Source organism: Pinus tabuliformis, chromosome 3_2 (assembly GCF_031772625.1).
Source record: "Pinus tabuliformis cultivar Carrire ecotype Pingquan chromosome 3_2, CPIR1, whole genome shotgun sequence".
In the NCBI taxonomy this organism is placed as follows: domain Eukaryota; kingdom Viridiplantae; phylum Streptophyta; class Pinopsida; order Pinales; family Pinaceae; genus Pinus; species Pinus tabuliformis.
The window spans coordinates 232,537,334-232,609,422 of record NC_142302.1 but is presented as its reverse complement, the minus strand read 5'-3'; the positions used below and the strand labels follow the sequence as shown (position 1 = coordinate 232,609,422).

At 38.5% G+C, this 72,089-nt stretch overlaps 1 protein-coding gene across 1 annotated transcript; it reads left to right on the top strand.

Moving 5' to 3' along the window:
* Positions 1-32,802: 32,802 nt before the first annotated feature.
* On the top strand, positions 32,803-37,176 carry LOC149180560 (uncharacterized). The gene is made up of 2 exons (XM_089418195.1): positions 32,803-33,677; positions 35,961-37,176. The coding sequence occupies exons 1-2, from the start codon at positions 32,975-32,977 to the stop codon at positions 36,728-36,730; spliced, it is 1,473 nt and encodes a 490-aa protein (XP_089274321.1). The 5' UTR covers positions 32,803-32,974; the 3' UTR covers positions 36,731-37,176.
* Positions 37,177-72,089: the final 34,913 nt, after the last annotated feature.

Sequence of the window (72,089 nt, the reverse complement as noted above, 5' to 3'; positions counted from 1 at the left end):
TGGTTTTCAGATCCAATATATTATATACTATGTTTAATATCCCATCGGGTCCACCGTTATCGCAGGTTGCTTGCCGCAAAGCTCAGGATTGTACACCGATTGAAAAAGTTGATTGAGATTTGTGATGAGGCTATCTACGTGGATGTTGGAAATGCTAGGTAAAGGGATTAACATGGGGTTAAGAGGTTTATGCTGTGTTTAAATAGGTTATTACCGCATACTATTCTAGGCCCGATATCCTTTGGTAGAAACGAACCATTGCTAAACTTATCATTTTGTTAAAACTGTCTGAATTGTTAAGGACCCTACCCACCAGAATATAAAGTAGGCTATCTGCACATAGAGAGGGGGGAGAGCAGCAGAGTGAAGCGTAGATTTACAGAGAAGAGCAGCGACACCTTCTCCTAGTAGGTGGTCAAAACCTTACCTCAGAAATCAGAAGGTTTCGAGAAGGTGCATAAAGCCCTATTATAAGAATTGGGCATTTGGATAGGTGATTCTATACAATTTTTCCCCAGGAAGTCCGCGGTAATATCTATCTCTAGATCTGGGCTCTCCATTTGTTATCTATCTTCTAGATTGGAGGTATAAGGGTGTTTAAGTAAAACCTTTTTGTACTTATTCTCCTTTCATGCCATTTAATAAATGAAGGCCTCCCCACTATTGAGCAGGGCCCGAAGATGTATTCCAAATTGGATGAAATCCGTAATCAATTCTCAGTGCCTTGATCTCATGCGTGATTATGTCTCTTTTATCTTCATTTTATATGATTATGTTCCATGGTTTTTAAGGGCTCTTTTATATGTAATTATGATGTATCTATAAGAAAAAAAATCCCAGATCGAGTGGTATTCGAGTAGGGCTTAGTTGATGCGAATTGCAAGAGTACGCTAACCAGAAATAAGCCTCTAAGGACGCGTATCACGAAGAGGATACATGGCATATGTTGAAGCTCGTTGGAAAGAGAAGCGGTCTTGTTGTTGCTAAGAATTATGAGCATGAATGACCGAGTGTGCAGCCTGTAGTGTTGTTTTAATAAATCCTAATTGATCGAGACTACAACATTTAATGGTAAACCCACGGTAGGTATTGTTGTTCCAATGGAGTTCGCACTATCTATGCCGATACACTACAGCCAAGAATGAAAAATAGAAAGAACAGTAAAAGATGTCATTGAATCAATTGCAGAAATTAAATCATTCATGTAGAAATCAAAACACTCCACAAAATTGAAATCACACTTCACAATTACCAGAGTAAGGGCATCCCACACAATAAACTAATGACTACACCAGCTGGTCACTATAATTATGTTGAATCAAATCAGTGTAGAAACATAATATAATCAAGAATAGAAGTGGGTGTATTTCACAATTCATACAGCAAAAACAAAGAACCGTATAACAATGAAAGGAACAATAATGTACAGGACTTCTATCGGTGTAGTCCCTGCTAAAGAGGAGGGCCCTTCCTCCCTAGCAGGGGCACAAGAATAACATGCGATTAGTTAACGAGTCAAATGAAGAGCATTAATAGCATCATCATAGTGATTTTAATATTAAAAATAATTTAGAGATACAAGATCAGAGTAACCATGCCTTTCTATATGTCGTCCCTGTGCATGGTAAATCGAGTTTCTTTGATAGTTATTACATGCCCGAAATCAAGAATAGATCAGTCATGAGAATCTCACGATTCTCATGCTGATCATAAAATAAAAGTAGTTATAACCTGTTTCTAAATATAATTACTTCTCAGATACATTGTCTAAGATTGCAACCACTTGGGTCTGTTTCTTTTAAAATAAACAATTCATAACACCCGACAACCATTGTGTGGAATAGTACCCACAACTTTGCCAGCTCTGGTGCAACAGCATCCTGCGGTCGAATAACGGTTCAGGATGTAACGACAATCACTGGTGATAGTACCTTTGGTGTAACAACAGTCATCTATACCAACATGTGGTGTAACAATATCTTGTAACACCATTCAGTGTGTAATAAAAATCGTTAATAGCATACTGGGTGTAACAGAAAACTGCTCTACCCTACTATGAAATCGATTAGTGCGGCCAGTTTACTCCATAATCTTGTTCCCACGAGAAACACCTGAAAAAAGAGAAGAGATTCCAAAATACTCCTCCAATGCTCACCCGAGTTAACCACAGAAAGGAATATAGTATCGTATTATTCAACAAAACATGGAAAATTAACATGACAGTGGAATGGGTTGTATAAATGAGAAAAAGGGTGATTAACATGTGAAGTTTCATGGGCCTAGAGCATAAAAGAATCAAACTAGGGAAATAAAGTGCAGAAAGCAGGTTTAAAAGTCACACCCAACATCTTCCCCCAACTAAAGCAACTGCATGTCCCCATGCAGAACCTCAGCTTCTCTTGTTATACCCCCGATGCAAGTTTGTAAAACTATAAGCACCAGTAGTGTCTTCACCTAGAGCTTTGTACCCCTGAGTAGCCATCAAATATCATGGCCAGGATTCTTCTTCATAATCACATAGGTGGTAGTTCAGTTGATACTCCTCTACTAGTAACCAAATCAAAGGAAATTTAAATCTGAGCCTGATCCAGAATGCCCCCAATGTCTGTGTTGGCCCTCGTTTTTGATCCAATTTTGCTTAAGTAAACACACTTAATTTCTATATTATCCATCCATTTGCCATCATATACACCCCATTTTTATATATTTATGCATATTCAGGTATATAAATTTAGTTTTGCAATTTTTAGATGTTTTTATGAAAATTGGATTTTAAGTGCATTTTTGGACAGAATAATTTTTTTTCGTAATGGCTTCATGGATGTCATATTTTCAAGGCACCTGGGCATGAGGTGAGCACATTTCCAGAAATCTTGGGAACTAAGATTGAACGAAATCCTATTGGTTTGGTCAAACCAAGCTTAAACAGGGCCGGTCAAAGCTAGTCAAACAGGACCAGTCATTCAGGAAATCCCTAGGAAATAGGGCAGTTTTATGATTTCATGGGATTTTCCATATTTTAAGTGATGGGATGGATGAGCTCAACTTGGGTAGATGGGATATGGATAGACATAGCTTTTAGAGAAATTTTAGATCAGTTTGTTTCATATTTTTCTATTTAAGCCAAAACATTGAAGGCTTATGTATGTAGAATTTATATAATTTCATATTGGGACTTCTGAATAATTTGAGTTAATTTTAGGAACCCGTTCTATCTTTATTTTTTTGTTCAATGGTGTGGATGATTGATTGAGTTTGCAATATTTGATAATTTCTTCAAGTGTGCAAGGCAAGGGTGGAGGGGCCCCACACCAAGCTAAGTACACTTCATGGTTAATTTAGCTTGATTTTCATAAACTAGTTTTGCTTCAGATTTGTTTACTTAATTAGATGTGTGATGATTTATTACGTTTGCTGATGAATCTTTCTTTACTTCTCATTTGTATATGAAGGTAAAATATAGTTTTCAAGTTGAACCCTTCTTCTATCTGATCAATGAATAGAAACTAAAATTCATCTTTCTTTCTTTCAAGTGATTTTCTGAATTTCTAGTTTTCTAACAATGGCATTAATGATGAATGAATTTTTAATGAAGAACAGAAAGGACCTCCTTAGTTAGGAACCTCTTCTATTATTTGTTTATGCAGCTTAAGCTATTGTTCATTAGTGGTTTTTTATTTCTGTTCATGAAGTAGTATTCTAGAAGAAGGACAAATCTAGTTCTCCTAAGTTAGGAGCCACTTCTCCTGCTTATTTCATAATGAATTAGAAATTACTTAGTTGAATTTATATTTGTGATATGCACTTCTAATTAGTTTATAATTGCATTTCCTTTAATTTCCATAACTTATCTTGTAAAGATGATTATAGTTGATATCCATACATTTTGGACATGCTTCTAAGTTATACAAACCTGGATTGATATTTAATACTTGTGTTAATTTACCCAATAAATTGACCCAACATTCTACATGATTGGATCATATTCATGCACCCGTGTAACAACAACCACGAAATTTCTTTATTCAAAATGATCCCCTTCTTTCAACTCAACGCTATAGGTTTTGGTGTGTTTAAGGCATCCTGCTAGCGCTCAACTTTTCATTTGTGCATGCAAATTGAGGCAAATCCTCACAATCCTCTTCCTATATATGGTTGATTATTCCCTGGTCTTTGGGGTGCTTTGAAACAACTTAAACTAACGCCTAAGTTCATAAACCATCCTTGGTTTTGCTCTGACCCATAATGTTGTCCTTTCTTCATTAGTTTTGGCTGATTTCATGTTCAGATGCCATTTGTTTTGGTTTGTCATAAACGAAAGAAAGGCCTAAAATTGCAAATATCACATATATGAGAAGACACTTGCTACCATTTTTGTGTTGACATACTCACACATGATGTTATGCAAAAATAGCTCACAAAGCAAGCTCTGTTCATCAAAATTGCAAGTGCGAAAAATCTCAAGAAAAGTTCAGGTAGAAGAACCCAAATAAGACTTGTTCTCAAAAACTACATTTAACTGAAATAAATAATAACGTTCCTAGAGGAACACTGGATATGATGGGGACGACCGCCTCCATGCTAGCAGGTTCAAGGCAAGATCACAAAACTTTGTCTTGTCATTTGTCAGACCTAGGACCTACCATTGTAACAGTTGCAGTTGTTCGTCATTTTTCTTCATGGCTTCCTTATGTCTCCATGCTTCCCATTCCCTCTCTCGTTCTTCTTTTAACCATTTTTCTCTGAGGGAATCCATCATCCTTTTGTCTGCCATGAGTGAGATCACCCCCTCTTGTAGAGAGAGCGCCTGCTGCTTTGATTTCTATAGCTCCGGTAAGAACAACATCTTTTCATAACATCATCCTTCGTTAGGACCTGGTCTTCTCCCACATGCACTAACAATTGAGGGTGTAACAACCTCCCGAGAGTGAACTACTCCATTTCAATTGTTGGTTCTTGTGTAATAGCAACGTCATCAATGGATTTTGTGTAATCGTTTCTTTCTCTTCTTAGTCAACTTCCATTTCCACTATTGGTTCTTGTATAACAGTAGTGTCATCCACAGGTTTTTGTGTATCATTTCTCCCTTGGTAGGCTTCTGTCTCCACTGTTGGTTCTTATGTAACAATAGTGTCAATCACAAGTTCATGGATATCAACTTCTTCTTCCTTTACGTGGTTGACTTCTGTCTCCTCTACTGGTTCTTGTGTAACAATAGTGTCAACCAAGGGCTCCTGTGTATCCACTACCAAATTACTTTCTGTGGACGACACCATCTCAGCTGTTGGTTCTTATGTAACAACAATGTCTTCAACGGGTTTTTGTGTGTCAGCTTCCTAGGATTCGATTTTTGTTTCCCTTGAGATGGTGTCTGCTTCATAGACTCTATACTCCACTGCCACTAGCTTCTCAGCACAAGTTGTGCATACAACACCCGAGACATCTCCCTTCCTAGCCCTGTCTACAGTCTTGGCCAAAGTATCTAACCCCGGGGATCTTGCCTCTACCTTCTCCTCTGCTAGTTGTTTCCTTAGCTCTCTATTCTCTTTTTCTAAATTTTCAATTTTTAACAACAAGGATTGAGTTTCGCTCTTACCAGGTGAGGAAGGTTCCTCCGGCTGAGCCTGCTCCTCATCCTTCTGCTCTACTGCCTCCTCATTCTTCTTAGACATGAATGGGGACTCTGGGTGCCCACTAACCCTTATTCTCTGCTTTGGCCACCTATCACCAATTGGCTTGTCAACTAGCCTCTTGCCAACCCTTACTTTCGAAGGCTGGGGCTGCTCCTTCGTTGTCGTCAGAGCTTCCTCAGATGTCCTAGTTTGTTTCTTGTGGGTAGTTCTGGCCTTCTTTCTCATGAATTCCTCCCAACTCCTGCCCTGGCGACTTAGGGTGTCTCTCACAATAAGTTTGATGAGGCCATGGTTGGTGACGCATGTTTTTAGATGCGTAACTATTTTTATGGCTGCGACCATATGCTTTATATTTGACAGCAAAAGGTAGGGAAGATTTATGAGTTGTTGATGTCGAAGGTGGTTTAGCAAAGGAAAGTGGTAATTAAATATGGTTGTTTCCCTTCACTCACAGGTAATATACTTGATAAGGTAAAGGGAAACATCATCCCATGGCTGGGGAAGTGACAACCTGTCAATCCCCCTCCCTTTCTTCCCTAGTTGTTCCTCCTCTTGGAGGAAATCCTCCTTCAAGGAGGTGTCATTAACTTTCTTGTTAAACCACCTTTCTCTTTCCACTTGTAATGTTGTCACTTGGGTAATCACCTGTTTTGTAACTTCTAGCTTTAATCCCCTAACCCCTATCTGATTTCTCTCTAAGTTCTTTGCAAACTCCATGGAAACTCCCCCATCTGATCCCTCCAACCTCTGGAAGAATGCAAACCAGCCCGCGTCTTTAAAAATATGACATGATTCGGGGAAATTATCCAAAGGCTATGTTGACCTTGGTTCATGCTGAATTGTTGCTCCAACCATCACTACACAAATTCAATGTTGTTCTCCTTTCTTTCCCCTCCTTTAGAAGTTCTGGAGCAGTCAACACATTACTCAGTTGTTTCATCCTGCAACTATTCTTTTCCACTTCTCTGAGCACTCTGAATGGGGATGCAATGCTCCAGCAGGGGGTAAATGGTAGGGTGGCACAGGTGAGAATTTCAAATTAAGATTTGCAATCATGGTTTGTATTGCACAGTAATGTTACCTTATTAATGCTAGGTTATGGGAGGTCTAGTCGGAGGTACAATTCCCTTTTTTGGTATGATCGATCATTAAGTGACAATGATTACCAAATCACCATGCTTTAATTGTGGTTTTTAAATATTCACAAGTCATGAAAAGGTCATGTCGCAATATAATTCACCCCCCGGCTTAAATGTGACAGCCAACCTTGACCGTCAAAAGGGATATCGCGTTAAATTTCCATAATTATTGAATAAAAGTGGATAATGATATCACCTATGTATGGAGTACCTGGGTGACATGGGAAGAAGGCATTGGTGGTGAGGCATGTGAACTTAACTCCGGTGGTCAAGGCATATGTTTTCCGAATCACGATAATGCATGATGTCTATTGCAATAAATAATTTACTTGGATAATTTATAAAAATTTGTAACAACCAAGACGACTGTTATGTATTATTAATATGCACAAAAGATTAAAAAAAAAATGTCTTGTAACAACATTATTGTAGAGTATGCTTTAAATAAAAAATGTTGTTACAGAGTGTGTTATAGCCGCCACAAAGTGGTTCTCAACTACTACATAAATTGTCTATCTGCACTCTAAAAAACATTTCACAGCCACATTTTTTCTTTTAAGAGTTTGAAGTTGCAACAGCCACCAAAAATGGTTGGTTTTCAACTATTACACTTATTGAAAAATTAGAATTTTGGCATCACAAGGGGGCTTTCACTTGTTCTTGTAATCTGAAGATCTGAATTTGTGACAATGTTGACAAATGAATCCATTGAAGCAGGTTTGTGATATAACCGAAGATAGTGCCCGTTTGCAAGCAATGGTGTCCTCGCAATGTCAATGGTAACCAAATTTACAGTCCATTGTCAAAAACTGCATCTACCTCATAGGGACCTAGCCATTTGGTGCAGAGCTTAACCTTGAAGTCTTTGAATCTTGAGTTGTATAAGGGAGCCCAATATCCTTTCTGGAACTTCTTCTTCTTGAAGAATTTGTCATGCCACTTAGCTCTCTGCTACTGGATAATCTCTATTTGTTGGATAGCAGCTAGCCGTTTCTCCTCCAATTCATTGAGCTAGTTCTCAGTGTATTGATTTCAAACTCAATAGGGAATAATGGATTTTTACCATACACAAGTTCATATGGTAAGAATCCCATGGTATTCCTCCATGTAGTCTTGTATGCCCACAACACTTCTGGAAGTTTTTCAGCCCAATTCCTTCGGTGACTGGCCACGGTCTTAGTAAGAATCCCCTTAATGACTTTGTTAGTGCTTTCCACTTGGCCATTTTCTTGTGGATGATAAGGTGTTGTGATTCTATGATGGATTTTGTATTTTTAAACCTACTTCTGGATCATATGGGATGTAAACTGGGCCCGCCATCTGTGACTATCTCCTTAGGTATACCAAAACGAACAAAGATGTCTTTAAACAAAAAGTCTGAAAAAACCTACTCCATGGCTCTAGTTAGTGCCTTTGCCTCAACCCATTTTGTAACATAGTCAATGTAGACCAAGATGTAAGATTTCTTTCTGGATGAAGGATTAATTGGTCCCACAAAATCTAGGGCCCATTTCTCAAAAGGTTCTAAGACACTTTGTGGTTGTAAAGACATTTCATCTAATTGCAGTGGTTGGCCCATTCTTTGGAAACTATCAAATCCTTTCACAAACTTCTTTGCATCCTAAAATATTGTTGGCCAATAATACCTTGTCAAAAGGACTTTGTACCCTGTCTGCTTGTCTACGAAGTTCCCTCCACAAGATTCCTCGTGATAGGCCTTAAGTATGTTAAAGATATCATATTCTCTAACACAACGTCTGATCTGAAAATCTGGTCCAGTGTTATAGATATTCCCATCTATCTAGGTATAGGTAGCACTTTGCTATATGATCTTTCTCTTCTCCTTGGAGGACAAATACTGTGAAAAATTCCCTACAGCAAGATAATTGGCTATATTTGCATACTAAGGTGAGTAAGTAGAAATAATAAAGAGATATTCATCAGGGAAAGAATCCTCAGTAGGAATGCAATTGTCATCAATAGTTAACCTAGAAGGGAAATCAACTACTACATTATCTTTTCTAAGTTTATCGACAATTGTAATATCAAATTCATGTAACAACAATAACCAATGTGTAATTCTACCATTGGTAATTGGCTTATTCATTAAGAAATGAATGACAGAGTGGTCATTGTGTACAAATACTTTATACCTAGTGATATAATGTCAGAATTTATTGATGGAATGCACAACTGTTAAGAATTCCTTCACTGTCACTATGTAATTGAGCTCATCTGGAGTTAAAGTTTTTCATATGTATTAAATAGCATAAGGTTTCTTGTCCTCCAGTTGGCCCAAAACAACACCTACAATAATATTAGATGCATCTGTAGTTATGTGAAATGAAAGTTCCCAATTAGGTCCTCGTAAAACCAGAGTTGTTGATACATATCATTTCAGCGTCAAAAAGGCCTGCTCACACTTTCCTGTCCACAAAAAGTCGACATATTTCATGAGCAAAGAAAATAATGGCGATGAAATTTTTGATTTTTTTCTATAAATCTCCTGTAATATCTTGCATGCCCCAAGAAACTAAGTACCTATTTTTGCATCTTGGGAGTTGGAATTTTCAGAATTACCTCCATTTTAGCAAGAATAATGAAAACTTTGAAACGAGAATTGATATTGTTACCCGCTTTGTAGATATAGCATAAAAGTGAGCCGATTTTGAAAAGGGGTGATGCAGTACACATGATTTTTTTAGAGCATAGTTTTTGGCACTTTAAATTTTTTTATGTACATTGCGTTTTAGAACGGTAGTGATTTTCATGCTGATTTTAAAAAGTGGTAATTTTGCATCAAGCCATTTTTTTAAAAGACCTATTTTTTGACTTTAAATTTTCTAATGTATGAAATGTAAATAATTATTTTCTAAATTTAATAATTTTTGAAGTGGCCTTCTTCTTCATATTTTTTTGTTTTGTTTTGTTTCTCTTTTTTTCGTAGTGAGGTTTTTATTGTGTTTCATATTTAAAGAAGAATGTCGATATTTTGAATTTTCGATATTCTACACAATTATACATCGTTAATTAATTTTTCAATCCACATGAAATATTTTTCTCTAAAAAATAATAATTTTTCACAATTGACATAAAAATAATCATTTTTAACATAAATACAACTAAAAAACTACACGTTTTGATAATTTTTTGCTAGAAATGACATGTCAAAATCACAATTTTTACAGGAAAATTTTAACTAAAAATGGTTAAATAATAGTTTTTTTTTTTTTTATGAATTTCATGTCAAAAAAATAATATAATCATTGTTTTTTTCAAAAAATAATGATTAGCATAAAAATTAATGCGAAAATCACATAATACTAATATTGAACGCATAACAACCTTAATTAAGTGCTTATTCTTCTCATAAAATGTCAAAGTCAAAACATTACAAGTATAACTAATTAATAGTTACAAAAAATGAGCTTGATTTCCAAGCATAACTTAAATTTAATCAATAATGTCATGTAATCCAAAGTCTTCGTCCTCTAAAGTTTCATCATTGTCTTCTTCCACAATATTTTCTGCTTCATTTTTCTCATTTGCCTCTTCTAATGGATCTTTGACATCTCCGAATCTCCCAATGTATGCCTTTCCAATCATTCCATGTCATGGTGGTTTGGATTCCTTTTCCTTTTTTGCCACACGTGATTCACTAAAGTCCCCTTTCTTCAACCCAATTTCTTGCATTGCATCTGGAAGAAATTGGAGAGCATTAATTCTTTGCTGAATAAAATTGCGCGGTATTGGATCTTTTTCAATGGTAATGAAATTTCTTTCTTTTTTAAGGCAACATACTAGTGTTGTACCTAATTATCAAGCACAAAAGAAATAATGAAGTAAATTGATACAATGACATATAAATTAAGAAATAACATATTGAAATTCAATTCCATACAATAAAACTTACCTGAGCCAGAACTTAAATCCAGAACCCAATCTCCTTCATTTGAACATATGTCTATAAGATAGTTAATCAATAACTGTGGCTTTCGATAAATTTTAACTATCTCTCATTTTGCTTCTTTGTCTTCATATGTTAGTTTTCTCACAACAGCATCATAAGTCACTATTTAGCTATGGCTCTTTCCATCTACCCAATTAAAAATCATAGACATATAGCTATCATCTTTTGCCCAACTATCAATATGGATGAACTCACAATCATTTATAAATAGTTGATCTTCACGGTTAAGAAGATTGGACTTTTGCCTATAACATGAAATAGTAAAAGTTTAATTAACTTGTACATAAATGAATTTTTTAACATTAATCAAATATACATTTTAAACGTCTTACCATGTAAGCTGCATCCTTGAATTTGTTTTCCCCTTCAAGCTTGACAATAACAATAACCTCGACAGCCCAATGGCCTGTGGGGGTGGCGGGGTGATTCCCAGAATCGCCTTGCCACCTCTGTGGTGCGTTGGGTCGTCGAGGTGGGGCAGAGGGCAGGGTGATTCCCGGAATTACTTTGGCACCCCCACAGGCCATTGGGCCATCAGGGTGGGGCAGAGCACGAGGATATTCCTGGAATCACCCCACCACATCGCGGGTCGATGGGCTACCGGGGTGGGGCGGATGGTGGGGTGATTCTCGGAATCACCCCACCACCCCCGCGGGCCGTTGGACCGCTGGGGTGGGGCAGAGGGTGTCATGATTGTTAGAATCACCCTGCCTCCCCCGCACGTCGTTGTGCTGTAGGGGTGGGGCGGAGGGCGAGGTGATTCCTAGAATCACCCTACCACCCCCGCAGGCTGTTGGGTTGCCGGGCAAGGCAGAGGGCGGGGAGATTCCTGCAATCACCCCGCCACCCCCGTGAGCCATTGGGACGCTGAGGTGGGGTAGAGAGTAGGGTGATTCTTGGAATCACCCTACCACCCCTGCCGTCGTTGGGCTGCTGGGGTGAGGTAATTCTCGGAATCACCCTGTCACCCCTGCAGGCCATTGGGCCGCCAAGGTGGAGCGGAGGGCGGGGTGATGCCCGAAATCACCCCGCCATCCCCCCGCCACCCCGCGGGTCATTGGGCCACCAGAGTGGGGCGAAGGGTGGAGTGATTCCTGGAATCACCCCACCACCCCCACGGGCCGTTGGGCCATCGGGGTGGGACAAAGGGCGGGGTGATTCCCAGAATCACCCCGCCACCCATGTGAGTCGTTGGGCCGTCGGGGTGGGTAGCCTCCACCCCACCTTGGAGCCCTTTGCCCCACCCTGGTGGCCCAATGGCCCACGGGGATGGAGGGGTGATTCCAGGAATCACCCATCCCTCTGCCCCACCCGATAGCCGAACGACCCACGCGGGTGGCGAGGTGATTCCAGGAATCACCCCGCCCTCCGCCACACCCATGCGACCCAATGATTTGCGAGGGTGGCTAGTTGATTATAAGAATCACCCCGCCCTTCGCCCCACCTCGACAGCCCAACAGCTAGCGAGGGTGGCGAGGTGATTCTGGGAATCACCCCACCCTTCGCCCCACCTGTGCGGCCCAATGTGTCACACCCCTACACCTGCAGTAGTATTTCAACCGCTTATAGCTAGGTGTGGCACCACTGAACACTTTCTTTTCACCAATACTTATTTTCATGGACTACACCTTAACCTTCGATACTAAGCTTTATTTTTCTTCACCAAGTATTATTATTAGCATTTATACCAATGAACACCCATACACATTCATTATCCACAACACTTATAAATAACAAGACAGTTGCAACAGTATAAAGGGAGGGGCAACTCCCTGAACAATGAGTATTCCAGAATTCAATATATTAATCAACTTTCCAAAGTTTACAAATATCCTTAGGAAACCCAAGTTTCACACTTAGCCAAATTTACAACAGGTAACACCTTCATGTAGCCTCACCATTTCAACACACGAGTTGCCTTGCCCGAGTTGGGTGGGCGCGCCCTCACACGGACCGCCAACCGAAACTCCTCAACCGAACTTTGTGTCGTGTCACCTGGCAATACTTTGTTCACTCGATAGGTGGGTGCCTTCGTGCACCCTCCACCCACACCTACAATCGTTGGGTGAGCACCTCACTACACTCTCCACCCAACTCTCCAACTGGCGGGCGGGTGCTCTCACGGACCTTGCCACCCAAGACTTCAACTGAACCGATGGGTGCCTTCACCCAAGCCTCACCCGTGTTCACCCTTGCACGACAGGTGCCTTCACCCAAGACTCACCCATGTTCACCCTTGCACGACAGGTGCCTTCACCCAAGGCTTCACCCGCGTTTCCTTCCAAATGGTGGGCAGTCATCTTCATGCGACACACGACCCACACCTTCACCCGTCACCAAGTCCGCGTGTTGTTCACCGTGTAGCACTGCCCAAGAGTGGGCACATAGACCTGCACCTTGCTGCGCCTTTCTACACCTTCGCACTTCCCCTTCGATGTAAAGCGAGCTCGTTTGAGTGATGTTCGATGCCCTTCGTTGATGCCCAATGCTCCAACTCTCCGCTATGTTTATATGGGTGGTTCGGCGAGTCAAGCTGCCCAACTGACTCATCCACTGCATGAATCGACGCCCTCACTTCATTGCTAACTCGCCTATCTTTGTTGGTCAGCCAACAATCCTTCACTTGAGTTGCCAATTACATGAGGTCAGCCTGTGGGTGTCACCAACTCGTCCCCGCGCTATAAGTTAACCTTTGCTAAGCCATCCACATGCATTTTACAAGTGTTCCTTCACACGCCTTGGCCTCAGCTCATCGCACTTCGCACGGTGGTTGTGACTCGGATCGCAGGTCCTTACATCCTCCTCCACCTGAAGTCATTGTCGTCCTCGACAATAAGTCATCCCGATAACCATCCTGCCACCAAGACCATCATCTCATCTGTCTCGTCCTCGGTCATGATACCCACCAGTCCATACACTCCAAACATACCTGCAACATATGTAAAACAACTGTCTCCATCATGTGTCATCCCCATCCTGTGAACTGTTGTCTGATACTCCAACATAATGCCAACATCTCTCTGCACACTTCCAGACCTCATGATCTGAACTAGTCAGGTGATCAGTCCAACTGTCACGCTCAAACCATAAGAATGCACATCCTTATGTGTCATGGCGGAAAAATTCGTTTGTGCGGACACAACTGACCTCCCTAGGAGTCTAAACTCTCTAGCGACAAACAAGACAAAATGGAGTGATCTTTCTCTAAATATACCTTTTAAAACATGAAAACTACAAGTGTTTAGGCTTACCTTATTCCAAAACGCTGTTGTTGTAGTCCGTCTTTGCCGATCCGGATGAGCTCCTCCTTCACATCAATTCCTGCAACCACAAACAATCAAACAATTACCAAGCACTTGCATCTCATATAATAAAACATATATTCAACATGCAGACCAAGGAACACATGAAATAACTCATTAACACAAGCTATTGAGAAAAATGAACCAGTTTGTATTAATAACGAAACAAAGAAACTCTTACAACCTGGCCTTGGTGTTGTGCAAGTTCCTCCCAGGGTCCATCAAGGGTTTTCCTCTACTTTGACAAAGCTCACCCACTTCCAAGTAGAATCAAGCAAAGACAATCTCTCCTCACAAGGTTCTAAATGGGAGTCCTAATTCCTGCAGCATTTACCCAAAGAAAATGTATAGCTTCAACCTCTCCTCCCTCTGGCTCAATGCCTTTATTTATAGTGCTGTAAAGAGGTTATTCAGGTCCACCATCAATGGGATAATCCCCCTCTTTGGGTGGGATAGCTCCCTTATTGATGGGATAAGTTCCTCCTTAATAGGGATACATGAACCAACTGGAGGCGCATCCATTTCATCAAACCGACCTCTAGAAAGTTCTAGAAGTAACCACAAGTAACTTTTTTAAGATGAAACTTGCGCATTTTGCCTTTTACAGAAGGACGCACCTGTCCCTTAACATACAGAGCGTCCAAGGATGCAGCCTTTGTGAACATTGTGAGCGTCCCCGCAGGTAAGGCTTGAGAGAACCTGCGTCCCCAGAGATAAACACATTTTTTACAAGACTTTCTCTCTTCTTTGAGTTCAAGAGTGGTAATAAAGTTTCTTCTGAGACAAAAGGTAACAAATAGGTTCATTCTTCTCTCTTTTCCCCCACCATTTCTGGCAAGTACCTCTTTATTTTTAACAAGCTTGAGGAGGATAACATATGCTTGATTATAAGCTCATCCTTCGGACGAGTCCAACCTAGTTTAAATTCGAACCCTAGGAAGGAGTGGTTCGTTCCTGTTTGTAATTGAACAGGTCCTTTACTGTGAAATTTTAACGAGCCCAGTATAGGAGAAACTCGGCGTTTTTCAATTTTAGAGAGTCTGAAAAACTTAAGAAGACTCCAAGTTGAACTTTTTCGTAGATTTGTGTCCCTCAAGCCCGAAAAAGTATAAAATAATACCTGGGGGAACCGCTTGATCTTGTGACCAAGGAGTACTTTCATAATTAGTGCCACTGACCTGAAAAGTAAAAAGCGATCAAGGACACGTCGTTTTATTTCCGTATCGAGTTTGAAACGACAAAAACCCGGAAATCTTTTCCTGATTTTGCGGTCAGAAAAGAGCTAAAAGGGGACCGTCTTTTAATTCCGTTTTAATGAGTGTAAAAGAAACGCTCGGCGATCTTTTCATGTTTTAGGAGTCAGAAAAGGGCTTAAAAGATGACTCTGAGGTTTCACTTTTTCGTAAGTTTTAACGAGTTCGAAAAAGGGATAAAAATGTACTCAAGGTTTGCACTTTTTCGTAAGTTTTAATGAGTTAGAAAAAGGGATAAAAATGTACTCATATGGCCGACTTTCAATTTAATTTACGAGCAGGAAAAGACGGAAAGAACTCGGCATTTTCATTTGTTTTACGAGAATGAAAGATAGCAAAATAATCTCGGTATTTTCATGAGTTTAACGAGTCTTGAAAATAACTGAAATTGACTCGAGATAGGTTTCATTTTTACAAAAGCTTGAAACAGACAAAAACTATGCTTCAAAGTAGTTTCATTTTTACACAAGCTTGAAACAGAGAGAAAACTGTGCTTGATGCCCCCTAAGCATTATTGCTAGAGCGCATGCCCCCCAGCTTCATTTCATTCAACTAAGTACAAGTTGGATGGAATGAAGGCTCATGAACAAGATCGTTTGAAAGATCCGACCTAAAACTGTAAGAAAATTATGCAAAAACTGAAATAACTAACCTAAATATAACTTAACATCTATGAGATCTAGTCAAACTCTCGACTCAAATAGAGGAGGATTTGTTTCATTTTTTAACGAGCTTGACACAGGAAAATAACTATGCTCGGCTTCAGTTTCATGTTTACGCAAGCTTGAAACGAAACTATGCTTGTTATAAGTTCGCATGCCCCCAGCTTAATGACGCAAAACGAGGTACATGCCCCCCAAGCTTCATTGCATTCAATGAGGTGGATGGAATGAAGCTTTACTTTCAAGATCTTAGAAAGACTTGTAGGAGCTGTTTCATTTTTTAATGAGGTTGACACAGGAAAAGAACTATCCTCAAAACCCTTGTTTCATTTTTTAAACGAGCTTGACACAAGATAAGGAACTATGCTCATAACTACTCTACAATCTACCTAACAAAGAACTATACCCTAAAAACCTTGATTCATTTTTTAATGAGCTTGACACAAGACAAGGAACTATGCTCTAAAAACCTTGATTCATTTTTTAATGAGCTTGACACAAGACAAAGAACTATGCTCTAAAATCCTTGTTTCATTATTTAATGAGCTTGACACAAGACAAGGAACTATGCTCATGACTACTCTACAATCTACCTACTTAACCTACCCTTGTTTCATTTTTTAACGAGCTTGACACAAGACAAGGAACTATGCTCAAAAAATTCGCATGCCCCCAGCATAATGATGCAAAGCGAGGTACATGCCCCCCAGGCTTCATTGCATCCAACCGGCTGGATGAAATGAAGGCTTACTTTCAATATTTAACTTGAAAAGGGAGTTGTTTCATTTTTAAGGAGGTTGACACAAGAGAAGAACTATCCTCATACCTGATTCATTTTTTAACGAGGTTGACTCAAGAAAAAACTATCCTCGTTCCTGATTCATTTTTTAACGAGGTTGACTCAGTAAAAAGAACTATCCTCAAAACCCTACTTTCTAACTGTCTATATAACCTAAAATCTACCTGATTCATTTTTAAATGAGGTTGACTCAGTAAAAGAACTATCCTCATCAACTGATTCATTTTTTAACGAGGTTGACACAGTAAAAGGAACTTTCCTCGGAAATCCTTGATTCATTTTTTAACGAGCTTGACACAAGACAAGGAACTATGCTCAACAAGTTCGCATGCCCCCAGCATAATGATGCAAAACAAGGTACATGCCCCCCAGGCTTCATTGCATTCAACTAGATGGATGAAAGGAATGAAGGTTTACTTTCAATATTTAACTTGAAAAGGGAGTTGTTTCATTTTTAAGGAGGTTGACACAAGAAAAGAACTATCCTCATACCTGATTCATTTTTTAATGAGGTTGACTCAGTAACAGGAACTATCCTCAAAACTACTCTCTACAGTCTACCTAACGAAAACTCTACTCTAAAAACCTTGATTCATTTTTTAACGAGCTTGACACAAGACAAGGAACTATGCTCATGACTCCTTGTTTCTTTTTTTAACGAGCTTGACACAAGACAAGGAACTATGCTCTTGACTCCTTGTTTCTTTTTTTAACGAGCTTCACACAATACAAGGAACTATGCTCTAAAATCCTTGTTTCTTTTTTTAATGAGCTTGACACAAGACAAGGAACTATGCTCATGACTACTCTCTACAATCTACCTACTTAACCTACCCTTGTTTCATTTTTTAACGAGCTTGACACAAGACAAGGAACTATGCTCAAAAAATTCGCATGCCCCCAGCATAATGATGCAAAGCGAGGTACATGCCCCCCAGGCTTCATTGCATTCAACCGGCTGGATGAAATGAAGGTTTACTTTCAATATTTAACTTGAAAAGGGAGTTGTTTCATTTTTTAAGGAGGTTGACACAAGAAAAGAACTATCCTCATACCTGATTCATTTTTTAACGAGGTTGACTCAGTAACAGGAACTATCCTCATACCTGATTCATTTTTTAACGAGGTTGACTCAGTAACAGGAACTATCCTCAAAACCATACTGTCTACAATCTACCTACATATCCTAAAATCTACCTGATTCATTTTTTAATGAGGTTGACTCAGTAAAAGAACTATCCTCATGCTAGCCTATTTCATTTTTTAACGAGGTTGATACAGGGAAAAAACTATCCTCGCACACACTGATTCATTTTTTAACGAGGTTGACACAGTAAAAGGAACTTTCCTCACACACCCTGTTTCATTTTTTAACGAGGTTGAGACGGGAACAAACTATCCTCGCACACACTGATTCATTTTTAAACGAGGTTGACACAGTAAAAGGAACTTTCCTCGTGACAGCCTATTTCATTTTTTAACGAGGTTGGAATAGGAAAAGAAACTATCCTCGCTAATCCTACTTTCCTATATAACCTACTATCTACCTGATTCATTTTTTAATGAGGTTGACTCAGTAACAGGAACTTTCCTCATAACATCCAATTTCATTTTTTAACGAGGTTGAGAAAGGAACAAACTATCCTCGTGACATCCAATTTCATTTTTTAATGAGGTTGAGAGAGGAACAAACTATCCTCGTACTCACTGATTCATTTTTTAATGAGGTTGACACAGTAAAAGGAACTTTCCTCACGCTATCTGATTCATTTTTTAATGAGGTTGACACAGTAAAAGGAACTTTCCTCAGTAACATTGATCATGGCTTCCAACTTGAAGAAAGACATGTCAATGGACACACCTTGATCATGGCTTCCAAGAGGTCTTCATCAGAAGGAAGAATACTTCTCTGGAAGGAACACATGTCAAGGGACTCTAAAGGGATAAGAACATCGTGTTCAAATAATCCCATAGAGTTTTCCATGTCAATTACCGGATCTAAATCAACAGTGAGAGGCTCACTTACATCGGTAACTGAAAACATGGGACCGGTTGCCACATAATTAACCCGTGGCAGGGCAGATACCACTTTAGAATCAGGAACATTTAGGGGAGTCATATTATTGGTAGTTGAAACAAGACTAGGGAATGAAAGCTGATCTACAGTCACAATATTGCCATTGTGAGGGAAAGACATCACGCGAAAGAGTGTCGATACGACAGCTTTCATTGCATAAACATAGTCTCGCCCAAGGAGTAAATTGAAATCCAAGGGACCTCGAACTACCATAAGATCAATACAGACAGTTTTACCTTCCAAGGTAATAGAAAACTTAGGAAGGATCCCTAAAGGTTCACTAATGGTTCTGTTAAAAGCTTTCAGATTCTGCGTAATAGGCGCAAGCTGAGGGGAACCCAAAGCTTTCCAAACAGTTGAGGATAAAATACTAACAGAAGCACCCTCATCTACCTGAGTACGATGTATGTCCCTACCACCAGCCTTGACAATGATTTGGAAAGGGATGGAGGAAGGAAGACGAGGTTCTGTCAGTCTATTCCAATCAAAGGAAAAGACCTCAGTGCTTGGAGGGGGTTCTGTAGAAACAGGTGAAATGCCCCCCGGCATAGAAGAATCTGAAGTAACAAGAAGAACCTGAGCGGTATGAAGTTCACTTTCTAAATGGAAAGTGGGATCGACCGAATGTGAAATTGAATCGACCACTTGATCAACTAATGGATCATCAACCTGAGTGACATGAGTTTCACTCTCCAATGGGAGAGTGTGATCGACTGTACTTGAATTTAGATCAATCACTCCGTCAGTTGACGGTAGGTTGGGAGAAAGTTTACGGTAACCAGTTGGAAATTCTTGCTGTGGAACAGTAAGGTTTTCCAACAATGTTGAGGCTTCATCCATGTGAGGGCAAATGTGAGTTTGATGACTCCCTTTGCATAACTTACAAGGAAACCTAACTTTACCCTTTTTCCCAGGAACCTGACTATCACTGGTTGATGGATCAATGGAAAGTTGATGAGATTTTTCTGACCATACTTCCAAGACCTTTGGAATACCAGGACAATTGACAAGGAAGTGGTCACCCTTACAAAGCCTGCAAGGGTATTTGGGTTTACGATGCATGTCGGAATTTTCCTCAACACAACTAACACTTACAGCCATGGTTGGTTGGTTGACTTCTTTCTTATCTTGCTTCTTCTTCTTCTTCTTCTTCTTCCCTTTCTTCTTCTTCTTAGCCTCCTGGTTACTAACATCAAGGCTTTTACCAGGCGAAGAGGAAGAAATGGAGGAAGAAAGATTAGGCGAAGAAGGTAAAGGGTCAACAGAAGGTTGGTGATGTTGAGATGGTGAACTCTGTTGAGGTGAAGCATCCGGTTGAGATGGAACAATTGGAGTATTTTGGGCCAACGAAGTTGAAAATAACCATATCGGTAAACCTATTGTAAATCCAGGTAATGACAAAGTAGCCATATAAGGAGGACCAACATTTCCAAAGTAAGGAAAAGTACTAGGATTCTCATTAGGAGGGGTTCCTAGGTTGATAAATTCCGGAACATTTGCCATTATATTCAACTTCAGTGAATTTTATTAACAATTTAAAACTAAAATTAACAATTCACAATTCACACTTAACAACTAAAATTCACAATTCACACCTATGGTCTCTAAAAGTAAAAACAAACAAATTAACACGCGCTATCAAATCTAGGAGTCAAACCACACACAAACAGTAAGCTCTACGGACCGAAAACACTAGTTGGTGATGAAGCCCAACCTCGCAGAATTCAGTACAGAAATGGCGGGTGGAACAGTTACCCCGGCAACCTGCTTAATGAATAGACCGGCACAAGTTCCTCCACTTTAACCGTCTCGAAGTGAAGTGAACCCCCCGGAAAATCCAAGTGAGTATAACCGACGTCTGCTCCAGGTACAGTGGGACCTTCCCTCCACCGTCACCTCGGTAGAACCCTAAAGATTATGGTCACTAAGGTCACCAACAATAACAAATACACCTGGGGGAACAGTCTAAACTCCGACAGCACGCAAGGGCAGAGTAGCAAGCTCAATCCCCTTACCGGCTCCTTGACAACAATCCAAGGTTTACCGATAAGTGACCCCTGGCTCCTCGACAATGGTTAATCCGAGGTTTACCGTTTGTAATACGTACTGTCTGGCGTCGTTCCCAACGAGGGGGGAATGATCCCCTCACTGGTTCGGACACGAGCTCGTGCTTCTCCTTTAAGAGGAGCTTTCCCAGAGTGCAATTGAAACAATTGGATTTATTCTACTCAAGATAAACTATCTGTTTGGTTTTGTAGTCTTGGAGAGTTAAGTACTCACCTACTCCAAGACCCTAGCCTAAGCTATGTTGGTGTTTCAGAGCCCTAGAAATGTAAAAATTACTAGATGAATTTTAATTAAGCGCTGTGTTATTAAGGCTGTTATTACTCAAATGGGTAAATGGAGATGAAACCAATGGTGTTATGACCCGACTCAACTGAATGCAATCAAATATGATAATGCAATCCTTTCAATTCGATGAATCCTAACTAGAGTAAGGAGAGAGTTTCCATTCACTTCCAACAATGCAAAAAATTGATCATTAAGAGAAAATTTAACAAATTCTCTAATGCACTAATTTCATCAAGAAAAACTAATGCAAATCAATTCCAAACCAATTTTTATTTTTATTTTTGTGTAAATTCAAATCAAAGAAAGCTGATCTAAATCTACGATTGATTTTTCAGAATGTAAACTATGCAATTGTAATCTATGCACAATTCACATGAAAAGTATGCAAATGTAATCTATGCACATTTTTCATTCATATTCTGAAACTGAGAACTCTAATTATGCAAATGTGATCTATGCAAGAGAATTCTCAAACACAAGATGATTCTAATGTAATCTAAGAACCAATCAAGTGCAAGTCGAGAAAATTGGGTGAGAGTTCCAAAGATCAAAACATAAAAACACTCAAAGGCGATTAACACTCATACACAATTTAGCCCCCCCCCGGCGAATGAGGGGAATTTTTTTTGCAAAAACAAAAGCAAAAAGATGCAAAATTGTGAAAAGACTGAGAGAAACCTCCAAGTAATGACCAAAGGAAATCAAATTAAGAATTTCTCAAAAAAGAGACTCAAAACACCCAATTGATGAAAGCTAAAAGCAGGAATGCTAATGAAACAAGTTCAGGTGAAAATTTTTGACAGGGTACTAAAGGATCTGGGCAGAAAACACTAAGAAAAACCAAAATCTAAAAGCAATTAAAGCAAAAATGGAGTTTTCCTAAATTTTTACAGGAAGACGCAGGCAACCCGTTAGAACAGGCGCGGGCCCGCTTTGTGCAAACGGCAACAGCGCGTCCAAAGACGCACTGTGCAGTACTCAGAGGGTGCGTCCTTCTGGAAAAGTTAAGAAAAACCAAATCTAACTAAATCTAAAGCTAAGCCACCCAAATACTAATTCTCACAGTCAAAAACCAGAAAATAAAAATGATTTTCTCAGAGCAAAGTTCACACAAAGGAAAAGACTTTCACATTAATGGATTCCCCAGCGAAGTCGCCAATTTGTCGTGGCGGAAAAAGTCGTTTGTGCGGACACAACTGACCTCCCTAGGAGTCTAAACTCTCTAGCGACAAACAAGACAAAATGGAGTGATCTTTCTCTAAATATACCTTTTAAAACATGAAAACTACAAGTGTTTAGGCTTACCTTATTCCAAAACGCTGTTGTTGTAGTCCGTCTTTGCCGATCCGGATGAGCTCCTCCTTCACATCAATTCCTACAACCACAAACAATCAAACAATTACCAAGCACTTGCATCTCATATAATAAAACATATATTCAACATGCAGACCAAGGAACACATGAAATAACTCATTAACACAAGCTATTGAGAAAAATGAACCAGTTTGTATTAATAACGAAACAAAGAAACTCTTACAACCTGGCCTTGGTGTTGTGCAAGTTCCTCCCAGGGTCCATCAAGGGTTTTCCTCTACTTTGACAAAGCTCACCCACTTCCAAGTAGAATCAAGCAAAGACAATCTCTCCTCACAAGGTTCTAAATGGGAGTCCTAATTCCTGCAGCATTTACCCAAAGAAAATGTATAGCTTCAACCTCTCCTCCCTCTGGCTCAATGCCTTTATTTATAGTGCTGTAAAGAGGTTATTCAGGTCCACCATCAATGGGATAATCCCCCTCTTTGGGTGGGATAGCTCCCTTATTGATGGGATAAGTTCCTCCTTAATAGGGATACATGAACCAACTGGAGGCGCATCCATTTCATCAAACCGACCTCTAGAAAGTTCTAGAAGTAACCACAAGTAACTTTTTTAAGATGAAACTTGCGCATTTTGCCTTTTACAGAAGGACGCACCTGTCCCTTAACATACAGAGCGTCCAAGGACGCAGCCTTTGTGAACATTGTGAGCGTCCCCGCAGGTAAGGCTTGAGAGAACCTGCGTCCCCAGAGATAAACACATTTTTCACAAGACTTTCTCTCTTCTTTGAGTTTGAGATGGATAGCAGAGGCATAAGACTTGCCTAAGAGGGTAGCACGACTGTTGATTGAGCCATACTAACTGTAAATAGTCATGGTGACATTTTTTAGTGTAACATTATGTCTACACCAGTCTTTCTCAGACTCTGCCACATCCTAGACTCACCAAGAATATCACCCATGCTCAGGTCCATGGAAACTCCATCCCATCTACAACATGTCATGATGCTAATGCCGAACCATTCCTGCACCATCTGTCATACCTTCTCAACCTGTTTTAAGGACTCACTGCCATGAGCAGCTAACAATGAGCCCCATCTTCTATGTCATCTAAGAAGATGTAGAGGGAGTAGAGACTGAAGGCTCTCCCTCACTAATAAGCTCAATCCATTTGTTAGGATCCTCTATCTCCATCCTCTGCAGATATGCCACCCGATCCTCCTCATGGACATTCGGTCTCACATAAACCTCCTCCTCATCATCATCCAGATCCTCAACCTCTTCTAGCCTTCTTGACAAATCCAAGATACTATCAGAAAGTGACCTGATAACCAGTGACTGTTCTGTAAGCTTTTCCTCAGCAGTAGACAATCGCTTACACACATCATCCAATCGCTTCTTATCCTCCATCTACATCACGACCAGTTTACAATCAGGCTTTGTCACACCAATGGTTGGAACACCAATGGGTACATCTTCCCTTCCATCGTAAATGTACAGCTTCTTCAAATGTGGAACAATCATAGCATCATATTGTTTCAAAAATTCCATCCCGAGCACAACCTCATAGTCATCAATTCGCACTATAGTGAAGTCGACTTTCCTGGTCCACTTACCTAGTGTTGTGTCCACCCTTTCAACTACACCAAGTACAGAATTAGGAGACGAATTCACCATCTTCATTTGTGCCTTCACCGGTACAAATTTCGGCCCAATCCTTCTTGCAACATCTTCACACATGAAGTTATGAGTAGCTCCACTATCTACCATAGTGACTACCTCCATACCTCCAATCTTCATCTGAACATACTCCAAGATGTTCCTTTTAGGATCTCTCCGAGAGACTACTTTTGTAGCAGCAGCAACCCCAAGAATCTACATCATCCCCACAAAAGGCTCTTCTTTGTTCGCATTAGATTGTGTAATAGCAGCCACTTTTGGTCTAGAAGGGCAATTCTTCACCGTATGTGGTTCAACACAAATCCAACACTTCGATGGTTTCTTCGTCTTCGTCTTCTCATCCAATTTCGAAGCATCATCTTTCTTCTTCTCTTTCGTCTTATCGAACTTCTTCTTTCCATCAGAAACTTCGTCATAATGCTCCACCAATCGATCCACAGCAGAAAAAGCTTCTTCAAGTGTCTTTATCTTCTGCCTCTTCACTTCATTTCCTGCCCAAGGTTTCAATCCAATGATGAAGTTGAACACCTTGTCCCTCTCCACCATGTTAGGAAGTTCCAAAACCACACTTGCAAACTCCTGCTGATATGTCTGTAGGTTCCCTATCTTCTTAATAAATTTAATCTTCATCCTTTCTTCCCACATTTCATCTTGAAGACTGAAATCAGCCTGTAAAGCTTTCTTCATATCATCCCAAGAAGTAATGTCATCAGCACTACCATTAGCAATCTGATCCATTCTCCTTCTCCACCACATCTTAGCATCTTTCGTCAAGAATTGAGCAGCCACTTTCACCCTTGTCTCATCATCGGATAGACCCAAGCATTCCAAGTATTGCTCCATATCCCAGAGAAAGTTACCAAGAGTCTTCGTACTTCTTGTACCTTGTGAATGGAAGGAAGAAACTTTTGGATTGGGAACGACTGTGGTTGGATCTTATGTAGGAGGAGATCAGGAGGAGCACACGAGATGGTTCTTCATCCAAGGATGATGATGAAGAAAATATCGCCTTAGCAAGCAAGGCAAGGAAAGGCAAGGGGAAGGCTTCCCATTTCAAATCGAATTCTTCTCATGGAGGGAAGAAGGGTGACATGTCTAAAGTGAGATGCTTTAATTTTCACGAGATGGGAAATTATGCGACAAAATTCCCATCGAAGAAGTCCAAGAAGGGATCCTCGAAAGGATTGGAAGGTGAGGCATTAGCCTCTCAATTTGAAATGGACTTTACCCTCATCGCATGTATGGTGCCATCAATGATGGGTTGTGTCTAGTATCTCGACAGTGGAGCCTCATTCCACATGACTGGTGATAAAAGTTTATTTAGTGCCTTGGAGGAGAAAGACCTCAAGATGCACATAGAGATGGGTGACGACGGAAGATATAGTATTTTAGGAGTGGGCACGGTTGCTTTTTAGAGGGAGCATGGAGCTCCTATCACTTTGACAGATGTGAAGTATGTGCTTGGACTAAAGAAGAACTTGGTGTCGGTCGCGATATTGGAGGACAAAGGCTACGATTTTGTCTTCAGTAAAGGAAAGGCATTCCTAAGACACATAGCCACAGGTCAGACCAAGAGGATAAGGATTCGAGTGAAGAATCTCTATAAACTAGAGGTAGATGATTGTGCAACATTGAGTACGAAAGCAAAATTGGTGCAAAGCCAAGACATTGGTGAGTTGTGGCACAGACAATTGGGCTATTTGTATCATGGGGCTTTGAAGATAATGCAGCAGATATCTACAGGAATTCACAAAGGTAAACTTGAGCAAGTTGACACATGCAAAGGTTGTACCTTGGGAAATTATTCCAAGTCTTCCTTTCATGATCGAGACAGTAGAGCAGAGGCTATCTTAGATCGAGTTCATACTGATGTGTGTGGACCATTCTCGACGGCATTCACAGCGAAGCAAAGGTATTATGTGATTTTCATTGATGAGTATTCTCGTAAATGTTGGATTTATTTCATGCAAAAGAAGGACCAAACCTTCACAAAGTTTTGTGAGTTCAAATCTTTGGTCGAGAAAGAGTCAGGGAAGAAGATCAAGGCCTTGAGAAGCGAAAACAGTGGAGAATATGTCAGCAACACGGGCAATGTCGCATGACCAAGGCCTACCACTTCACTTGTGGGCTAAGGCATGCAACACAGTAGTCTATTTTCAGAATAGAAGCTCGCATCGCATACTTGGGATGAAGATATTAGAGGAAGCCTTCTCTGGTAAGAGAATAGATGTGGGTCACTTCAGGATCTTTAGCTCATCGGTATTGCCATGAGACAAAGGATGCACGGAAGAAGCTTGAGCCGACAACAAATTTTGGTATATTTGTGGGGTACACTGATACACCTCACAACTATCGGGTGTACTTGCCTACCAGTCGGAGGACAATGGTTCACAAAGATCTCAAGTTTGATGAGCAGAAGGCCATGCGAGTTTCCCTTGAGAGGGAGCTCCAACTACACGTTGTGGAGGAACTGTTGGTTCCTAAGGAGGAGGAGCCTCAGACTGATGCAAAGCAACCGAATGCAAAGGTTCCAAGAGTGGAGACATCCACTCAAGCAGAGTCTTCCAGAGATGGACGAAAGTGTACAAGACAAGCTGACAGATTGTTGGAGGATGCGAGAGAGAATGTGGGAGCACCATCTTCTCAGCATAAGCAGAGGAGGTCACTTGAGAGGTACACTGGATACATGGCCCTTGCTCGGGAATGTGTTGAGACTAAGGCATCTTCCTTTGAGGAAGCAATGCAACAACTGATTTGGGTTGATGCTAAGGTGGAGGAGTATGACTCCATAGTTCGTAACAGTGTTTGGGACGTGGTTCCGAGACCGGAGAACAAGTCAGTTGTGAGTTCTCATTGGATATACAAGGTAAAGCAAGCTGCTGATGATGGGAGGATCATGTTGCTACAGTATATTTCGACAGAGGAGCAAGATGCTGACATTTTGATAAAGGCATTGTCAAAGTGTAAATTCGATTTCCATAGAGACAGGATCGAGGTGGCACATAATCCCTTTCTTGTTGAGAGGGAGTGTTGAAATATGGCAACAAGAATATTCCAATTTAATTTTTCCTTGAATTAAATTGTGAATGAAAATCGAATTTAGTCTTAACAAATACTTGGAAATAATTAATTAATTCATTTTGAATTAATTAGTTGGAGAAATTTAAGTTAGAAGTCTTTCTAAAGTCATGCAAGAGTTATCCCTTAAATTAAGGAGATAAGATTGAGTTGTAATTAGTTAACTCAGTTTGTTGAGTTAAGTTTAGTTAAATTAATTCCAAACTGTTTGAGGAACTAATGGTGAGTTAACAGTCAGTTGGTGCATGCATGCACTCAACTAGTGCTACTCCAGTTAACTAAAGATTCCCTCATCAGAAACTCATGCATGTCTATTTTGAGAAAGACCTAGTTGAGATTAAAGTCAAGGACAATGTACTATCAGTTGCATGTAGTCAAGGAATCATTCCTTGAGGATTGTGCAGTTTTGACAGTGCGTGAGAACAGGAGATCATCCACTTGGTAAATGAGTTTTCCACTTGGTTGAAGGTGAATCATCCCAGAGGAACAGTGCAAGAAAATAGGAGCTTGGAGGGCAGAGGGGAAGGCTGGAGAGAAGCCAAGATTTCTTGTGAGCATCTGTGAGGATTGTAGTGAGATATGACTAGCTGTGAGAGCTAAGGTTTTGTATAATTCCTATGTATTTCCACCTTGTATGATAATACAGATAGTGGGGTTTTTAGCTGAGGCTTTCCCCAAAGTATTTTCATGTGTATTGTGCATTGATTCTTCTTTTTTTGGTTATATTGTTCAGCTCTATCTTCAAGCTTCCGGAAATTGATAGTAGAAGTAGGTTATAGTGTTCTGCTTTGATTTATATTGCATTATCGGGTTAACCTGCATACGATTTTCTACAAAGGTTAACTCAAGTCTTCGAACAACAAAATGAAATTAGTAAACCAATACTAAATAACCCCTTCCTTGTTCATTCCATGACTAGCTGCACGATGAACTTATCTTCGATCTTAACCCGCTAAATGATGAACTTATCTTCGATCTACAGTGACACTACTTTTTTTATCTAGTTGGAAATATTAAATGTTGAGGATGTACCTCTTATTAACGCCTCAAAGGTATATGCTCTCCATCCCTTGTTGCTTTTTCTCGGGAAAGTTGCTTCTAAATACCTTGCCACATAAGTACTATAGGGTTTTTTTACATAAAGTTATTAACGCCTCAAAGGTAGATGCTCTCCATCCATTGGTGCTTTTTCTCGGGAGGGTAATGCTTCTAAATACCTTGCCACATAAGTACTATAACAAAGGGTTTTTTGACATAAATAAGAAATTAGAAGTGTTTTTGCTAATGAAGTTTTATTTACCAAACAGTGAAAGGATATTTAATCATGTTATGAGTTTTTCTTCAGGTTTTTATTTAGAAGATTTTGTCTAATTTTGTTTGTATTTATTTAAATATCAAATTAAATATTTTTGTATTTTATTTTAAATTTCATCTTAGTATCAATTGATGATGAATGATATTTAGTTAGTATTTTTTAAGATTTGTTAGAATTTAATTTCTTGTTTTTGTTTTTGAGAATTTTGTTGGAAAAAAAGATGACATAGTTTCCAAGTTTTTTAGATAGACAACACAAGACCAAAACCCACACTACAAAGATTATAATGAAATTCTGAAAGATATCAACATAGTCAAATCCATAATGGTATTGATGATAAAATTAATATTACTAAATTTGAACTTGCCATATTAATCAATTACTCTAGAATGAATGCTCAAACACCTCATTTCATCATTGTCTTACTCCATATTTTCATGCTACATATTTAATAGTCCATCCACAAGAAAAAAGAAATAGAAACATTTTCACTTTCACTCAACAAGGTAGTTATGTCATCTTTATCTTTATCTTCATCACACTATTGAAACATGGTTGTAACACATCAAAATATTTGATAAAGAAATCTAGTTTCCTCTTATGCAATAAAAGGTACATATTGAGTTTCCTTGTAACTAAGGGAAACAAAATAGAGTAAGATAGTGTAACTAAGAGAAATAAATTGTTTTAGTATTTATAATATATATATTCCCAAATTTTTTACTTGTTAAAAGTTAAGTATTTTTCTTGGGTCCAATTCCTCGAATTTAATAGCGCTGCACTAGTTAATTAAGCAAAGTTGAAGGTCTAGTTAATTAAGCAAAGTTGCAAAGTTCGCGATGCTTTTGTAGTATGGAGCAATAATGCTTCATATGAAGGTGTTGTAATTTAGAAAAGGAGGAGGGTAAAAGCTAATATGTGGTTTCAATGTTGGAGCTCCGAAGTGACTCTACTCAACATTGAAACTCGGGATGATATTGCATATGCTTTTATTAAAGCAAGGTCAACGAATGGAGGGAACGTGACTTTGATAACAAGACACAAAAAAAGCGATTTCGAACTGGAAAGTTGGAAAAAATGGTTGACAGTGAAATATTTCGAGATGGAAACTCCATTATTAAAACATGTGACAGTCACCTTTCTTTGACCACCTTAAATCGTTGAAAACCGTGAACCATTGGATTTATCTATATATATTTATTGTATTATTTAATAATAAAAAAGAAGAAGAAGTTAAGTTGACAATATATGAGAACGGGATTTGATTTGGCTGTTTTGTTGTGCATTGCAATTACATTGGAATGTGGGTCAGCCTTTAGTTTAATACGACGCTGATGGGATGTCATTTCAATTATTCAATTCATATGTAATTCAACACGCTGAAATCGAACGGTGGATATATACAACTGTTTATTTATGGCCTGATAGTATGGAAAATATGACTTGATGTAACTCAACCCGGACCAATAAATCCCATGTTATTAAGTCATAAATGAATGGCGAGTGTATATGCTCATCGTTTGATTTTGCTAATAGACATATACACCCGCCTTCCGATAACATGATAATATGGCTCGCGAGAACTCAACTCTATCCAAATTGTACATACCAAAACCTGCACAGTGTTGATGTTCATTTATTGCCCAATAGCATTGGAAATATGGCTCGCCGTAACTCAACTCTATCCAAGTTGTACATACCAAAACCTGCACGGTGTTGGTGTTTGTTCCAATACCATACCTGGGAAATGGGAACTGGGAAGAAGCTTATAATATTTTGCTCCACTTGCTCCTCCTCGTAGACTTCCAACCTGCACGGCGTTCGTTCCAACGTCATTTCGGTGGTAGAAGTAGAGAATGAAAAAAACAAAATACGTATCCCTCCCTATCCTTCCATATATTCAAAACAAACAGCGCACCGTCGATTGCGACATGAAATCCTGTACCTTCTCTGGCTATATATATATATATATATATATTCATCTCCTTCTCTCTCCACTCTCCACCACTGCAATCTCCGCTCCGCTGTCTTCCCATACCAATTTTGCAGTACATCGGAGACTTTCTGTTCTCTTCACGTCTCCCTCCACATATACCCCCTGTAACAACAACATTTACGTTGTATTTCTTGTACCTTCTATCTCTACCCTTACATCTGCAATTCACATTATTTTCACCACTCTTTTCTACAGTGCTGCACAGCTGTGATGTAAGAAAAAGTAATTAATAATATTATACAGTCTGCAATGCATGTACATAATGTAATAAAAAATTATAGATATTAGTTTGAAGTACATAATGTAATAAAAAATTATTGATATTAGTTTGAAGTTGTTTTCAGAATGTCCTGTCATTTCATGTTTTGGTATAGAGGGGTCCTAATAATAACTATATAATAAATTTTATATTTAATTTAATAATAATTTTGTAATTATAACTCATTTAATGTGTTTGATTTAATGAATTTAGAATTTGATTTTATTTATGAGATGGAAAGTTATATTTTATTAATAGTATTTGGTTTACAGTATAAAATTGAAATTATATTTTAATAAAAATAATTGGTTAATTGTAATTTGTTTTAATTATTATAAAATTATTGATTTTTTTTAATATTATTTATATTAACATATTTTTATTTTTATTGAAGTTGGATTTATGAAAATAGTTTAAAAGGTCTGGACTTAAAAGTATTGGACTAAACTCTTAGTCTGTCATTTTGGGACTACTTGCCGTCTGAATTATTTCAATTAAAATGATATTTTTCAGTAAAAGTAAGTGATGAGTTAGTAGATATTAATAAAGGTCCGGTATAATTTATTGATGAAATAATTTTTTTCACAGAAATAATTTAGTAATATAATTTTAAGATTTTTTTTTTTTGTTAATTTTTAAAATACACTTTTGAATGCATAAATAGGTTCAGCATACTGAAAAACCTTTGGGGCACTAGAATTATGCAGATTAAACAATTTAAACTCAAATTTTCAAAAATCTCTGTGAGAAATTTTGATTAAAATTAACCAAAAAAATAATTATGGAAAAAGTTATTTCTTAAATTAAACCACCAGCATTCATAAATAAGAGCTAATAATATTTGATAAAATAAAATAAATAATAACACAGTTGTGAAATACCACCTGTTATAATTTCAAATAAATTGAAATGTGTTTTATTTATTTATTTTTTGAACTATTCTGGGTCTGTTTGGATTAAATAGTATTTTCTTAGAAAAAGCTAGCTTTCATGTCAAGATCAGATTACTTCATTACCTAATGATTTAGAAAGGCTAGCTTTCCTCTCAAGATCATATTACTTCAATACCTAATGATGTGGATGATTGCACTAATTTATGTATAAATCTTAATGTTGGTTGGTTGTTGCCAAATTTTCAAGCCTGGGAAACCAAAAATAGTGGTTGATTTGCATGAGCCTGGTCTGCTCACATGATCTGCCACAAAAGCTGACCCCCACCTACAGCTGCTCATCAGTTTGTCGTTTGTGCCATTAACAAGCGGTGCAGAGCAAAAAAAGATCTGGCCGTTTATATACTTATTCTCTGCACACTGGATTGGGAACATCTTTGTCTGATGATTTAGGAAACGGAATCACATCACTTCACCTCACATGGCTTATGCATCTCTTTATTTTTAATTTTCGCTTTTCAGGCCCGATAGAACATCACCACCGCTATCCCATGTCTCTCTTCATCCAAGCTACACTCATTCCAACCTAATAAAAAGAGGACACTCGTCCAACATAATCAAAAGATTACAGGTGTATCTAAGTGACAACATTATTCTGAAGAGGCTTTATTTTTTTTGTTGTAAAAATATATTATTTAGAAAATTTAAATATAAAAACGAAAATCAATACAATTCTAAAAATATAAAAGATGATATATCATATTATAAGTGTACTGAAGAAATTTATGCCCCAAATTTGAAGTCCTCAGCTGGAACAACTTGTACTCCTTTGTAAAGTTACCATGGTATCAAGATCTGAGGTTGAGGTTGACCGGTCGATCATTGAGTCCCGAACCAACAGCTGTCTAGGTTTTGCTAGATTCCCAAATCAAGGTACGCGATTATATGTCATTTTGTATTTTACCTTGACATTCATATGTTGTTTAGGATGATTGATTTGGATATGTTGTACCTCCAAGAAGCTACATCAGAGAAGCGTGGTGCAGAAGGAAAAAGTACATAAAAATGTGTGGTCACAGATTCCTGGATCGAGAGGATGATAACCACAGTTTTCCATGCCAAATGAGCTAAATGAATCGGATGGACATGTATGTATGTATGTGGTAGACTAGTACTTGGCTTGGTTTGGTTTGATCGGGGAAGGCATCAGAGGCAGAGGATTAATCAGGACTAGAAGAGGAGCAACTGAATCCATGGGATCATCATCAAACAATACTGCCATTTTTCTCAAAGGCTTCCAGCTTGCTGTAGGAGTGATGATTCTACAGATTGCAGGATTCTTGTTGGTGCCCAACGTCTGTCCTGCAACAACAACAACATCAACATCACTAGCACCCACAAAGAAGAAGAAGAGAGAAGGCCCTCCTTCGACGACTACTACTGCTACTCCTCATCATGTATCTTCATGGTCATTCAAGTTCAAAAAATTAGTGACGTGCATGTTTGATGGCGGTAAGGCTCAGGAGATCCTTAATCCAACTGTAGTTATTTCCAAGGGGTCGTTACAAAGAAGGTCATGGATAGACTGTTCTGGGTCAGGATTGTGCAATATCAGAGATGTGGCCCAAGGGAACACCAGGGTTATGCATAGATCTGAAACAGAAATCTCATCAGTAGTAGTACATGATGATGAGTCTGGCAGCTGCACCCGCACCCGCACCCTCACCCTCACCCAGGATGATCACTCAAATCATCCTGTAGGTGGATCATCATCATTGCGCTTTAGCCGGGGAATGCATTTGACGAGATGGTCTGGCTGCTACGAATGCCGCATGATCGTCGACCCTATTCAAGCCTTGTCCACCTTTCCTGCAACTATATTTGCCTGCTCCTCCTGTGGACAAATATTCACCAACTCAGACGCTCTTGAACAGCATCAAGCGATCAAACATGCAGGTCATATTCATTTCCAGCAACCTTTTGAAGTTCATGCAGATTGTAATCTACACTGACATTAGGGATAGCTTTTGTATCATTTTTACAATTATTATTTCCCTTTTCAATTTGTTTTGCTGGTTTGCAAATAGGTTTTAGTATATAGGGTTATATTATTTGATTTTAGATCAAGATTAAATGCTATTAAAAAAATGCATTATTTAACCTAAAGGGTGTTTGTGTTTGTGTTATTTATATTAGATTTTTTATTTTGTTGGTTTCGAAATTAGATGTAAAAATAATACATAGTTCAGAACCCATACTTGGCTTTCTAGATTAGGTTGATAAGATTGAAAATCTGTCCCGTCGTTTGGTCTTATAAGTAGTCCAGAGGTTTATTGTTCGAGAGAATTATGTACTGACTCTGTCTTAGTTGCTTTAATTCTTATGAATACCATGAGAGAATTATGTACTGACTCTGTCTTAGTTGCTTTAATTCTTATGAATACCATGAAGAATATATTAAATGAGAATGTCTTTCAAATGAATTATATTAGTAAGATTTGTTGGATTTTTCAAACCAACGAATATGGTTCATCCTGGATGAACCATATTAGTTGTTTCAAACCAACTTATGTGGCTTACCCTGGATGAACCATATTAATTGGGTTAAAATATCAACCAAATCCGAATAATGTGATTAATCCCAAAATCATTCTCATTTGCAATATAAATCACAAAAATCTAAGATCTAACACAATATCTCTATATATATGATTAAAAATCTATTACTTTACAAATTAAAAATAAATCAAAATAATTTATTTTTTTTTAAATAAAAATAATAAATAATACCTATTTTCACTCTTAATTCATACTTATCGTCACTGAATTACAATAATTTTAATGGTTATTTAAAAAAATTTAAAGTACCACATCATCATATCATTCTTTTGAAAGTTATTGACAAAAGTGACTTAGATTGATTTAGAGTTTAGCGGTGTTGGGTAGGAGAATGATTGATTGATTTAGAGTTTAGCGGAGTTTGGTAGGAGATTGATGGAGATTTTAGTATTGTTTGTGAGTATTGCCCTCTTGCATTTAAATCTCCAACTTTATAGCTAGTAGCAAAAATGATTAAAATGCTTATTTTAAATTAAATTATTATATAATATTTTCGCATTTTGAAGAATCTCTGCTAATTTGAATCCCCACTTCCGACGCACAAAATCCCATCACTTTTTTCCTCAACAAAATCTTTCTTTATGAATTTGAATGGCACGACATAAATGCCCCCTCCCCTTCTCTATAGATTTGAGTTTCAGTTCTCATTGATATAAAATCTTCTTTCCCCTCCTCGAAAAAGATTGAGTCCCACTTACAGCAGGTGTGCGATCAGTTGTTTGTGGGAGAGATAGTATAGTATTAATAATAATAATAACTTTTGTATTTTTGGCAACCAAATGAATTATATAAAAACGGGTTTCCATTGTAAGATTGGTGTTGATCTGTTGAGAATTCTACGGCAAGAATAGCCAATCACTCTCAGCTCAATTTTTGGTTGAGGGTTTTTTGTTGTTGTTTTTTAAATGAAGTTGTGGCCAGAATGAATCCTCTTCAATCCTTAAATCTAGCGTTGATAAATTTTGGGCTGAGGGTGTTTTTTTGTTTTTTAAATAATGTTGTGGCCAGAACGAGTCCTCAATCCTTAAATCAATCTAGTATGTTGCCAACTTAATAATGTCTCTGCGGATGTAGGAGATCTATCTCGTGCTTCCATCGTTGGATACCCAGTGGCATTGTTGATATTTTTCTTCCCATCCATCCCACCCATCCCAGGGGTGTTTGATCCCACTGACTAATCTTTCAAAGTGGGTTCTCTATTATGTTCAGTTTGAGTAGAACGTGGTAAATTATTGAAGCATCGTCCACTCATGATATGCACTTTTAGTTTTTAATATTTGTGTGAAGGGTGGGCAGATTACTTGATGGGAGACTTTGGTGTCTTGATAGGTGTGGAGTTTGGTTTTATTAAGGTTGATAAATTTCTATAATTTTGGTTGGGTTTTTCCTTTTAAATTGAAGAGACCAATTGGCAACATTTACATCATAAATAAATCATTTAGCATGCATATTCGTTGATTTCTTTCTTGTACTTCAAATCATTTAGCATATTCGTTGATTTCTTTCTTGGGCTTGGGCTTGGACTTTTACTTTGAGGTGGTACTGGTAGGTCACCTCAAGAAAGAAAGAAAGAAATTTATTTGTTTTATGAAATGCCTTGTGATCATGATAAACAAACAGTATCGGAGCTGGGCGAAGAAGATTCGGCCCGCACCGTGGTTGACATCATATTCCAATCAAGCTGGTTGAAAAAGGAAAATCCCGTGTGCAAAATCGAGAGAATACTGAAGATCCACAACAGCCAAAAGAGCATAAACAAATTCGAGGAGTACAGGGACATGGTAAAAGCAAAAGCCAACAAAGTAGCGAAGAAGCATCCACGATGCATAGCGGATGGCAACGAACTCCTGCGCTTTCACTGTACAACGCTGGCTTGTTCCTTGGGAATGAATGGGTGTTGTAGCTTATGTAACCAACCTTCCTGCACCATGTGCAATGTCATTACACATGGTTTCTCTTCACCACCACCTACGGAGGAGATATTGGAGGCCAAGGGCAAGGGCAATGCGTCCGGGATCGGGATTTACACCACTGCAAGCAGTGGGAAAGCTCATGACCACATTCAGTTGTTATTGGAAGAAGAAAACGACCAAGAGCTGTTGACATCCAAGGTGGCAAAGGGGAAGAGAAAGAGAGCAATGCTGGTTTGCAGAGTGATTGCAGGCCGCGTACAGAAATCCCAAGATCCAGATGACTTGATCGCAGGTGGATTTGATTCCATTGCAGGCGAGCCAGGACTCTACTCCAATCTGGAAGAGCTGTTTGTGTACAATCCCAGGGCAGTCCTCCCCTGCTTTGTTGTTATTTACCACACTGACTGCCCACATCTCACACACACCACACCACACTCCACTGCCTTGACAGCCTCTATCTTCTACAAACAAAAATAACAACCCTCACTTGCACTGCATTTGCTTTGCTATCTCTATGTACATACAATTGCCTCAAATTGCACTGTATTACTATGTACCTACATACAACAACTGCCTCAACGGCTAATCTCTTCTCATTACCTGCAACTATTATTATGTCATTCAATATTTTCTGCCCAATATGCATGCCTCTAGAAACGAAATTCATATTCATATTTATTTCGATTGGATATCGATAAACACAATATACATGGAAGTAATCAGCTGTTTCTTCATGTCACATTCCAACCAACTATGCGTCAAATGTGAGTCACAGTTTTTTGGTATGGTCTGTGGCACGTGAAGACCACATTATTATTATTATTCCTGCTTAAACTGCTTCCTCACTTTTTAAGACTCTGTACATCTTGATGTCAGATTTCTGTACGATACTGTTTTTTTAATAATTATTTATTTAAAATGTTTTCGCTTCACTTTCACTCAAGTTTTGGATGTTTAGCATCGTTTTATGGATAATGAGTGAGTCAGATGTCAGACGGTTACTTGGTGGTATATCATGTGGCACGTTACCCGCCTCAATTATTAAGAATATGTATGTACATTGTGATGTCCCATGTGTACCCTAACCAAATATTTCTTGCGATGAGCCGCAGGTATAGAATTAGGATGATTTGTCTATAGTTTAAAAAATGTGTAAAAATGTTAAAATGAAATTGTGAACACGGATTAGTAGATGTGAAAATCTTCAAATGTGATGGGTGAGTCTATTTTGAAATTTCAACTTATCAGTTCAGTGTGTACATTGTACCTTAACAAAATATTTTCTCCAAAAAAATTACAAATTCACTATCGTATATATATATATATATATATATATATATATATATAAAACATATAATATTCAATGCTACACAAATACAAGGATTATTTAATTATTTAATTTATTATTAAGTAAAAATTTAGATATTTAATTTCATAAATAAAATTTTAAAAATATAGTTTTGATTTTTCATAATGTCCAAATAAATTCAATTTTTGCAAATCTCAAATATATATGATGATGATGATGGTAGTTAATGTTCGCTGAGACCAAACATTGGTCTATCAAACCTAAAGAAACACACTATTTATTTTGATTTAAGATTTTATTCCTATATTCAAAAAGTTTGGAGAGAAGCCTCCCAAACTCAGTATAATTTTGACATTGTAAAAAGTTAGAAAATCAGTTTTGTAACAAATATATATATATATATATATATATATATATATATATATATATATATATATATAATTTAAAGTAAATTATTACTTATAAAATCTATACACATATTTCAGATCTCAACCTTATTGCTTCAAATCATTTTAAATCATTGTTATATTTATTTTTAAAATTTTTTTAATTATAAATCTTACATTTTTAATTTGTATTTTAATTATTAAAACAATTTCATTAAATTAATAATAAATGTTTCAATTTGGTATGAATCACTAACATTTAATGTTGTATGAATCACTATTTAAATATTATATAAATGAGTCCTCCATAAATATAAAAAAAATATGTTAATTTGTTATATTAAATCAAAAAAAATTATACAATATTATGAATAGTTACAATGATAATTATAAAAAATAATTATAGCAAAAACAACTATAGTGAATAATTATAATTATAATTATAATTATAGCAAAAACAACTATAGTGAATAATTATAATTATAATTATAGTAATATAATAAAATATGTTAATTTATTATATTAAATTAAAAAATTTATACTATAATATAATGCTTATAATGATAATTATAAAAAATAATTATAGCAAAACAAATCTTAGGAATAATTATAATTATAGTAATTTTTAGGTAGATAGACATTTTCTATTCCAATAGTTTAGTATGGAAGAGAATAAAGCAATTGGAAGAGCAAATATTGTGCATACTAACTATTCCTATTATTTACAAAGCCAAATTACAAGTCACATAAAATGGTGCTCGGGAGATCCAACATATTCCAAACAAGGAGAGTATTGTTGAGAAAATCTCTTAACAAAACTCCAACAACCCAATCCTACCTATATACTAATGTAACCGTTATTCCAAATTGAGATGTTGTAAATAGTCTATTAAAAGGGGCACAAATTCTTTAAAGGGTAAAATGCCAACCCAAATCCATCTTAACCCTGAATCTACCAAGGCTCAAGAGGGATCAAATCTCTTTGCACTCTAAAAAAAATGTTTGCACCTCAAGAGATTTGATCCTTCTTAGTGTTTAGTAAATCTAGAATTAACATGGATCTAGGATGGATAACTTGTGTTAACAAAGCATCTATTCACCTTCCATCCAAAGTCCCCGAACTTATAATCAAAAGTTATAATAAATTAAAAGAAAATAAAAAAATAAAATAAAATATTTAGTTAAAATCAAACCCTATAAGAAAAATACTATTTAAATATGTTAATCTTTTAATATTTTATAAATATTTAAAAATCTCAATCTATATTTATTATGTAACACTACACATATCAGTATTCAAGTAATTCATCACAAATATGCATCATTATTTTACCCACCGCCCCCCACACACACAAATATATATATAAATAAAGTGCATCATTATAAAAGAGGAATAAGAAGTTAAGGTTATGCTTATAGTGTATGTAATTATCTAAGTGTTATAAGCACACTCATATGAAAATATGATTGATGGATTGATTACCATTATCATTGAGATGGTCATGACTTTACGGTTACAAGTTCCTATTATATGATTTGTTATATGTTGTTAGATGGTATAAGTAGGTTAAAAAAGATAATCAAAATATATTTATTTTAATTTATATTTCTGTTTACATGGTACATGTATGTTAAAAGAAATCATAAACCAATGTATATTTATCTTAATCTCTTATTAAAGATTGAGAGGGATTAAAATTATGAAAGTGTAAGCTTTTTTAAAGCACCCAAATTTTGATCTCTCTTGGAGCTTGATAGATCTAAGGTTAAGATGGATGTAGTCTACCAATAAAATTGTACAAATGCATGTTATTAATTGAAAGTTTAGTTGATGAATTCCTTGTTTGTATCTAGAATTTGAAAATGTCTCATGGTCTTCTTTTTATGTTGTTGTGAAAGAGTGCGCACTACCAGCTTAAAACTTGGTTTGAGGGTTACATGTGAAAAATATGATTTTCAATTCATCAATGTTATTGTTGAGCCTCATAGTTGCTTCTCTTTGACATCCTTTTTCACTCTATCTATTTCTTATTTACCTTCATAATCACACATTGGGCATCAAATCATACGAATTATGACATGGCAGGTATACAATTGTCTTGTATTTCATAAATTGATAATGTTCTTTATTATTTAGTTTAATGTTTACTTCAACTTCCAAACTGCAATGATTCTGAAAATGATATATGATTCTGCAGCTTAGTCTGTGGTTTGACAGGTTCCAAGGTGTCGGTTAGGAAGCGAAATACATGCGTAGGTGGAAATTGATGCACTCAACAATTTCCTCCTACTGGTTGCAACAATTTCCTCCTACTCTCATGAACTAGATTGATGGAAGAAGGTCCTGGTGATGCGGTCAAAGATGAAGTCAACCTCTATAGTCGGAAATAGGAAAGTGAGAATGAGATTTATGCCTCATGATTTTCTTTGATAATAGAAAATCATGAATGAATTATGTTACGAGATATTTTCAAGTTAATTATAGTTTCTGCTGATAGGGGTTAGGCATGTAGCTCTGAACAACTTATTGTTATGAGCTCTATAAATATGCCTCTCGACTGAAATGAAAAGGTTATTAAGTAAGGACGTGACAGTGAGATTAAAACTCTGTTTTTAATGCTCTATTTATAAAAGAATTATCTTGTTTTCTCATGTGTGGTTAAGTGTTTGATCAATAGCGTAATTGCCTGCTTCTCGTGGAGGGCCCCCTCAAGTAGTAAGGATTTTTGTTTTGTTTTTAGTAGAGAGAAATTGCCTTTGTATTCTCATAAGATTTATGTTTGTTGATTAAATAGTTGCATTATGATTTCTTCCAGATTTGAATTAAGTTCGTTCTACTAATCATTTCATTTGTTCATAGATTCTGGATAGACATGGATAGAGTTTAGCAGCAATGACATAGTGTTATACTTCAATCAATTGGAAAAAAATTTATTTTTCTTATAGTAAGAGGATTTATTTATAGAATTGGATGTTAAATTTCAAGCATGTGTGATCTATAACTCAGGCAAGTGGAATGTATTTTAAGAAGACGTTTGTTTCATTTTGTTTTCATACAAGTACGATTGTTGTTTATATAGATGCGTGATGAGATTAAATAGTAGTTTTTGCTTTTGCAATTAAGTGTATGTATATCATTCTTATTTATGCAAAGTGTGGAATTAATTTTCATTTAGAGAAGTGTGAGATTTTCTTTATTTCAAAGAAAAGTGTGAAATTTATATAAGAAAAAGTAGTTTTAAGCAAGAGAGTGTGATCATCATTGTAGAGTTAATCTTATTTTCTAGGAATAACTAATTTACTCATAGAAGACATGTGCATCTCAATAACTCATTTTAATTTAGAATAAAAGGTTTCTAGCACATACAATGCATTTACACTTCATCATCTTACTGGCCCTGGTCGATAATTTATGTAAACAATTTAAGGTCAATTAAATTGTCAAACATTTTGGCATCGTTGTTGGGGAAGTGTATATAGGAGTATTTTCTTTTTACTTAAAAAAACAAAAACAAAAATTATATGCATAGGGAAAGAGATTCTAGAGGTAGATTTGTGGGTAGAGGTAAGAGCTTAATTCCAACATCATCACTTACGCCACCACATCCTCATAGTGCCACACCACCCACTCAAACTCATATTCCGTAATTTGCAGGAAAACATAAACTTCCTAAGGTACTCAGGTCCGAAATCCAACCTAGAGATTCACCAACCTCATCAACTGAAACAATAATAGAAGAAGAGGATCCTACATCCATAACAAGAGTAATTTTCCTATCTTCAACCGGAGAGCAACTTCTAGGATAAGAACTAAAAATACCTATCTTCAAATGCAACATTGAAATGGTTCATGGGCTTAGGAGTAAATTCTATTAAAACATGGGAAGAAATGAAAACTACATTCTTAGACAAATATAAGGACTATTGTATGCCCCGTAATCTTAAGGATGAAGTATTTAAAATGATGCCAAAAGAAGATGAAAATCTTGAAGATTTCATTGAAAATTTTTCTTATAATGTTTTTTTTTTACAGAAACGGTTATGGGATTTCATTAAGTGTTTGGAAAAATGCCATAATTCCGGTTACAAAAGGTGAAACTGGTTTCTTGGCATCTCTCCAACCAGCGAGTCATGTCACACAGGCTTATAAATCGCCTCTTTTTACAATTTTTCACTTGCACTTTTGCTCCTGATTTCCCAAGCTTATGAATGCATACAAACTGATTTACCAAAAAATAGAAAACATAGTAAATTAGGGAATTGGATCCCAGGAGATTTCATTATCTCTGAGGATAGTTCTAGCACCTAGCTGGGCTGCCTTGTTTGCCTCTATGTCTGCTTCTTTGTTGTTGTTTCTCAGGATATGAAAGAATTCTAAATTTAGGAGCTTTGTCATGTCTTTTATTCATGTAATTTCCCTTGCATGTCGAATATATGCTAGTTTCGTGTTGTTCACCATTGCATTGATGATGACTTGGGAATCTCCGAAAACAATTGCTTCTTTGTGTCCCAGTTTTTTGAGCATTTTAATCCCTTGGAACAGAGCCATGGCTTCAGCTTGTATGCTTGAAGAGTGGCCCAGTCCCCATGCAAATCTATGAATAGATGCTCCTTCTGGGGTTATAATGAGTCCTCCTGCTTCAGCCATTCCTGGATTTCCCTTGGCTACCCCGTCAAAGAAGAGGGCGGGGATTGTTTGCTTGGAAAGCCAAGATTGGAATTCTTCTTCAGTTTTCCTTATTTGCCAATCTTTGAGACTTGTAGGGGAAGCTTTTTATTTTTGAAAATTGAGGTTAAGGGCTGCTCCAAACTCTATGTCCTGCTAATTTAGATTTGTGTCATCACATTTGTCTCTTAGCCATTCATTTAGTTTTCCTTTCACTGTATTTGCTACAAGCTTATAATGATGTTCCTTGCCTCTAAAAATCCTTCTGTTCCTCTCCAGCCAGATCTACCAGCTGATGAATTTTGGCAATGCATTCCATGCTGCTTTGACAGTCTTATTTTTTGGGATTGGGCCTGGGTACCTGGCCAGCCACCCAGCAAACAAATCCTGGACGGAGTGGGGGAGGATGGGCATATGATTCAATGATCCAAGAAGCTCGAGCCAGATCAGGCTGTTTAGTTGCACACCAGTGAAAGATGAAATGCAGTTTCCGAGCTTTCTTTACATAATGTGCATCTTGATGGTCCTAGGAAGTCCCTCTTCTGGAGTCTGTCATATGTTAGGATTTTTTGATGACATAGCAGCCAACAAAAATGATCTATTTTGGAATGGTAGGGGAGTTCCAAATACCTGTCCAGGGCGTCGGATTAGGAGGCACGTGAGGCTTCTCCATGAATTTGGAGTATCCTTGAGACACCATGTAACCAACTTGCTTTGGTACCCAGCCTCTTGTGTCTTTATTTTTTGCATGCAAAGGAGCCACACCATGCAACAGTTCCAACAAAGCATCGAATTCTGACAGCAGCACAGGAGGAATGCTGATCTGCTTCCAGCCAGACCAGCGGTCCCCACTCTAGTTTGAGATGTCCCAGAGCGTTAGGATATTAGCTGCGTCCATCCAAATTTTCAGCTCGTTCTCGAGGTTTGAATTCACAAGCAGAGGTCTGCTCATGATGCTGTCGTGCCATAGCCTGATTTGTCTACCGTTTCCTGGAATCCAGTATGATTTTTCTCTTATTCGTGGCCCCACTTTCATAATTAGAGCGCTGAGGGGGGTCCTGTTATATTCTTTTGGTTGCTCTAGACACCTCAATCTCTACCCTCTGAAGTATTTCCTCCACAACGCCAGTTGAACCCATCCTGGCTTTGGAGCAATGATCTTCCATGTCAATTTGGCTCCCATTGCTAGATTTTGCATACTTAGATTCTTGAAGTTTAGTCCTCCCTCCTGCAGTAACCTGGAGACTATTTCCCAATTAACCAGAGGGATTCTCTTTTCATTCCATTTGCCTCCTTTCCAGAGAAAATTTCTAATTAGCTCCTCCATCCTCTTAATGATTCCCACCGGTGCCAAAAGAACAGAGAATTGAAAAAGCGACAGACTGCTAAGCACTGGTTTGATGAGAACTGATTTTCCAGCAATGTTGAGCCAGAAGGATCCCCAGGTCTACATTTTTGCCTTGAATTTTTCTATCTGTGGGTGCCAATCCTTGCTCATAGCCCTCTTATGAAAGATGGGCAGCCCAAGGTACTTAAAGGAGGTCCAGGTTGTTGAAGCTACAAAGCCTAGACATATGGCTATGGAACTTGCAGCATCAACTGATATATTCCAACAGTAAACATGGCACTTACCCCTATTTAGTTTAATGCTCGATGCTTGACATCAATCCTCCATTACTTCTTTGAATTTGTTTGCAGACATTTGAGTTGCAGTCCCTAGTAACATGGTATCATCTACAAAGAGGGCGTGGTTAATGTTCTTAATCCCTCTTGCTATGCACAGGCCAATTAAATCTTGATCTTGCTGTTTCTTGTTTAGGTAGAAACTGAGGACAGAGGCTTGCAGCACAAAGAGAAGGGGTGAGAGGGGGCACCCCTGCCTCAGCCCTCTAGAAGCTTTGAAGAAGTCTACAGCTCTGCCATTTACTGAAGGTGCAATCCAAGGTTCCGAAATACAATCTTTGATCCACTTGATAAAATTTGGACCGAAGCCAAGTTTGTGCAATACAACAAACAAAAAACTATGTTTTACACGATCAAACGCATTTGCTAAGTCAAGTTTAATGACCATACCTTTTTCTTTTCGACGAAGACTGGAATGAATCGCCTCTTGGACCAGGATGAAATTGTCTACTAGTTACCTGCCATGTATAAATCCACCTTGATTTTCCGGGATGATTTTGGGGAGGATTTTCTTCAACCTGTTTGCTATTACCTTGGTAATCACTTTATATCCAATGTTGCATAAGGATATAGGGCAAAACCTATTAAATGTGTTTGCCGCTTTTTCTTTAGGTATGAGGGCAAGGAACGCTGAATTTGTGTAGCCTCCAATCTTCTGACACTCTTGGGACTTCTAGATCATTTTGAAGAGTTCCTTCTCAACTATCTGCCAACACGTCTGAAGAAACCTGGGCGTGAAACCATCCGGGCCCAGGGCTTTATCAGGTTCCATTGCAAAGAGGGCTTCCCTAACTTCGTCTTTGGTGATTTTTCCTTCAAGAGCCTGGTTCATTTTAGATGAGATGAGGTTAGGAACAACATCTAGCAGATTATCGTCTTGGCTAGTCTCCACGCCTTCACTGTACATATTCTCAAAGTGATCTGAAGCTGCCCTCTTAATGCTGCCAAAATATTTTAAAGTGCAGTTATCTTTTTTGATTTCTGATATAGAATTTCAACATTTCCTGGTTTGAGCCTGCTTGTGGAAAAAAGAAGAATTTTGATCCCCAGCTTTAAGCCATAGACTCCTTGATTTGAGCCTCCAAAATTCCTCTTCTGCCAGACAAGCCTTATGGAACTTTTTCTGTAGCTGAGATTCTTTGTCCAGCTCTTCTTTGGTAATTTTGGCAGCTTCTAGGTGGAGGTTCTGTTTTTCCAACTCACTTTGAATTTTTTTTCTATCCACAACGAGATTGGGCAAGGTCTTAACCCATCCTTTTAGCATCCTTTTAACTCTACGAAGTTTTTCCTCCCAAACAAAGAAGGGGGAACCCTTGACTGGCTCTTTCCAGCAATCTTTGACCCTTTGCATGAAATCTGTCTCTTTGGTCCATAGAGAGCTAAATCTTAAAGGGATAGGTCCCAGATCCTTAGAAGTCAACAACTCTAGGCTGATGGGTTTGTGATCTGAAACACTACTATGTAGAATACACATTCTTGTCTCTAACCCAAGAAGTAGGAAAGAACTTTGAACAAAAAATCTATCAAGTCTTGCTGCTATGTGGCCCGGTCCAATTCTTTTATTTGACCATGTGAACGTGCCTGTGATTGGTTTTATATCTAGCAGGTCCCAATCTTGCATGAGATCTTCCGCCCATTCTCTAGCCGGATCTCTGACTATACTCCCACCTCTTTTTTTTGATGAGAGAAGGGTGAGATTTAGATCTCTGGCTATGATTATGTTTTCCAGATTTTCTAGATCTGCCAGACTTTTGATGGAGTCCCAACAAATTTTTTTTCACCTGCACTGTTAGGAGCATAAACATTGAAAAGAAAAATAATCTCCTTTGATTCTAGATGCTGCATTTTTAAAAACTCCAATGGGTATTCAGGAACTCAGAGATTAATGAGAACTTATTTGTATTCCAGAGCGATCCAATTCCTCCCAATGCTCCATGGGCAGAGATTTCATGCACTCCACTTTTGTTCCAAAATTTTTTGCTTGCTTGGAGGAAAGCTGTGTCCTCCAATTTGGTCTCCTGGATGAGGAGGATATCCGGGGCTTCCAGTCTTATTAAGCTCTTCATTGCTTCTTCCTTAGCTTTGGTGCCCATTCCCCTACAATTCCAGGAGACTATCTTCATCATTTACTTTTGTTGTGGTGAGCTCCTTTAGAGCTCTGGGTTTGGATCCTCTTCATCTTCGGGGTTTTTGCTAGAAGTTTCTCTAGCGTTGGCTGGCTGCCCTGAAGCTTGTCTTTGTATGTTTCTTGGTCTCTTTTTTCCTTTGTTGACATTCGCCCTCTTGTGGATCTTCTAGGGGTAGACTGTGATTCCCCTATTTCCCCTTCTTCCTCTGAATCCTCAGACTCTTGGGTTTCCTCTTCTTCTTCTGACATCTTCTCTTTGGATCTCTCTGGTACACTTGTGGGTTTAGGTGGAGAGGTTTCCTTTGGACTTTCTGGTTCCTGTGTAATCATGATTTCAGATCCCAGGATCTCAAATTTGTTCCCTTGGCTTTCCTTGGCTGGGTTCTGGGCAGGCCCCGCTTGTGAAGCTCTAGCATTATTTGCGTTTTTCCGGTGTGAAGTTTTGGGCCGCTTTGCTTGATTCCAACCTTCTTCCTTCCCTTTTTCTTCTACCCCTTTGGATGGGCAGTCTCTGGCGAAATGTCCGTATACGTGGCACTTCTGAAATTTGAACGGCAGTTGTTCGTAGTCCAATTTATGCACATGCATCCATGGACCTACCCTTATTTTGATGGCTTCTGGTAGTCTGACTCCAGATCTACTGTCACACAGAATAAGTCGATCTTGCGGACAAGATAGACCTTCCTAGAATCTAAAGAAGACCTAATGACAAGCAAACCAACCAGACACTATCTTTCTCTAAATATGCTTTGATAAACAATAGCAAACAAGTGTTTTTAGGGCCTACCTTAGGTCCAACACAAGCTTGTGGATGCCCTCGCTCCTTTGATCCAAATGAGCTCCTTTTTGCAAATTTGCAAACACAAACAAGGAAAACAAATTAAATAGCACCTGAAAAGCCAATTGCATAAAACATATTTAACATGAAAGTCAAGGAGTCCAGTCTTATATTATTCAATTTTGGATATACTCAAATTATCAAATGAATTCTCATAATATATGAGCTAATAATAATGAATTATATTTATACATTTATTTAAATTAACAAATGAATTCCTTTATTTACCTGTTTTAGCTATTTCTAAGAATGTTAATAATTAAATTAGTGGTTTGACTAGGATCATTAGGTCAAAATTAGTCGTTGGCAATATAGCCGTTGGAGTCTCTGCACACTCTATTTAATCAAGCTAAGCTGGATTGGTTCTTCATCTTGTCCTGACGATGAACCACACTGGTTGGTTCGAAACGCGTCGACAAATGATTGGTTATGTGATTTTGCCGAAGATTACTAAACAATGTTATGGATCACAGTAGTCTAAATTCCTTAACATAAGATACTTGTTGAGAAAAATGAGTTTGATTGTATTAATTCAAAAGAATAAGAACTTTACAATCTTTGCCTTGACGCTGTACAAGCTCCTCCCAGGGTCCAGCAAGAAGTCTCCTCTACTTTGACAAGTTTCACTCACTCCTCAATGAAGCCAAAAAGATGTGTGATCTCTCCTCTTAAGCTCAACTAGGAAGTCTTGATTTCACCAACATTTACCCTAAAAAATGTTCAGCTTCTAACCCCTCCAGCAACCAGCCCAATGCCTGTATTTATAGTGCAATGGAGGGAGGTTACTAGGTCCTCCTTCAAAGGGATAAAGCCCTCCTTCAAAGGGATAAAGCCCTCCTTCAAAGGGATCGCTCCTCTCATCAAGGGATTAGCTCCTTCTCTTTTGGGATGCATGAACCACCTAAGAGCGAACAATCCACGTCAAAATTCCTTCTAGAAACCTCTAGAATTAACCCAAAGTGAGTTTTTAAAGATAAAACTTGCGCCTTTTGACTTTCACAGGGGTCCACACCTACACCGTTGGGGACAAAGCGAGCAGGTCCACAGTTTTTGTACACCGAAGGTGTGGGACCACAGGTGACCATGAGAGAAAGTGCGGAACCAGAGTTACATTGATTTTTAATGTCTTTCTCTCATTTCCAAAGCTTGATTTGAAGAGCTGAGGTCTGAGACTTGCTTAGGAGGACAATACAAGTGATGATAGACCCATACTGACTGCAAATAATCATGGTGACGATATTTTTGTGTAACAGATTGCCCCCTAAAGTGCGAAGTCTGTAGTAGATGAGGATTTCTTATCATTTAGGAAGAGTGAAGTACTTTATCATTTCGAGGATCATCTTGTGGAGAGCCCGGTTGGAACCTGTAAAAACATTCAATGCAAGATATATATATGTGATCATATCATCGCTGAGGTAGGCATTCCCATACTCAGATCAAAACTGACTAGAAAAACTAACTATTGCTCTGATACAGGAATGATCTTGTAAAACATCACAAGTATAGACTCATGTGGACACAGTATGGACGCAACCATCTGTTTATGAATAGTCCATTATATAATGAATACAAAATTCCTCACAGCCTGGATTGTGGAAACTAGATCCAGGGTCTTCATTTCTACTTCCCGAAATGGTACGATTCTATCCATGCGAATGAATGTGTTGATGTCGAACATGGTAGAAACCACTTGATTACCAGTCAATGATGTAAACTGTTAAAAAGTGTGAGAGAAACCACCAGTGATGTCAATGGCTCTCAAAGTACCCAGTACAATCCATGAGATGCGAATAAATGTGTTGATGTCGAACATGTCACGGAATCCTTTGATCGAAAGTCAATGATGTAAACTGTCATCAAAGGCGATAAACCTGCCATTGAGTCATGCAGATCTCAAGGTACTGACGATTTCTAGATCATCTTTCTAGATAATGAGCTGATGTCGATAGAAAGCGATCCGTCGTAGGCAAGCCCACGACACGAAATCATAGATCAAGTTGAAGAAATTTAGTTGCAAGGACTGACTCAGGGATGGTCAAGATGGATGACAGATATTTTGCAGATGAATGGCTTATTGGCAGTGACCTCTTGAACACATAACGACACGACAGATGGCTTGGTGACAATTGACCCAAAGTTAATACCCAGAAACCGACTGAAGATTTTCAATGTGGTTTGATCAACTGTTAGGCAAAGGATTTCCCAACCCAGGTGAATGAAAGTGTCGTGTTCAATAGTGGTTACAAAGTATGACAAACAGGCTCATTTTTCTCTCTTTTCCCCGACCATTTCTGGGAAGTACCTCTTTATTTTTTGACAAGCTTGAGGAGGATAACATTTGCTTGATTATAAGCTCATCCTTTGGATGAGTCCAACTTAGTTTAAATTCGAACCCTAAGAAGGAGTGGTTCGTTCCTGTTTGTAATTGAACAGGTCCTTTACTGTGAAATTTTAACGAGTCCAGTATAGGAGAAACTCGGCGTTTTTCAATTTTAGAGAGTCTGAAAAAACATAAGAAGACTCCAGGGTTGACCTTTTCGTAAATTTGTGTCTCCCAAGCCCGAAAAAGTATAAAATAATACTTGAGAGAACCGCTTGATCTTTTACGACCAAGGAGTACTTTTCATCATTAGTGCCCTTGACCCAAAAAAGTAAAAAAGCGATCAATGACACGTCGTTTTATAACCAATATCGAATTTGAAACGAAAAAAATCCGGCAATCTTTTCATGTTTTTACGGTCGGAAAAGAGCTTTAAGTGGACCGTCTTTTAATTCCATTTTAACGAGTTTAAAAGAAACAATCGACAATCTTTTCATGTTTTAGAAGTCAGAAAAGAGCTTAAAGGTGACTCTACATGTTTTTTCGTCGAAAATGATAGATTTCACCTGAATAATCCGTTATTCTGCACAAAAGCACAAATATTACTCATACTTGTTTGAAATGGATAAAAATGTCGCAAAATACCTTTTCAAAGTGAAACATAAACAAATTTGCAATTTATTTACTCAAAAAACTTATAAAAAGGGCCTTTGTCAATTCATTTTTACCGTTTGAGTTTTGGTGAGAAAATAGTGCTTTTGCTCAGAAAACTTCCCGTGAAGATTGCGGAAAATCCAACCGTCGGAATAGAACGACGTCTTCTCCAAGTAATCCACATCATCCCACTCTTCATTTTTAACTGTTTAATTTTTTGTTTTAGTCATTTATTTCATTTTTGGGAGGGTTTTTAGGCACAAAACCCGCGCGCTGGGGCCCGCAGGTTTACCATTGCAGGCCTGCGGACCCCGACTTTTTCTCCATTGGGAAAAATCTCGGGGTCCGCACCTTCCATGTAGACAAAGTGCGGTCCCACGCACTGTGTCTAACCTGGAGGGTGCGGTCCCCGCCGCAAGGGTTTTTAACCCAAAAATTCTCAAAAATGGACCATACAAAATAATTTATAGCAATTTAATTTGTCTTTATGCTTGATGCAGAGAGTACATCATGCTAGATTGGCGCGAACGAGAACATGAGGACGTGGATGCTGCCGCATGGAATCATCAGCTTTCACTTGATGCTTTGAGGGCATGCGGTTTGTACAAATACTGGGCCATTCCTGGCATGAGGGCTCAGGTGGATTTCTTACAGTGGTTGGTTGACAGATGGAGCATACAGGACTAGTGCTTCTTCATTGGTGGCCACCAGCTCGAAATCGAGCTTGCGGACATATATTTCTTGACTGGTTTGCCTAAGAGATGTGAAGACTTGACTCTGTTTGGGGCTAGGCCAGGTGGCCAGTCTGTCGATAGCCTAAGGCTAGAGTACTGCAACAGCCAGGCTAAAGACAAAGGGATAGACATAAAGACCATATCCCTTCCTGAGCTCATGGTGATTGTGTTCACTGTCACCAGACTTTGCGGAGCTGCCGCATTACATATCGCCACCGGATCCTAGATGCGTATGGTAGTTGATTGCTTTCGAGGCACCATCTTCAACTGGTGCGATGCCGTGTTGGCCAATCTGAAAGGCCAACTGACCAGGGCCAAAAACGGACAACTAAAGACCTTTGGTTATGGGGCTTTGGTTGTGAGTTTTGGCCTGGAGAGGGTTCCTATGCTGATCCCACAACACCTTACTGTTGGAGCTGGGCTTCCTCGAGAGCCCAAACTGATGCGATGGGTCGCAGTCATGGCCCGTCACTCGGACGAGAGGACAGAGGTTGCTCGATTCAAACCTGAGTATTTCCAATGGTTGGAAAACCAGATCTTTTCTATTCAGGACTTCCCTTACGCTGGGATAGATTTTCGTGGTGACCCAGACATGGTTCTTCCACCAGGAGAGCAGTGGGACGAGTCAGGTAAAATCCTTTTCAACATTTTTTCTATTTTAATTTTTTTGTTATTTTTTCATCGTCTCAAAACTGATAGTAAAAATTTCAAATGCAGATGTGGGTCCATAACGACCAACCGCTCTCCGACCTTACGAGAGGAGGCAACTAGTTGCACCCGCGCCAGCCCCATAGGACGAATCAATAGAGGTTTTGGCCGAGTTGGAGGGTCATCTCGAGCGCTTGACAGGAGATATTCCTGAGACCACTATAGATGACATTCCTCGTCGACTTCAGCGCTATGTGATTGGGGTCCCGGGACCTTTTAGGAGGTTCCTTTGCAAGGTGGCCCGTGCAGTGGTTTCTTATAGAGATCATCACCAGTGATAGGATGATCACCTATTGTGGGCACATGTGACATTTTTGTTTTTTGTACTTATCATTTTTGCCAATCATAAGGTGTTTTTCAACCTATGATCGAGGACGATGTATTTTTTGACACACTCCTATATATATATATATATATCACTATTACCGGCTTATCTTGTAAATCATGTTATGGAATGGTTTTAAATTTACATGTATGATTATTGCAAATGTCTATTTAACATTCGAGAAGCAATTGCATCTGCTAATGTATTTAAAGACCTTGGAATATGCTAATATTCAATATAATAAAATTCACGTTCCAAGAGACGCACTCTCAAAAATAATCTTAATAACACTGGATTTCTAATGGCATACACTCTATTAAGCTGTAATACAACGAGTTCAGAATCTAACCTCACTATCAAACTCTGAATCCCAAATGAAATAGATTCAGATAATAACTCAATCACTGCACTATACTCGGCAATGTTATTCGTTGTTTGACTGAGGCTTACCCCATGCATAGATACTAACTCGTCAGAGGGCAAATAGATAACCCAAGCTGTGGAAGAGATGTTCCGTGTATTACGACAAGCACCATCAGCGAAACCAATGTATGTTTGGAGAGGCATCGACATCTGCAATATCAAGAGTAAAACCAAGATAAGCAGGAATAATGATGAAAAAACACTCTCTAAGCTAAGCACACTGTTTAAACTAAAACACACCAGCTAGAAAGAAAAACTATCCTAACTAAAAATCTCCATACCCATTCTTTTAAGCATAATACCTCTTCAAGTAAAGGCCATTTCTGGGTTTACCCAAAGAGTCCCCGTCGAAGTCTACCAATTCATAGGCCCCTTTGGCTAGATTTCGCTTAACAACATAGGGACCATGCCACATAGGAACGAATTTTCCAGCGCCTCATTTATCATTAGCTTTATCATAAACTAAGACTAGATCTCCTTCCAAAAAATTTCGAGGGGTCACATTTCGATCATACTGAGCTTTCATTCGTTTTGCGTGAGTCTCGATTGCCAATGCAGCAGCACGTCGATTATCATCTAATTGAACCAAGTATAACAAACACTTTTCCTCTTCGGAAGTGGCTGGAAGTAACTCGATGGCCATTTGCAGTGACGGGATTTTTCATTCAATGTGTAACATAGCTTCCAAACCATAGACTAGTTGGAAAGGAGTGAACCCTGTTGATGTTTTTACTGAAGTTCGATATGCCCAAAGCGCTGAAAATAGCATGTTGTGCCACTTCGACTGATGAATCCCAATGATCCATCGGATCATGATGACTAAAACTTTGTTGATGGATTCAACCAGAACATTCGCTTTTGGATAATAAGGGGTTGAACTATTGTGATGTAAACCAAGCTGGCCTGTAAGTTCGGTCATCATAACATTTCGAAAATGACGCCCATGATCAGTGATTATCGCTTGTGGGACACGAAACTTAGCAATTATATGATTGAACACAAAAATTGCAGTTGTCTTGCCATCTGCCTCAAATGTAGGCATCGCCTCGGCCCACTTAGTAAAATAATCTACCGCAAGGATGATATACGCATGCCCCCCGTCCGAGTGAGGGTTACATGTAATAAAATCGATACCCCATTTGGTAAAAGGACCAACAACAATTATAGGGTGGAGAGGAGTAGGTGGAGCGCGCATCTTACGATCAAAAATTTGGCAGTTGTGGCATTTTCGGACCGCCGTAATACAATCTTTAAATAAAGACGGCCAGAAGTAGCCAGCGTGCAATATCTTTTGGGCTGTGGCATACCCAGACATATGACCGCCACATGCTCCAGAGTGACAGTCATTTAGAATCCTTTCAGCTTCCTCGTGAGTTAAGCAACGTCAAAAAATAGAGTCCGCCCCACGGCGATAGAGAGTATCTCCAATAATCCTGAATTGTTGGGATTGGAATCGAATTTTCCGAAGTTCTAACCTTGAAATTTCTGGCCGAAAGGATTGGGTCTGGAGATAAACGATGATATCCCCATACCACAGATCTAAAGTGCTGATTAGAAACAAGGATTCGTCCGCAATGGGCTCCTCCGCCATAGTTTCCGTGTCAACACACGGGAAATCACAATTAACTCCGCAAAAACTAAAGATTTCTTAGACTTAGATTTCTCAAATTCCAAGTCGAACTCCTGCAGGATAACGATCCATTTTGAGTACTTGCCCCCTAGCAATTTCTTGGTCAAAATGTAGATCATAGGGTTGCAATCCAAAATTACTGCAGTTTTGCATAGTAGAATGTAGTGACGAAAACGTTGGACAACTTGAACAGCAGCCAATGCCAATTTCTCCACATGTGAGTATTTTAGCTCAGTTGGATTTAAAGTTCGACTAAGGTAATATATCACATGTTCCGTTCCGAATTCATCTTCCTGAACTAAGACCATTCCAATGGTGGAATGAGAGGTGGCGAGATACAAGAAGTAATCCTGGTTGTAGTTGGGAGGATGCAACAACGGTGCATGGGTCAACGCGTGTTTGAGTGCATCAAAAGATTTCTGAGCTATCTCATCCCAATAGAATGGAGTATTTTGCTTCAACAACCGGGTAAAACCCTTTGTAACCTCGGCGTAGTTAGGAATGAATCGTCGTAAAAAGTTTGCTTTCCCCAGCAAACTTTGGAGTTGGCGAAGACTCGAAGGAGGAGGAAATTTGATGATAGCTTCGACCTTTGAGGGATCAACACGAATGCTGGCTTTCGAAACTACAAACCCCAGCAATTGACCCGTTTCTATACAGAAGACACATTTGTGTGGGTTCAACCGAATCCGATAATGCCTACACCTCATAAAGATTGCTCGTAGATGGACGAGGTGATGAGCTCGATGTAATGAATGAGCAGACAAGTCATCGAGATAGGGTTGCACAATGTGCTTAATGTCATGAAATGCATAAGACATCACCCTTTGAAAAGTTTCTCCGGCATTCTTGAGCCCAAAAGGTAACTTGCAATAAGCAAATGTCCCCCATGGACAAATGAAAGCCGTTTTTGGTTGATCGGCAGGCAGAATATTGATTTGATTGTATCCAGAAAAACCGTCCATGAAGGAGAATATTTCACTGCCGGCACAATCATCAATGATTTGATTGATATAGTGAGTTGGGTAATTGTCCTTTGGACAGGCTCGATTAATGTCCCTATAGTCGATGCATATTCTTATTGTTCCCTGCTTTTTGTTAACCGGAACAATATTCGATACCCAATCCGTTAACGGGATCGGATAAATGAAACCTGCTTTCAATAATTTTTCAACTTCTGCTTTAATTGCAGCAGCTTTTCGTGGGTGAATCTGACGCAAACGTTGCCGGAAGGGTTTAGTGTCCGGGTAAGTCTTGATCTCATGAACAACAATCACGGGATCAATTCCTGGCATTTCCTCATAGGACCAGGCAAACACGTCGCGGATTTCTTGAAATAGGGCCTTATATATTTGAATTTCGTCATCTGTAGATGAGGAACCTATATGAATGTTCTCAACAATTCCAGGCTTAATCGAAATGTCAATAGGAATAGTTCGAGAGATGTTTCCCAAATTTAACTCTGAATCGGGATGTTTCATTGGATTATGAGGTTCCTTGACGTATTCAGTTGTAAAAATTGATGAGAAATCATTTTCAAAACGATCATCCTCAGGTAAAAACGAAGATCTGTGATGGAGATATTTCCATGGTAAATCATCTACACATAGGATTTCACGAATTTGCTCATCAGAGTGAACAAGTTCAGAAAATGTTGTTAAATCCGAGGTTGATGTGAAAAGTGATTCCTCACGGACCACATTCATTAAGTCATTTTTGGTTGAACATGGGTCGGAAAACGACTGCACGGCTTCATAGGAAATTTCATATGGACTCAAAGGCATGGCATTACCAAATGAGTCTATCTCAGATTCAGAAGGGATAATCCAAGGATCATCATAAATAATGGTGTCTGATGTAATCATATGAATGGTTGCAAATGAAGATGATGCGTTGATTGGAGGAAAAGGAAAAGTTCCCAGTAAACCGACATCTTTAACTAATCCTACTCCAACATCCTTATATGGGATAGTCGTTTTACCGACATGCTGAATACTCTCCGAAGAGGCTGGGTCGGATGAAAAGTAAGCCAGCTGGTCTATTGTTACGATCTTTCCATTGTGTGGAAACTTTATTACTCGAAAGACCGATGAAAGGACCGCTGTCATAGTGTAAGACTAACTTCGACCCAAGAAAGGTTGTAATCTAGAGGGGCATCAACCACCTCCACATCTAGACTAACAGTTTTTCCTTCAACCCCTATAGGCAAATCCTGTAGAATGCCAAAAGGATGAAACCCACGGCCATCAAAGGCCTTTAGAATCGTCGGGGATTGATTTAGCGAAGGAGAACCAAGCGATCTCCAACACTGTATCGACATAATACATGTTGAGGTTCCCTCATCAATTACAGTCTGATGAATAGGCTTGTTTTTTACCTGGTATCTGGAAAGCCATTTGATGAGGCAAATGCGGTGTACTATTTTCTAGATCGAAAATTATTAGGTTCGGGTCCTGAACGTCAATAGCTCCTATAGCCGACAAAAGTAATTTACGTTGTGCTGGACATGATTGCAGCACTTCCAAAGCCGACATTGCCGAGGGTGAAACAACTAAATCCTCAACAATGTTATAATTCTGATCCGCTTTTGCATGTGGATTGAAAGTTGACTTTCGAAGTATACCCTTGGCAGGCGGTTTGATTACCAAGTCTGGATTAGGTTTCTCGATCTGTAGTGGATCGGAACCGGGAGCTGAGGTTGATGGATTAGAATGAGAAGATTCTGCTTCTTTACCATCAACAAGACTTTTACTACCATAATCTTGCGATCGAGTCGCAATCCTAACATGGGACATCATCAGTATGGGTTCTTCATTGGCATTCGAGGATGAACCTATCATCTTATTGTCTTGAGCCGGAAAAGGATCCTTCAAAACATCAGGAGTTTGGGAACCCTTGATAATCTTCGCAACCTCTGCACGATGAGGGCAGTGTCTTGTAAAGTGTTCATCGTCACAAATGAGACAAGGATAACGAGGTTTGCACTTTTCATCATTGGATTCCGCCTTTTCAGGTTTCTCCTTTGAACTTTTGTCTGTTTTGTTCTTCTTCTTTCCTTTTTTCTTCCCACCGGATTTTGATTTGGCTGTAGATGACTCTACAACGTGAATATCGGCAGAAATCTCTGTAGAAGAATCTCCTGTTGGGGAATCAGGCAAGGTTATGATAGGGGAAGAATTCTTGGAAGACTTCTTCTTACTTTTAGTGTTAACCGTGCCAATCATACCATCAACGGCATGAGATCCCGAAGGAGGTGCAGTGATTTGATTTTGCTTGGGAAGATCGGGGATTTTTTCGTGTAACGTACCTGACTGAGTATAGACCAAGTCAAGGTACTGTGCTTGAGCAATTACTTGCTCCTCAGTAACAACTCCGGCTTTAGCAACATCTTCAGTGATCTTTGGCAACAAAGATTTTACAAACCACTCAGCCAAGATCTGATCCGGAATAAATACCTTCACTAAATGTCGTCGACGTCTCCACTCATGAATATGATATAAAATGTAAGTAGATGTCGATTGTTTCAGCGAAGTTAACAATTCCGTGCCATTGTCATATCGAACTGGCAACTGAAAATGAGTTAAAAACGAGGTAGCTAACTGACTAAAATTATAAAAAGTGGCTCACGGTAGCTCAATGTACCACTTGGCCGCGAGACCAATTAGAGTGCGCTGGAAAGGTCTAAGACAGATTGAATCATCTGAAATGGAGTTAGACGTGCACCAGAGGTGGTAAGTCATCGCATGGTTCGATGGGTCCTCTCCTGATTTACCTTCAAACTTGGGAATGTCACTGGGCAACTTATTCGGCATTGGCGGCCAAAACGGAAGATAATTAATGGGATCGTTTGTTAGGCGCGACAAGTCAGGTAAGTCCAAAGTTGCGATAAACGGTAACTGCCGATTAGGATCCCTAAAACTCTAGGTCATGAGACCAGCTCCAGGAGGAGGATATCCAGGGTAACTAGGAATAGGAATCGCGTTTGGGATATTGTATCCTCTCGGAAAACCAGGATTAACCGGACCGTACTGGGGTTGTTGAGGTTGTTGATAGTGTACCTAGGGTATAGTTGAAACTGATAAACTGGCTGCTGCACAGCAGGACCGAATTGGTACTGTCCCTGGTACGGTTGATAAGTGAATTGTGGTTGACTTGTGACAACCATACTTAAACCAGGTTGTCCTACAGGCATCTGAACTAAGGTTTGAATCGTAGATCCAGACGGTGGTAAAGATGTCTGAGGAGTAGATACAGGAACAGTAGAAATCAGAGCTGTCGATACTTCAGAAGTAGGTGGGGTAGATTGAACAGATGTTGCGGCAGTTGTAGCAGTCATTTGAGGCAGAGTACGAGGTGTACTAGGCCCAGGCTGAGAAACTACTGAAGGTACAAAAGTTTGAATGTTAGATTGGACTGGTTGCTGGGGTGAACCAGAAACTAGGGGTTGTCCAGTTTGAGATGACAACTATACACTTGGCTGCAACACTTGTTGGGTTTGCGATGGATCCCACACTATATTCATTCCGGGGTACTGACCCATAACAGGTTGAGAATACTGAGGACCATAACCGGATTGAGGGTAGGATTGATAATTGAAAGGTACATTTCCCGTTCCTTGAACATAAGTTTGACCTTGGGGTGGTTGGAAACCTTGGTTCGAGTATTGACCTTGGGGTTGATACCCTTGAGGCACATACTGATACTGGGGTTGACCTTGAGGTATAAATTGATACTGGGGTTGACCTTGGGGTACATATTGAGTTTGGGGTTGACCTTGAGGAACATACTGCCCCATAGGTATGTACTATCCTTGAGGTTGCCCCCCAGGCGTTAATTGAGGCTGCCCCCCAGGCGGTAACTGACCACCCTGAGGTTGAGGATTGGGAATAGAACCTGACATCATGAGAATGTCTTCTACGCTCAACGGCTTAGTAACAATGTTTCCAGTTAATAACCCTTGCTCAATGGGTTGAGGAGATGCTCCTTCTCTTCCGGAGCAAGTTCTTCAATAGCAATAAGTCCAGAAGGAAGATCTTGGGTGATTACTCTTTCTACCCTAGGTGAACCAGGACCACTAGAAGTTGGAGAAACAAACCCCGATGTCGGAGTAGCAGCAAATTCACTTTCAGGCTCGGATATTTCAGGTTCCTCACCTATATCACTAGTAGATGAAAAGCTACCAGCAATTTCGGAAACAGACACTGACTGCGGATTATAATCTGCCACTGGAGTTTGAAAATCAGGATGTACTATCAAAGAAGATTCTCCTTCCTCAGGTGACCCAACTTTACTGTCTCTAGGAGTTACGAGGACTTTCAAGCCTTCGAGCTGGCTCGGTACTTCCTCAGGAGGTTGGCCTCAAAGTCTACGGGACTTCCTCAGTAACTCAGCCACATTTACAAACTTAGGAGACCGGCCTCGACGTCTAGGGGCTGTCTTGGTAATTCAGCCACAGTTGAAAACTTTTAACTACTTCACACGCAAACAAAGTAAAATCTCAATGAAAAGCACCTAAAGTCTCTAAAGAACCAAAGAAATTTGAATCACACGCCTAAAGAATCTAGGAGATCAAACACACATAAACAGTAACTTTCCATACCAAAGACACTAGTTGGTGATGAAATCCAACTTCGCAGAGTTCAATACAGAAATGGCGGTTGGAACAGTTACCCCGGCAACCTACTTAATGAATAGATTGGCACAAGTTCCTCCACTTAACCATCTCGAGTGAAGAGAACCCCCCAAAAAATCCAAGTGAGTCTAGCCGACGTCTGCTCCAGGTACAGTGGGATCTTCCCACCACTGTCACCTTAGGAAGAGTCCTAAAGAATATGGCCACTAAGGTTACCAACTAAGACAAATATACCTGGGGGAACAGTCTACAATCCGATATGCACACAAGGGGCAGAGTAGCAAGCTCAATCCCCTTGAAGGTTCCTTGACATAATCCAAGGTTTACCAACAAGTGACCCCAGGCTCCTCGACAATGGTTAATCAGAGTTTTACCTTTTTTAATACGTGAATATCTGGCGTCGTTCCCAATGAGGAAGGATTGATTCCCACACTGGTTCAGACACGATCTCGTGCTTCTCCTTTAAGAGGAGCTTTCCCAGAGCATAAATGAAACAATTGGATTTCTTCCCTACCACAAGATACAACTACTTGTTTGTTTTTACTGTCTTGGAGAGTTAATTACTCTCCTACTCCAAGACACTAGCCTAAGCTAAGTTGTTGTATCAGAGCCCTAGAAATAAAAATGTTACTAGGTGAATTTTACTTTAAGCGCTAATTTTAGTGGTTTTTGTTTAAGTCAAAAGGTGCGGAGATGAAACTCGTGGTATGAAGACTCGACTCAAAATCACTAAAAATGCACCTAAGATGATCTAAACAATCTTTTTTCTCTTCGATGAACTTCTAAACTAAGAAAGAGTTTGAGAATGCAAATACTTTGTAAACACAAATCTTTCTCAATCAAACAAATTAAAAGAAGAGCGTTTTCTTTTCCAAAGCACTCAAAACGAGACAACTAGTTATTTCACAAAAATTTCCCTTTTTTTGTTTCAAAGCACTCAAACACTACAAAACAAACTTTTTTTCAAAAGAGATTTTTATATTTTTAAGTAAAACACTCAAAACTATGAAAATGACTAACTTTGAGATCTACAAATTATAAAAACCTATTTGAAGTCAAAGCCTACTAAAAGTCTTTTTTAAGGATGTTTTACTTAGCTAGATGTAAGCTAAGGACCAATTTATGCAGAATCACAAATAAGTGAAGAACAACCCATTTTGTTTTCTTTTTGAAAATGAAAATCCAAACTTTCAAACACAAGCTTTTCAAAGTTTTGTAAAGAGAAAACTCAAAGCGGATTCCTCAAACAAGGGGAGATTTCATAAATGGTCAGACTCATAAGAAGGCTGGTAGACACTAAGGTGATCTGAAGTCCCTACAGCTTCTAAGCTCAGAGCCACTACACAACCAAAATGAAAAACAAACCCAACAAGCAAAACTCCTAGGAATTTCACCTAAAACCCTAACACTAACGAAATCAATCCAAGGAAAGCTTCTGACAAGTTATATGCAAGTCTGGGCAGTGGATAAAAATTTCTAAACACAAACTAAGCTGACTAACAGAGGAAATCTTAGGGTTTTCAAAATTTTGACGGGGTCCGCAGGCCCACAGTTGGCACAGGTGCGATCTCGCTTTGTGCTAAAAGCCAAGCTGCGGGTAGGTACGCACTGTGTCAAACGGCTAGGGTGCGGTCCTCTCCCAAAGCTATGAAAAACGAAAAATAACCCTGGATCTACAAACTCTACCCAATTTTACACACAACAAGCCAAAAACAGAAACAAAAATACAGTTTCTCAGGTCAAAGTATAAACAAGGAAAACAATCAAGTCCCCAGCGGAGTCGCCATTTTGTCACACGGAATAAGTCGATCTTGCGGACAAGATAGACCTTCCTAGAATCTAAAGAAGACCTAATGACAAGCAAACCAACCAGACACTATCTTTCTCTAAATATGCTTTGATAAACAATAGCAAACAAGTGTTTTTAGGGCCTACCTTAGGTCCAACGCAAGCTTGTGGATTCCCTCGCTCCTTTGATCCAAATGAGCTCCTTTTCACGAATCTGCAAACACAAACAAGGAAAACAAATTAAATAGCACCTGAAAAGCCAATTGCATAAAACATATTTAACATGAAAGTCAAGGAGTCCATGAAACAAATAACATAAGATACTTGTTGAGAAAAATGAGTTTGATTGTATTAATTCAAAAGAAGAAGAACTTTACAACCTTTGCCTTGACGCTATACAAGCTCCTCCCAGGGTCTCGCAAGAAGTCTCCTCTACTTTGACAAGTTTCACTCACTCCCCAATGAAGCCTAAAAGATGTGTGATCTCTCCTCTTAAGCTCAACTAGGAAGTCTTGATTTCACCAGCATTTACCCTAAAAAATGTTCAGCTTCTAACCCCTCCAGCAACCAGCCCAATTCCTGTATTTATAGTGCAATGGAGGGAGGTTACTAGGTCCTCCTTCAAAGGGATAAAGCCCTCCTTCAAAGGGATAGCTCCTCTCATCAAGGGATTAGCTCCTTCTCTTTTGGGATGCATGAACCACCTCAGAGCAAACAATCCACGTCAAAATTCCTTCTAGAAACCTCTAGAATTAACCCAAAGTGAGTTTTCTAAGATAAAACTTGCGCCTTTTGACTTTCACAGGGGTCTGCACCTGCACCATTAGGGACAGAGCAGGCAGGTCCACAGTTTTTGTACACCGAAGGTGCGAGACCATAGGTGACCATGAGAGAAAGTGTGGAACCAGAGTTACATTGACTTTTAATGTCTTTCTCTCATTTCCAAAGCTTGATTTGAAGAGCTGAGGTCTGAGACTTGCTTAGGAGGACAGTACAAGTGATGATAGACCCATATTGACTGCAAATAATCATGGTGACGATATTTTTGTGTAACATCTACCTCCACATAAATTAAGGTGCAGTCGTACTGATATTTGTTGTTGGCCTTGTCTATGAATTTCCCAAGAGTGTTTCCTATATGTTTCAAAGAGTCACAATTCCAGTAGTGAATAGGGAGATTAGGGAGCCTTACCCACACTGGGACAGCTGAAGGCACATCCACCGTCGGATCGAAGTCTGGCGTCCATTTATTTAGATACAGCCCTTGAGGGCCCATGAAGTAAGGGCCATTCCTGAAAATAAGATCCTTGTCCTCTTTTTCTAAAAATTCAAATAAGAAGTATCCTCTTCCAAGGAAGTAAGAGGTTACCTTGTTCTTTATCAGTGGAGCCCAGTTCCTAGCAACCCAATTCTCTGTTGATTTCGGGGAAGGCCCGCGACCTATAAACTGACCGACCAGAGCCCGATCTACCAGAGATAATGCTACCTGAATTGAACCTTCAGGAGGAAGGGCGATCTCAGGGATACCGTCTAGCTTTTTCACGAACTTGGCAGCTTCCATGAATTTCTTCATGGGCAGAGAGGCCAACAAGGATCTGAAGGCCTCAGCTGCAGAGGACGGAGGGGGGGAGGGAGACCCCTGGGGGGGAGTCGGCTCCTCCATGGAGGGCCAACAGATCGAAACCCTGGTCGACCGTAGCTAGTATCAAAGGCCCGCGGCGGGCCGACCCATAGGGATTGGATTCGCAGGAGGCGGACGCGCGCATAGACTGAAGAACCCGCAAATTGCGGATCTCGCAGGAAGCCGAACCGACTCACAGGTTGCAGAGCTGATCTTTTTCTTATAATGTTAAAAGGGATAAAATGCATGAATTAGATGAAGAAACTTTGAAAGCTCTCTTATTAAAATCTAACAAAGATGAGTGGATTGATCTTCTCAATTTTATGGGTAAGGGATATATTTATTAGTTACCATTTAGATTAATTTGTGAGTTATGCATACACATTTCAAGAGGCAAAACAAGAACTGGGAAAAATCCAAGATACCCTCTTGTGTTTAGGATTAATAAATTTGCAACTAGGACAGTAAGTAGGGTTGAATTAGGCAATTTGCTAAACAACTTTAAAACAAACATTTTGGGGAGTCTTAGTGAACAAATAGATACCCTTAAAGTGAAAAATAAACAAAATGCTGAAAATATTGCATTATCAATATTTTGTCCCAAATGTAGAAAAAAAACATGCTCTAAGAGAATGCCCTCTTGACTTAAAAAGTGTGGCTTGTGTTATATGTGCAAAAAATCATGATACAAAGGAGTGTCCTTCAATACTAGGTCTTAAAGTTGTTTATCGAGAGGAAGTAATACCAAATCAAGTAGATCTCATTTGTTTTATTATTAAGAGACCATGGCAAAATTCACAACCAAATATGACCCAAGGTTTTAACACTCAAGTATTTGCATAACCATCACAAAACAATTGGACTGCACCCATGCCTTGACAATTTTGGCTTGAACCTTGGGCACAAAGATGAAAAAATCCTTATGGAAAATATCCTCAATATCCTCAATATCAACAACCTTACCCTGTTTTTCCATCAGAATATTTTCCTCAACTTGTTCAACCAAATTAACCTCAAAATCAAAATCCACAACTTTCATTACCATTTCCTCAAAGACCAAATCAATTTCTTTCCCAACCACTTCCAAATCCAAATAATAATAAAATTTCACAACCTTCTTATAATATGGAAGGAAAAAATTTCCAAACCTACATGATAACTCCATTAGATCTAAACAATGTTCATTTTAGATATGTAGAGTATTGGAAAAGAAGTCCCCATTAGTTGTTATTTAGGAATCTGAAAAGGAGAATCTCTCTGAAAAGGGAATCTCTTAATCAATAAGAAAAATATAAAAACAAACCACCCCTACACATTCTGATGATATTCCAATAAACTCAACTCCCATCATAGAACAACCTTTAGTATCTGTTCAAACACCACCTTTTCCCCAGAGATTGAAAATTGATAAAAGGGTAGAAAAACATATTTTATTGTCTCACCATCATATGATAAATGAATTGAAGAATGTTTGTATATAAAATTCCTTGGTTACAATCTATCAAAGAAATATCAATATTTGCAAAGACAATCAGAGAGTTAAGTATTAAAAGGTGAAGTTAAAAGAATTCAATTAGTTGGAAAAATTGCAGGGATCATGATGGGAAAAACAATAATTCATAAATATCTTGATCAAGGAAGTCCCATTGTGAAAACACATATCAAGGGTATCGAAATTCCAAACACATTGATTGATTTAGGAGCAACGATAAACATCATGAATAAACAAACTATGAATCAATTGAAACTTCATAATATTCAATATACACCTACATTGTTGCAATTAGCAGACATATCTCTTATTAAACCTGATGGTGTATTAGAAGACATATTTGTATCCTTAGATTCTTGGGAGTATCATGTTGATTTTATGATTCTAAAACCCAAGAGTAATTTAGGACAACATCGATTGATTCTAGGAAGACCATGGTTAGCTACAGGTGATGCTTTTATAAGTTGTAGATCTAGTGATATGTTTATTTCTTATGGAAGTTCAACAAAGAAATTCACATTATATCCTCCTGCAAACAGGTAGAAAGTGAAGAATGGATAGATGATGATATTGATATACGACCAATCTTTGTTACTTCACAAATAGATGAAAAAGATCATATTTTGAATTTAATGGAAAATAATGAGTCTTCCTCATATTGTGAATCTAACAAAGTTTTCAAGAACAATGTAATATTGAATATTTACCATCTCATCAATTATATTTACATTCTATGGAAAAATTTGACAATTCTTGAATAGAAACCTTTCCAGAAAAAAACCTTGAAACAATGTAAACTTTGAACTGGGAACTATAAACTCAAAACGAAAACTCTAGCAAAAAAACCCCCCCCCAAAAAAAAATCAACTTGAAAATGAAGAGTGTTAATGCTAGAATAACGTTTTTTTTCTAGGGTAAATTTTCAACATGTTTTAAAAATGGTAGTGAAAACCGTTTTTTTGTGTGCAAAAAACACCCTTAAAACGAAAAGTGTTGATGTTAAAATAACCTTTGTTTTTTTTTTTTATTATTTTATTTATTTATTTCAGGATAGTTTTTTAACATTTTGAAATAATGGCGTAAAAGATTTTAACATGATTCCGAAAAACATTAAAATTTTAAAATAATAATGAAAACATAAATTTACAAATTAAAACAATGAAAAAATAAGAAAAAATAAAAAGAAGGTAAGTAAAGATATATATTAAAAAATATATAATTAATAAAATGATAAAAAATCAAATATATAAAAAAGATAAAAAAAAAATCAAACATAAACATGTAAAAAAAAGCTTGCCCTGACATTGAACCACACTAGTTGGTTCGAAATGCGTCGACAAATGAAATATCATGTGATTTACGTCGAAAAATCTCTCATAAACTTGATATGGATCACAGAAGTCTCAATTCAACAAAAAAAAAAAAAAACAAAAACAAAAATAACCTAAAAACAATAAAAAAAATAATCATTAAAAAATGTTAAAAAACAAAATAAACCCATATATATATATATATAACAAAACCATATTTCAAAAAACATGATGAAAGGAAAAAAAATATTGAAAGAAACAAAATTTTAAAAAACCGTAATAAAGAAATCAAACTAAAAAAATAAAAAACAATAAACAACTTAAAAAAAAAAAAATCATTGAAAAAACATTAAAAAAAACATTATGAAAAAACATTACAAAAAATAAATTTAAAAATTTTATATACAAAAAAATTAAAATAACAAAAAACACATTAAAAAAATAAAAATAAAAACCATAAAACCAAAAAAAATTATAAAATAAACAATAATTATTATAAAACTAAATTTTAAAAAATTAAAAATTTGTGCTCTTCGGGCCCTTAGGCAAGCTCAATCCAATTCTCATAATCAAATTCAACCCGCCAAGGGGCCCAAGAGGTCGCATCCCTAGGCGGCGGCCCCTCAAGCCCCTGGGTGGGCTCGCCCAATTCTAAGAATTGGCGAGCCGCCCAGGGGCACGAGGGCCCTCGTATTTTAGGGAAAACTAGTGTCGATTCAAACTGCTAGTCCCACTAAGATGGGTAGCTATCTTAGAAACAAACAATCAAAGCAATTCGAGATTTCCTTTAGGTGTAATAGATAAGAGGAAAGAAAAGAGGACCAACCTGGATCTTCCGCTTTGATCCTTGCTTGATTTCTCTTTCCCTTGATAGAATTTTCCACTTTTCTCCTACTTGTCCTGCTTCAAAGAGTACCTGTAGAGTCAAAGTAATAGAAAACCATCAAAGCATCTCTATCTAAAACATCATAAACAATGCAGAATCAGAAATACATTGACCATACAATTGCATTCATAAACAATAAGATTCACAAATACACGATTATATGGAGGAAAACTCAAAGAACTTTATTAATAGTAGAAGAGAGGATTACAACCCAGCTATTTGATCCAACATCATCCTCCCAGCATAGAATCCCTATTCACCTCATGAAAAGAAAGATCACCCAACAATACAATGTCTCTTCTCACAGATAAACCAACATGACTTCCTCACAAATTACAAAATTCCAGCCTCTAGATCTCTCAGATGAGGGATCCATTTATAGATGTCTTGCAAGGGTGTGAGTCAGCTCTGGGTTTTTGATTAGTGTCATTCCATTGATAGTTCTTGGTTCCACTTGGAGATTTCATTGATCTCTTACTCATCCCTGGGCAAATTCAGAGAGGCAAGTGTCACAGGAGAAGTTTATGGAAGATTCCATGATCATCCGCTGAGAAAACTGTCTCTTCCATTTGTCCATTCTCACTCATCGCACCCTACAGAAAGCCATTTTAGTATGCATCACACCTGGCTAGTGTGGCAGCAAGTATGCATCACACTTTAACCATGGAACAGTCAGTATGGTCCAGTTTTGGCCAGTTTTGAGTAGTTTTTCAGGTGGAACTTCTGGGAAATCATGGAATTAGTTGACCATGATCCTTTAGTGTATGAAACAACACTTTTAGGAACTAAAGAGACCTTAGTTTATGGACATATGAGTTTGGGGTTGCAGTGCCAAAATATGTCTATAACAGTTGCCCCCTAAAGCATGAGGTCGTAAATCTTCTGATCTTTGGTGAAATGCTTTATCATGAGGATCTGAGTTATTTGAACTGGAAGGTGACCTGTATAAGATACAATATAATAGATCATCATCATATTATGTTCATGATCTAGCTGAGGTAGGCATTCTCATGCTCAGCTTTATAAATTCATTTTCATGTACATAGGACAGACAATCGTCTTCTGTTGTAGACTAGTGATTCTTCGCATGAAGAGTCATCTTCTTTTGCTTAGATGACTATCTGTGTAGATTCTATGCACATTTGATGTCTTTATGTTCCTGAATATATCACAGCTTGGATGGATGAAACTAGATCCGGGGTCTTCAAAACTCGTTCAATCTTTGCCCGATGTACAAGTCGATCCATGTGAAAAGATGTTCTGAAGTCGAACATGGAAAGACATTGCCTGATTACCAGCCAATAATGTAAGCTGTTAACAGACACGAGAGGAGTCACCGATAATGATGATGACCCTCAAGGTACTATAGTACAATTCACGTGGTGTGAATATATGAGCTGATGTCGAACACCACGCAAAATCTTTTGGTCGAAGGTCATTGATGTAAACTTGTCGCCGGAAGTGAGAAACTTGCCATTGAGGCATGCAAGCTTCAAAGTACTGAAAGGGTTGTTTCTAAGTCAACTTCTTGGATAATGAGCTGATGTTGACAAGAAGTGACCTGTCGTAGGAGGGCCTTGATGTATCCCACATCTATGATGTGAAACGGAGCAAATGATTTTTCTGGAGGTGAAAACGATCTGATGATATAAGGTTCAGGAATGGCGGTCATGAAAAATGAAGGGTGGAGGTATCATAGTGGATGAGGCATTTGCTGGATGGTGAATTCTCTGAATGACTTCTCTTGAACATATTGGCGACACTGATATGGACTGGTAGCATTAACCCCATGGATGGTACGGAGGACCAATGGTGATAGTGAACGGAAAAACCCAACCCAACTCAATCATGGTGATGGAGTGAAAGTGTCATGTTCAAGAGCGACCTGCTACCAATAAAATTCTTCAAGTTTTCTTCCCTTTTTCCCTAGTCATTGCTGACCAGTACCTACTTTTGTCAAGCTTGAGGAGGATAACATATGCTTGGTCTATAATTTTCCCTTCGGGCAAACCTGTCGCTCTGTTTTTAGCGAGCCTAGCGTCAGTGAGACTCATTCTTGTCTGGGTGGACAAGTTTGTCGCTATTGTTTTAACGAGTTTAACAACAAAGATAACTCGGTCCTTTTCATGTTTAGAGAGTTTGAAAAGGGACGAAAAGGAAACTCCAATAGTCCTTTTTCGTGGCATAATCCCTTAAGTCCGAAAAAGTACAAAATAATACGAAAGGGATGACTTTTCGATCGCTTTAACGAGCCAAAAAAAGACAAGTGCTCGATCTTTTTGTTTGATAATCCCCCAGGTCCAAAAAGATTAAAATATATGGGAGGGATGGCATTCCCTTTACTTTAGCGAGCTGGAAAGGCCAATGGCTCGACAATCTTTTTATATTTAACAAGTCTAAAAAGAGTTTAAAAGGGACTCGTTTTTTGAGGAACAAGTGATATTTTTGGGTAGCAACCGGTTCCAAGTAAGTTTGGAACTTCTCAAAACATGGCAGTCTGAAGAGGGTGGCAATCAGAATCACTCGTCGCAGCTGTTCCTCAAAAGGGTAAACAATCAAGTGGAAGTGTATGGTTGGCCAAATGAATGGAGGTGATGGTAGGAACACAACCAAGGTTCAAAAGGGATGATAGCAAAGCGATCACAAAGGTTATTTACCAAAGCTGGTTTCATTTTTTAATGAGCTTAAACCAGGAGAAACTATGCTCAGTGGTAGGTTTATTTTTTAACAAGCTTGAACCTTGCAAGAACATTGCTCTTACCAGTCTTTTGAAGATGTCTCTTGGTAGATTTATTTTTTAATGAGCTTGAACACTACTATAACATGTGCTCATTGCCTTTTTATGTAGGTTAGAAATGACCAAGCTACGAGGTTAAAGGGTTGAGAACCTACAAACTAAAAAAAATCAAAGGTCATTTTTTGCTTACATATAAAGGTTTGCATGCCCCTAGGTATTTCAGTAAAAGGAGAGTTTCCAGGTTACCAAATGGAAGTTCCCGCGGTTAGACAGGATTGTTTCTGTCGGCAGACAAAAAAATCTTCCTTTGCTTTGTCCATCAAAATAGACAAAGGTGAATGGTGTGAGCTTCCAATCACATAACGTACAAGGAAATATTTGTTTCAGAATGATCACATAACCTACACGGGAATGTTTCTTTAGTCCAATCACTATGACCTTCAAGAAAATATCTATTTTCCTCTTGGGTCACCTGCCGAAGCAGACCAGGGTGCATGCCCCCTAAACTTTGTTACATTCACCGAACTACTCACGGTAATTAGGTGGATGGACTGAATGTTGAAGAGACAGTGTTGACGTGAAGAGACCATTTAGGGATGATGGTTGATTCATAGCTGTGTTTGAACCAGGAAATGAAAGCTGGTTGACAAATTGCACCAGTTTGCCTTCATGTGGAAAACACATCACTCGAAAGAGTGTGGAAACAATAGCTTCCATGCTATATATATAGTCACGTCCAAGGAGTAGATTGTAATCTAGTGGCCCTTGGACTACCATCACATTCAAATGAATGGTTTTCTTTCTCAAAGTTATCGGTAACTTTGGAAGGATCCTTAATGGTCAACTGGCTCCTTTGTTGAAGCCTGACAATTTTTTTTTTTAGGCAAAAGAGATGGCGAACCAAGAGCTTTCCAAGCAGTTGAGGAAAGGATACTCACTGAAGCCCCTTAATCTATGATAGTGCCAGACATGATCATTTTGTAAACTTGTACTATGATTCGAAATGGTACATTAAATGGAAGGTGGGGTTTTTCTAGTTGATTCCAATCAAAGAAAATGACTAGACTGCACAGAGGAGGTACTGGATAGATGGCTAGATAAATCTCATGAACTGGGGGGTCTCTTCCTATTGTAAAGGAATGGGTGGATTGCCTCCAAGTTCATTAGATTCTGTTTCAACAAAAAGAATTTGAACAGTGTCGTTCTCATTCTCTTTGGAAATTGTATCATCTGAAGGTGGGCCTTCTGAAGGCAAGATTGGGTCGACTGCCATTTCGACCAGTTGACTTTGGTTCGGTATGGACTTAGAAGGTTCACTTTCAATGATAAGCGATTCGATTGACAATTGAGTTATGTCAATCGGGTTTTCAACTAGTGAAGGACTTGGCAAGAGTTTCCTGTGTCCAGGTGGAAGTTAATGCGGTGAAGCAGGACGGTTATCCAAAATGCTTTGGCTTCGTCCAGAAAAGGACAATGGTGAAGAGTATGATTACCTTCACATAACCTACATGGAAATCTAACTTTTCCATTAACTTTTTTTCATTAGCTGAGGGTATGCTGTCAACCTGACTGCTAGAGGTTGATGACACCGAATGGTGCAAATGGGGAGACTATTTTCTCAAGATCCATGGAATGCAAGGGGAATCTTGATGGTAGTGGTCTCCCTTGCAAATTGCGCATGGATATTTTGGTTTGGAAAGTTTAGTGTGTGGATTTTCACCAGATGATGCATGGTTGTTCCCTTGTTTATTTGGCTTCTTCTTCTTTTCCTTCCATTTCTTTTTCTTCTCAGCTACTTGGTTCTTAGTGTCACTAATTTCACCAAGTGAAGAGGAAGAAGGGGGAGGAGAAACAAATGAAGTAGAAGGTGAAGGGGTAACTTTAGTATCATCTAGTTGCTGATTAGATTTTTGAGGAATTATGGTGTTTTGAATGATAGAGGTCGAGAAAATCCATACCGACAGGCCGATTGTGATTCCCGAAAGGGACAATGTAGCCATATATGGAGAACCAATATCTCCCCAAGAGGAGAAAGGAATAGGATTCCATCCAAGAGGGATTCCTTGATTGGTGGACTCCATTATCTCAATCTTAGATCAACGAAGGAACAGGGATGTTATTCTGATTTAAATAAATTTTAAAGAAGCTTTGACACAACTTGCTTTTTCAATTTTTAAGAGTCGAGAAAAAGCTAAAGGTGACTCTAGTCGCCTTCGATTTTTAATGAGCCTGAAGTGACAAGTGCTCAGATGGACCTTTTCTTTTAAGGAGTTGAAAAGGAACGAAAGTGACTACGCTGGAAATCTAGACAGAGGGATTACCAAACCGATCGCAAAACTGCAAAATACACCTTGGTTATAAATGATAGAGAAATTACAAAGGACTTATGTACGACAATCAATCTTTCCGAATGTTGTGTTCAGTGCATTGAAATCGATAGGGTGGCAGATACGACTTCTTAAGGATAAAGGATATCAACTTATTGTGGTCTCCCAATATATACTCGATGGTACAGGGAGCACAAGTCTGTACTAGCACTTGTCGTATCAAAGAGGAGGAATCACTC

Coding starts and splice junctions, on each gene's coding strand:
- LOC149180560 (XM_089418195.1), top strand. CDS start 32,975: ATGGGATCATCATCAAACAATACTGCCATTTTTCTCAAAGGCTTCCAG. Junction 33,678..35,960: donor TCAAGCGATCAAACATGCAG/GTCATATTCATT, acceptor ATAAACAAACAG/TATCGGAGCTGGGCGAAGAA.